The sequence below is a fragment of the Thamnophis elegans genome, chromosome 2 (genome assembly GCF_009769535.1).
Source record: "Thamnophis elegans isolate rThaEle1 chromosome 2, rThaEle1.pri, whole genome shotgun sequence".
Lineage (NCBI taxonomy): Eukaryota > Metazoa > Chordata > Lepidosauria > Squamata > Colubridae > Thamnophis > Thamnophis elegans.
Window position 1 is genome coordinate 115,479,986 of NC_045542.1, and position 72,089 is coordinate 115,552,074.

The 72,089-nt window shown below is 40.2% G+C and overlaps 1 protein-coding gene across 2 annotated transcripts; it reads left to right on the forward strand.

Annotated features, from left to right (window-relative positions):
• Positions 1-15,054: 15,054 nt before the first annotated feature.
• On the forward strand, positions 15,055-35,595 carry IP6K2 (inositol hexakisphosphate kinase 2). 2 transcript variants are annotated; one of them, XM_032209972.1, is made up of 6 exons: positions 15,055-15,141; positions 28,519-28,816; positions 30,927-31,149; positions 31,763-31,938; positions 33,229-33,404; positions 34,808-35,595. In XM_032209972.1, the coding sequence occupies exons 2-6, from the start codon at positions 28,615-28,617 to the stop codon at positions 35,300-35,302; spliced, it is 1,272 nt and encodes a 423-aa protein (XP_032065863.1). In that variant the 5' UTR covers positions 15,055-15,141; positions 28,519-28,614; the 3' UTR covers positions 35,303-35,595. The 2 variants fall into 2 exon arrangements, with proteins under 2 accessions (XP_032065863.1, XP_032065862.1); XM_032209971.1 differs by lacking the exon at positions 15,055-15,141 and having other exon boundaries at positions 28,339-28,816.
• The last annotated feature ends 36,494 nt before the right edge of the window (positions 35,596-72,089 follow it).

The window sequence follows — 72,089 nt, forward strand, 5'->3', positions numbered from 1 at the left end:
GTTGTTTCTGTGGGTGGAGTTCACGCCATACATCCTTTAATTCATATTCCTCCCTCATGTCTTCAAAGGTTTTGGGGAGAACTCTCCTCCTTTCTCTTAATTTCCCCCCCTTTTGGATGTTTCCTGGGTTGTAATCCATTGTCCTATCTGCCACCGCTTTATAGTCACCCACCACACAAATATGATCATAGCCTAACTCTGCAATTTTTAAATGCAACCTTCTAAAGAAGATACTTTGGTTGTCATTCGGTGCGTATATGGCCACCAGCAAGATTTTATATCGACCAAATTTCAATTCGACCATTAAGATTCTACCCTCCCCATCCGTATACACCAATTTAGAATCGATATGGTCTTTAACATACAACACAATGCCCCTTTTCTTTTCATCTGCTAAGCTTGTATACATTATACCCAGCCGGGGGTAATACAACACATTTTGCTGGTGGTTCGCTATATGTACTTCTTGCAAGCATGTCAAATCACAATTCTTTTTCCGTAAAGCATTTAGTATTTTATTTCTCTTTCTTAGTGAATTCAAACCATTTATATTTAAGGAGATTAAGCGAAGTTCATCCGCCATGTTTATTTGTTTAAGGCTTTAGCTTTTGTTGTCTGCCTCGTTTGCGGTCTCTCATCTCTGCTTTGTTTCTCATTTCCCCCTTTCTCATCTCCCGGGACACTATTCTTTCGCTCCTTTCCTTGGCTCTTATTGTCCAGTTCTCCCTCGTTATTCTGAGTTCCCTTCTTCAGCTGGCTTTCGATAAAGTCTTGCGCATCTTGCAATGATTCAATCCGAAACCTCTGGCCTTGCCAGAAAAAAGATAACCCTTCTGGGAAAAGCCACCTATACATCACCTGAAGTTTCCTCAGTTGTGTTGTTAGGTCCTGATATTTCTGCCTCCTTTCCCTCACTCTTTTTGGTATCTGTTTTAGTACTATGACCATCTCCCCTGCACACATGGTATTCTGATCACGTGCCTTCTGGTAAATTTCTTCCCTCAGGGATCGCTTAGTAAACCTCACGTGCACTTCACGTGGCAGTTTCTGTCTCCTAGTATAAGAAGTATAGACTCTATATACGTCATCGATGTCGCTCTGTATCAACAATTTATCTTTCTGGGCGATCCCTGCGATCATCTCCACCATGATTTCTTTCAGTTTCTCCCCTCTTTCCTCTGGGATATTTTGAAATCTGAGAAAGAAGGCTGACTTTTCTAATTCCAACATAGCAATCTCATCTTCCAACCTTCTATTAATATGTAGCTGCCTCATTTCCCACCTTGCCATATTCTCTTCACTTTCCTTCATTTTTACTCCTAACTCTTGAATTTGACCCTCCTGTTTCTCCATTTTTGCCCAAATCTCCTTTTGCTGTAAATTCAACTGTTTCAGTTCACCCCTCATGTCTCCCATTTCATTTTTGATGTCGGCCAGGGATTTTTCGGTGATCTCTTGATTCCTAGCAATATTATTTTGTATCGATAGCAAAGTTGTCTATATACTTTGCAATGTGGGTGCCTTCTCTACCCCAGCCATATTGTCTAAAGTTCTGTGTGATATTGGAGGAGTTGAAGATGGGGACGGCTGAGTAGGTAATGTCGAGGTTTTTTTTCCCACCTTTGCCCAGCTCATATCAATTAAGTTAAGAATATCCCACTGCTTCATAAGCTATCTGCTACCAGTTTGAGCAATGTTCCAACTTATTTTGCTGCTATCTATACAGAAAATTATATGTAAATAAAGTCCCATAGAAAGGTCTAAAAAAAGTACAGGGAGGGGCTCATATCAGGAAGAAAGGAAAGAGGGGGAGGCAAATACATCAACACAAAAAGAAAAAAAGAAAAAACAGACCTCAAAGAGGAGAGAATAAAAAAGAAGAAAGGTTCAACTCGAAGTGTTCCCCTTTCAAGTATCCAACATCAGTTCCAAAAGGAGAAAAGAGAAAACAATGCACACGGTGGATATAATATTGACTGTCTCACGTGGAGCCTCAGCACAAAAGTTTTCCAAAGGTCTTAGTAGCAAGAGAGCAAGTTCGCTGGTTACTCAGCAAAAGTTTTCCAAAGGTCTTAGTAGCGAGCAGAGCAAGTTCCACAGGTCTTAATAGCAAGCAGAGCAGATTCGCTGAGTATTCTCAGCTATGCCTCTGGGTAGAAAAAAGCTTCCCTCTTCTCTGTTTCCCCCAACCTAAGCCGCCTTCAAAGACTCTTTATAATGTAAATCTGTCTTCAATTGTTAGTTCATTTACTCCTGTTTGTCTTAATTGCCGCTAAAAGTCCCATCAAAGAGAAAAAAAAGATTGCCAGAGATGCAGTAACCAAATAGTAACTCCAACTTACTCTTCAAGAAAAGTTAGGGCGTCCAGATTCACTCCAAAAATCTTACGCCAGACAAAAGTGCTGTGTCATGGCTGGGACAGCTCACGCGTCCCTCTCCAGAAGTCTGGGATCGATGCAGAGCCTCTGTTTAGCCGAGGAGATTGCACTTCCCCCGCCTGCAGAGAAGCACCTCTATTCTTCGCTGAGTCCCTCCAAGACAGCGAACGACAGCTCTCTATGCCGCCAGACCCCTGATTTGTCAGCAAGGCATCGGAGCAATCTCCAAGCCTGCCGCCATAGCCAATGACGTCACCGGAAATCTCGGGTGCACAGGGTTTAGTGTCCTCTTCTCTCCCATTTAACATCTACAAGAGGCTGCTGGATGAGTTTATCAATCACCATGGGATGAAGTATCACAAGTATGCTAATGATATCCTGTTTCTCTGAAAATAAGACCTCCCCAGATACTAAGTCCAACTGGGCTTTTGAGCGTATGTGCTAAAATAAGCCCTCCTCTGAAAATAAGCCCTCCCTGAAAATATTGCAACACAGCAGCACCATTAGGTAACCATGTTCACTGCCTCCTGCACCTCAAAAATAATAAGACCTCCCAAAAAATAAGGACAAGCACTTATTTTGGTGGTCAAAAGAAAATGAGACCTGTCTTATTTTCAGGGAAACATAGTACTTAATTATGCATCCTTTCCCCCGATGAATTTCCAGTGCTGGGAACATCTTATCCTAATGCCCAGATGCTATGAGAGTCTGTATGAGGAACAACAGGCTTCAGCTGAAGCCTGAGCAAAACTGAGAAGCTTTGGGTTTGGGGGCCTGCCAAAGACTATGCCATCTTTGCTCCTGGATGGGGTTGCATTGCCTGAGACAGACCTGATGCACAATCTGATGGGATTTCTGGATTCACAACTCCTGCTGAAGAGCAGGTGGCAGTTATGGCTAGGATGGGCTTTGCACAGCTTTGTGTTGTGTGCCACTTGTACCCATTCCTAGAATCCAGGAATCTAGGAATATTTATATTACATGATTACTATTACAGGGGATATTGTATTCAAAAATGGCCAATGTTACTATGTTATTATTTGTTTTGGATGACAATGTGAGCCCTTAATACAGTGATTTGAACTGGCTGCATTTCATCTCATTCTGAGATTTCTAATAGACCATTCCCAAATACTTTGTTTAATTAGCAGCAATCTTCTATTCTTTCCCCATCCTGCATTTAGTTTTGGTAACTTCTCCCCTCTTATAGGTGCTCCTGCATGAGGATATGATGGTGGGGTTTTTTTGTGTTATTTTGGTTTTTGCTTATAAAATATCACCTAACTATAGATTTTGGATTTTCCCCCAAGGACCAAAATAGCTCTGATTGCTTCCAAAATTTTATTTGTTTTAAAAGACATAACTTCTTCAACACATACACTAATAGTTGTAACAAAAGACATGGACAAAAGGAAACTAACTAAATACCAGACAGTAAATAAGTATCAAGTGATTGTTTTTAATACAAAATAAGGAAGAAAAAGGAAATGTGCACAAAGTAAGCCAAGGTCGTAAACGCAACAAGGATTGATAATCAGCTTCATCTCCCTGTGTTCACCTTTTCTACAAAAATAGTGTAATAGAATGGGAAGATCTTAAAATAGTCTTGAAACAATAACATATTGGCTCATAACAGATGAGAGCTGGTGGCTGTGAATATCAGAGGTTCTTGCTGGAAACAATCCGATCTACAGACAGATTCATTTAAATATTTTGTAGAGTTAGGCTAATTTTTATTTTGAAATGCCAAATGGGAAGAGCAAAGAATTTGATGTCAAGAAGCCAGGAATGCATGCATGCTTCAACCGCAGAGCTGTTTTCTCAAGTGTTTCTGGACCATAGTCATCGTTGCAATCATTATTTCTGTAAATAGCACAGTCATGTGGTTGAATGCCAACAACAATTAGATGAATCCGGAGGCATGCCATATACAAAATGTTTCCAAATAAAAACAAAAACAGCAATCTCTTCTTCCAAAAGTTCTTTCTTTTTTTAAAAAAACCCTAAATTCTCTCAGTGACCTCTAAAAGGCAAGGGATGTAGAAGTTGAATAGAAAAGAAAGAGAGAGAGAGAAAAAACCCAAACAGTAGCTGTGATATGGTCTATTTCAGTGCCTTCATCATTGTTAGTATCTTGATGTGGATGACCCATGAAACAGAAGCACTTGAGAGAATAGGGCGATACTAGAAAAAAATTGTCTCGGGTTCTTTGATTTGCAGAATAGAAATTACATTAGATAAAGGCTACACCAATAATCCTTTCCATTTTGCCCCATTGCCTCCCTGATTGCACCTCATTTAAACCCTTTAATCCGGGTTGAGAAACACTGATTTAATCTGCCTCATATATAGCATAATCATTCCAAGTGCAGGACAACATGGCCATGACCAATCCATCCACCCAGGGGAGGGATTGAAAAATGTAAGCAACTGGTTCTCTGCCCGGTTGCTGGGTGGACGTGGTCATGGTAGGCATGGCCTACTCGGCCTCCTGCACTCCAGTGTGTGGGGGAATTTTCACCCTCCCCAGGCTCCAGAGGCTTTCCTCGAGCCTCCAGGAGACCTCCACCGGGCTCTGGAAGCTTTCAGGAGGCTGGAAACAGGCCCATTTTTGGACTTCTGGTATTTCTGGTAGGGTCATTTTTCATTCTCCCCAGGCTCTGGAGGCTTTCCCTGAGCCTCCAGGAGAGCGAAAATGGCCTCACCCAGGCTCCATAGGCCAGAAACAAACCCCTTTTAGGACTTCCAGTACTTCTGATAAACCCATTTTTTGCCTTCCCCAGGCTCCGGAGGCTTTTTCTGAGCATCCAGGAGGGCAAAAATGGCCTCCCCCAAGCTTCGGAAGGCCTTCAGAGGCCAGAAACTGGCCCGTTTCCAGACTTCCTAGAACTCTGCGCTTACCTGGCATGATGAACGGGCTGTGTGGAGACTCCTGGGAGGATGGGGTGGAGTGGGTGGGCCCAGCCGGTCCTTGCAACAGCCATTTTGGCGAACCGGATGCAAAATTAACATCCACTTTGCCTGAACCGGTGTGAACTGGATTAATCCCACCCCTGCATCCACCACCTTTTAGATCTTAAATTAGCCAAGCAACTTGATTTTTCATGTACCAGAATGCTCTGCTTATACCAGACAGCCTGGAAAGCCTCCATTTTTTTAAAGATGTGATCATGGAATTAACAATGTTCTATACAATAAGCTACCGCACCTTTTAGTCTCTTTATTCTATATATTTTCTGAGGATATATCAAATCATGGCATCAGCTCAACTCATCTCTACTACAAGTGATGGACTTTCATCAGCATTCATAATATATCTGCAAGTTGAAAGTTTTCAGATTGAACTCTAAGGAATACATTATTTGGACAACCACAAAACATTATGGGATGACCTGGATTGATGTCTGAGTAGTGAGATTCCAGATTCCAGATCTTAGGAAGTCAGAAGGTCTTTTATTGATTAATAAGCTACACAAATATTCTGACTCGGGGAATTGTTAAGCAGCCCATCTTCCATCTCCTACTTGACATCTGAAACAATCTTAGTCCTTTTGTTGGATTTGTAAAGAAAATGACTCAGCCTTTGTTACACTTTTTGTCTTTTATTTAAGAGGTGATGAAGTATTCTTTTGACATTTTATTTATTGTTGAAAAGTCAGCCATCCAAGTCATCTTATTTTTAATTTTCCCTGGGAAAAATATTTGCAGTTTCCCCAGATTTGCTTCTATGGGGGAAAGTCAAGATGATGGCCATGGCCATCAGAAGACCCGCCACACTTTGCAGTCTCTTATTTGTACCACATAGAAAAAAAATGGCAGAACTTGAACTTGCATCTGTGATTGCCTTCTTGATTATTATTTTTTTTAAATTGTTTCCCCCTGGCCATCTTGAGTTAAAATAGAATCAAAATCATGTGAAGTATTAATACAGCTTTATAAAACCCTAGTAAGACCACACCTAGAAGAGTGCAACCAATTTTGGTCATCACACTACAAAAAAGATGATGAGACTTTGGAAAATGTTCAGAGAAGAGCAATTAAGATGATCAAAGTCCTGGAGACTAAAACATATGAAGTACAGTTGCAGGATTTGAGTTTGACTGGGCTAGAGAAAAGAAGAATTAGGGGTGACATGATGGCAGTATTCCAATATCTTGAGGGGCTGCAACAAAGAAAAAGGTGTCAAATTATTCTTCAAAGCAACAGAGGGCAGGAGAAGAAACAATGGTTGGAAACTAATCAAAGAGAGAAGCAACCTGGAATTAAGGACACATTTCCTAACAGTGAGAACAATTAACCAGTGAAACAGCTTGCCAACAGAAGTCATGGGTGCTCCATCACTGGAGGTTTTAAAGAAAAGAATGGACAGCCATTTGTCTGAAATGGTGCTATAGCATCTCCTGCCAGAGCAAAGGTCTGGACTAGAAGACCTCCAAGGTCCCTTCCAGCTCTATTCTATTCTAAAATTTGGAAACATGCTACATAACGCCATCTCGTGCTTGACTCACACAGCAGTTCTTTGCAAATACTTCAAGATGTCTGAATATTCTTGCTGATCAGATTGAATATTTTAACCCGCCACACGGGAGAAGGGAAATTTCTCTGCTTCAGCCCATTTTACCCTGCTGACTTTGGAGATGTTTAATATTAGCCCACAAAGCTAGCAATTCCATGAAGATGATTAATTGGGTGGAATAGGGTAATTACATTAATTGTCAAAATTCCTGGCACTTGGCAAGCGGATCTGTAATATTTGCAGCTGCTGTTCATGACAGCTGCATTGACCTGGCACGTAGTCAGATGGTTTCAGGAAGAATAGCATATTTAACACCTTCGTGAACAACACCCGTTGCCAAAAGCGACAGTGGTTACAGAGAACAGCGATGGGTGAGAAAAGAAGTGCACAAGAAGATTTGAATAATAGAGCATTAAAAGAACTTTGAAAGAAACAAACCCAACACATTTTAATAAAAGGCAATATATTCACTTTTATTCCGGAGATCGTGCAAACATCGACAGTCAAAAGTTAAGAAAAAGAGAATTAATTGTATAAATAACACAATCTGGAATGAAAAAGGTGTTTGCTTTGACCACTTCTAGATTAGACCTACTTTGGCTTATTGCTGATATCCCATGTGCAATCCACCCATCCACCCCTTTGGACTTGAGCAAATGTTGGATGGGGAGAGAAAGTGGCCAGATTCTAGGCTGAGTTTCGAGGGTTTTTCAAGCCAGAAAAGCATCTGAAAACGGGTAACACAGTCAGGTTTTCATTCCCCACCCCCCCCTATCAACATTTGATAGAGTTTCAACCTTGCTATTTCTTCACAAGTGCTTTTCAAAGGAAAGACAAAAATAAATAAATAAATATAAATAGATGGAAAACAGGAGAGGGAGAAAATTGGGGGAAAAATGACATCACTTGGACATACTCTTCTGCACAATTACACCGAGGAGACATGAAGACTGTATATTAAAAGCTGCGCTTTGAAGTCCCCCTACAATACAGAGCTAACAATTCAGGGCCAATATAAACGAGAGGTAAAGTTAGCTTTCCCGATTTGTCCCTGCCCATGTCAAAACCTGCCCTTAAAAAAAAAAAGACTTAAAGTCTAGCATGAAGGAATCGAAATGTGTGGAGGCTGAATTTCTCTTCCAGTCTTTCAGGGCTAGGAGGAAGGGAAATATGCAGTTGAAGAAAAGACAGAAAAACGGCAGGGAAAATATAAATTGACAATGGTTGGGTTGGGTAGCTGACTGCCCCAGAGGTGGGATCCACTTACCTTTCCTACCGGTTTGCAAATGTGAGTGCGCTCGCACCTCATCTGCACATGCGCACCGTCTTCTGCATATGCATAGTGCTCACACATTATGTCAGGGTGGGTAGGCAGAGCCTCCCGCAGCCGCCGCTACCGGTTCGCCTGAACCAGAGAGAACTGGCTGAATGCCACCTCTGGACTGCCCCCACAAGCATCCCTGAGAAGTGAAAAAGTCAAATGGTAGCTACAGGATAAAAGACATTCCTCACAAACACACTTTTTAAAATGTTTGATGGCATGTTGAAGCCATCATTTTTCATGTATTTTTTTTGATACCTGTAACGTTCCCGTAGTTCGTCCATGAGGCCAATGTGGAGAAAAGACAGGACACAAACTTTCTCGAGATGGAGCGACCCAGATTGGGGTCTGAAAGCCCCTTTTATTGAGATAGGACAAAGGCAGGAGGAGCAATAGCATGTGCTTAAAAACAGCCTGTAAAAGTACAATTTCTAATCTACTGCACAGGAAAGTTCTGTCTATATATGGTCAAATCCTGGGCGTCATTGGTAGGGCACATCTCAGACTGTTATGTTATGCACTATCAGGATGTTATGGCATTTTAGGAGTTTGTTTTCTCCTGTGTTGCTCAACGTGACTATGCAAGCCCTGGTATGAACTGGGCCATGGGTGACACACACCTACACAAGGAACTATATTACAACAGATACCCCCCTCTCCTATAAATGTCTCTGACTATCTCCAAATAATAGCTGTTGCTAAGCCCAATGATATATATTACCACCTGGTCAGTGGTGGGATTCAGCCGGTTTGCACCTATTCGGGAGAACCGGTTGTTAACTTTCTAAGCAGTTCGGAGAACTAGTTGTTGGAAGAAATCTCCTTTTGATTTTTTTCCCACTTTGCAGGGCTAATCCTGTAAGGAAGGCAGGAAGGAAACATTCTGGGGTTTCTAGCCTAATCTTTATTGCCCTGCTTACAGAAACTGCCTCTCCAGTTAACCCTTATTACATTGTAACAACCAATGCGAAGCGCCCATTGACATGAGTGACATTGAATTGGCCACACCCACCCAGTCACATGACCACTGTGCCCCACTTACCCAGCTGGTCATTAGGACAGAGAACCGTTTGTTAAATTATTTGAATCCCACCACTGCACCTGGTATAAGACGAGAAATGTGAAACTAAAAAGAAATGATGACCTTTAGATTCATCCAGGTATGCCTGTGTCAAAATGAGCATCTTCATTAAACCAATAAGGACCTTAGAGGTAGAAAGGATGAACTTTTAATCCATACAAAAGTCTAGGGTAATGAAAAATTAATTAACGCTGCACTGAATTAAATAGCAGGGATATTTTAATTATACAAGAATTAAGGATGTTATTAGTATATAATCACCATATATTAATATAGCCACTAGTGACCTCTGTTTTTAAAATCCTTCCTTCAGCCACTGAGTCGTAGCTGAATTTGACAAGGTTTTAAAAAAAGAGTTGCAATTAATTTTTAAAAAAATCAGGGCATAGGGAACATATTGGCTGAATGTACACTGAGGTAATATTGTTGTTTCTGGCTCAGAATGCTGTATGGCTGCAACTATTGTGGCCTGCAAACTGTGGTTTATAGCAGTGTCCCTAAAAGCCAGGACAACATCAAGTGATGAAGCACATCATGGCCAAATTCAGAGAATGATGCAATCACACATTACATTTTGTGATGACATCATCACAACATCATGGTGCACATTCTCCTCCACTCCTGCTGTTGCCCTCTTCAGATGCTCATGAACTCGGCCCTGAATACAGGAATATTGTCGGTTGACAGAAAATACTGCAATTTAGCAAGGGTTCCATCTGGGAGCAATTTTTGTTGTTCCTCACATGGTTCTAGGGGGGCAAAATTGGGAGTAATCGGTAAAAAATAGCTTCCTGTTCCTTTTCTCCAATGTGAACAAAATTCTGTTCATGGGAATGCTAAATTTAAGCACACCAGAAACAAGATTCAGTAGTCCCACAGGAACTGGAAATAGGCTACAGACACCCCTCCCCCCCCATAAAACCTGGATGCCTTGTGACTGGGCAAAAGATATTCCTCATCTTTTTCTGTTCAGGAGGCTTTTATTTTGTATTCATGCAGTTTTCACTAGAATTCTACAGTATTCAGTTGGAAGCTAATCACCAATTTCTCTCTTTTTTTTCCTTACTGGCAAATTAAAAACAAAAGAAAAGATTGAAGATTTACCAAGGTTTTTAATTAGTAATGGGTAGGAACTTTCCATCTTGAGGTATGCTCAACTTACTAACGCCCCTCTCAGTAATAAGGAACAACCATATAGGCACATATCTTCATCATTTCCATCATTTCACCAATACCAGCAACTCATACATTACACCTGTTCTGTGGCCTGATAACATGTGACTTCCCCCTCATCCAGTTAATACCATTTATCTAATAATCCTGTTGAGTGCTTTATGAACATGTGTGGTATATATATGCAATGGAAGGCTTTGTACCTGAAAACTATTCATAGGGAGGTTTGAAGCTACCATGTTCCCCTGAAAATAAGACCCAGTCTTATATTTTTGGGGGCTCCAAAATAGGGCTTATTTTGGGGGAAATATGATTATCAGGGTGATCATCCTGGCTGGTGCCCTGTTCCCTAGTACACACACAAGAGGGGGCATGAATGCGGGGGCTGATGGCATCCGGCAGCACCTGCAGCCTGCCAGCTCCTTGGTCAGCGCACTCTGGGGCTATGCAACCTGTGCAGCGCAGATGAGTTGATTACCTGTCCAACCAGCAGATTGAGGCAGAGGTGGGGGGAGGCAAGCGACCTGAAGACGCCACACAGGCTGTGGGAAAGCCGAGAGTTGGTGGGCTAAAGTAGGTAGCAGGCCACAGGAGGCTCATCTTTGTGAGGTGGCACCAGTAGCAAATGGAGGTAGAGGCGCGGGGGGAGAAGGCAGGCAATCTGGCCCACAAGACAAACTGAGAGATGCGAAAACGAGCCTCCTGCAGCCAGTCGGCCACTCTATAAACCACTTAGAGAGGGCTGTAAAGCATTGTGAAGTGATATATAAGTCTAAGTGCTATTGCTATTACTCTGCTTAAAATCTGGATTCTATTTACTGGCTACTGGGTAAACAGGGTGCCAGGGAGGTGGAGCGCTTAGCCTGAAAACGTGCAAATTGTGGCATTCTCCTTAGACTGGTGATGGCAAACCTATGGCATGCATTCCACAGGGGGCACGCAGAGCCCTATCTGCGGGAATGCTCCACCACGCATGCGTACAAACCTCCCACCAGCTAGCTGATTTTTGGGTCTCCGCTGTGGAGGTGTGTGAGCATGTGCAGCAGGTGGGGGGAGTGGTGGAGCGCCCTACGGCCCATGTTTGGTTCCAGGAGGCTTCAGAGAGGCTTGTTAGGCCAGAGGTGTGGGGGGAGTGCAGAGGGGGCATGCGTGTATGCATAGGGTGGCGCATTATGAGTGTGGGGGGGGCGTGTGCTGTCGCACGCAAAGGACTTCAGCACACGAGGAGAAAAAGGTTAGCCATCACTGCCCTAATCATTCCTGTCAATGCAAGACTAGACACTCATGGAAGGGAGCAATATCATGTCTTTTCTTCCCCTCAAACAAGGGTTATCCTCCACCATAGCCTTGCTGTCGGAGTGGCAGTGTCACATGATGGCCAGGACTGAAACATTCCTCTGTGCACTGTACAGTTCTCTTACCTGCATACTCAAGCATGACAGGCAGGAGACGCTTTGCTAATTACATCTGCTTAAGGTGGGGTGATGATTGCCTCAGGAATGCAGCTTTGGGTTCCTCTGTCTCTTACAGCTCAAAGCCTGGCTTACAAGAAGGCAATCTTGCTTCTAAAATCTAATCTGAAAAATGATCAACTCTTGCAGAATTCATGTTTTAAACATTCTCTGTATTTCCAAATGCCATATGTCAGCTTCAGTCCCTAGCCTTGTATGACTCATTGCATTTTAGAAATGCAAAACTACTAACGTATGAATTAGAAGAATTTATCATAGGACATAGACATAAACAGGGAAGACTCCATGCTTTGCACTGAAATCTAAAATATCTGAATACCTAAGCACCAAGTATATAGACTAGTGCCTCAATTTGATTATTTTACAAAAAAGTTCAAGAAATCCATTATAAGTCCTTTGAGATGACCCAAACACATGGAAAACTTCGCTTTCTAAAAAGGATCTATGTAAGAATGTCTGCTTCCACCTAAAAGATCATAGTTCATGATACGTTCGTTTTTTTTAGTGTCTCTTCAGCTCTCGTCTGCTTGGGACTGAAAGCTTTATGTAGTTTATCTTCAGTGTGTTGCAGTATAATGAGTCTAGTGGGAATACTTTGTTTTTGGACTGTTGACTACTTCTGTAATTTCTGCTGCTTTCAGTTCCTCGGCAGTTTCGCATACATGAACCACAACATTTGGAATGGTTTCAGTTCCTGCATGATGTTCATATTAGTCCCCTAACATTTATTTAAAAACAGCAAAGGACAATTTGTACATTTGATAATACAACAGGCACGTTTTCCTAGTGTATCACACATGACCACTAACTAAATAAAATGGAGGTTCAATAACAGGCAGTTATGAATTATAGTTGGCTGTTTGCCTTTGCTGATGACTGTGTCCTGGCAATCTATAGCTGTTGCCTCTTATGAAGGATCATTCTGTGCTAGTAGAGAAGCCAGTTCTGCACTTTTGCACAGTGGTCCAACCCAGGCAAGAAATGGTTGTATGATATCAAACCAGACATGATTGAAGACGAATGGATAGGTGAAGGACCACCCCCCCCCCAAACTTGCTGTCTGCTGATCAGCTCGCTTTACTTTCTTGTGGCTCAACACCTTCCAGGTGCCTTGCAAAAGGAAAAGAAGTGGTGTAAACACAGTCATGAAGAGTACTGTCACCTATGTTCATCCTGCCATATAGATCTCCCTGCTCAGCCTGTCCAGCACCTGAAACTTCACAGATGTTTGCCTTGCCATCTTGGTCCTTTGGAGGAGGCAAACAAATTATCATGAGGGCTGAGGGGCAACTTGGGCACATGCCAGTGAATAATTGTGCTGTGCATCTTAACATGTACATTATCTCCTCACACAGAAACCACCTCTGGGGAATTTAAATTGGAGTAAGAAGGAAGACCCGAGCAGCCTGTGGCATGAAGTAGGAGGAAGATATCATGCTATGATGATCAGTGCTGAGCACGTGTCAATACCCATAGTTTGGTAGTCCTTCCAAACTGGCTAGTCACAATCACCCACAACTTCCTTCTGGTTGGAAATCTTGGGGGCTAATGGGCAAAAGATGGTTGCTATGATGCTTGCAAAAGTCCCGCTTGAAATACTGTGTATGGATCTTCAGTCTGATGCAATGATAGCACTGTCTACCAGGTAAGAAACCTGTGGGCTGAAGAGGAAGATAAGGGTCTGTTGGCCAGTATGGTCTTGAAACTGTGCCATGACCTCATCCTAGACTCATAAAATCATGCTTTCTCTGGGTTGGCAGCACACTACAGTGGGGAAGCCTTGTTTGGAATTCAGAGCACTGAGGGATTTCAGGAACTAATAGGGATGAAATGACCATTACAACCTGCAGATATGGTCCCATCAGGAAAACATATTGGAAACTGTGCATCTGCAGAAGAAGTTCTGTACAAAAGGGCAATGTTCGACACTATTGTCAAGAATCGGTAGATTTGCACCATTGCAACTGACAGTGTGACTTAGCTAAGGCCATGGGGCTGATTGCATGATAAGGGAAGTTGGTCTTCATTCCAGTTGGGGGTAGCTTTACCTGTGATATTTGAGGGGATGGAAGTTTAACAATCAATCAGGTACCCTGACACAGTGCTACAATCTGGGTAAGAATAATGCTCCAGCTTTCTGAGGTCCCAGTCAAGGGACAACGTGTAGGCAAACAGAGATCAAGCACCTTCTCCTCGCACATATGGGTTAATCGTTCCTGACTCAAGGGCGCGATGCTTATCTCCATTTCAAAGCCAAAGAGCCAGCGCTGTCCGAAGACATCTCCGTGGTCATGTGGCTGGCATGTCAAAGGCGCACAGAACGCTGTTACCTTCCCACCAAAGGTGGTTTCTATTTTTTTTTAACTTACATTTTTATATGCTTTCGAACTGCTAGGTTGGCGAAGCTGGGACAAGTAACAGGAGCTCACTCCGTTACGCGGCACTAGGGATTAGAACCGCCAAACTGCTGACCTTTTTGATCGACAAGCTCAGTGTTTAGCCACTGAACCACCACATCCCAGCGGTACCTGTATCGGGATGCCTCACAGTGTAGATTTGACCTAGAAATTTCTTCCTGTTAACCACTTCAGTGCATTCTGTGTTCTAACATATATAGAAAATTGCATTTTTATTGCTTCTAATACTTTTATTCCAGGAAAAGAACAGGAAACCAACGTCAATTGTTTTTGAACCCAAACAGAGATGAGAGATTGCTTAAGGCCGGGGATAACATATGTTGATGATCAAAAGGGAGAATAGCATCGGCAACAGCTGAAGGTCTCAATGCAAGCCCAGGTCCCCCCTCCTCCTGCTTCATTTAGGCAGCATCCTCCCGCTCCCCCCTCCGCTTGCGGTTGCTACCAGCAGCCCGCCACTCTTGAGCGGCCCCTCCCGTCCCGACTCTGCCGCCGGTCTCCCCAAGTCCTCATGTCTCCTCTCCTCTTCTAACCCTCCCCTTCCCCATCATCACGCGGCGCACGATGCCTGGCAGCCCGCCTCGGCTCCCCTAGTAACAGAGTCTGGTTAATTTCGCCTCCAATCAGCAGAGGCTGACTCTCCCTGAGCCAATGGCGACGGGCTGGGGCGGGGCTTGCCCCCTCTACCCGCGGGGGGGGAGGGCCGTCCCGTTTCGCACCGCCATTTTGGCCCGTGAGGAACAAAAGAGTTGAGGTGGCCGTTGGTTTGGAGCTGATTGGAAGGTAAATGAGGAGGCTTTATTTTTGTTTCTCTCTCTCTCTCTCTCTCTCTCCTTGGGTGCGCTCGGCGAGGAGACAAACCCGAAAGAGCCGCATCGTACCCGGTGCCCTTGATTCCTGCAATGGGCGCCAGAGCCGTAACAGAGCAACTGCCGTTCGTACATCTTAAAAATACTGTAAACTGGCAGCGGTTTGGGGCATCATTTTCACCCCCTCCCCTTTTTTTTACCTGAGGGGAGGCAGTGGAAACTAGCTCCTTCGTATCATACTTCAAGGTGTGTGTGTGGGGGGGCAGCCCATTTGATCCCGCCTTTGATCCCAATATTTGATTCCCAAGGTTGGTGAAATCCCAATATGCTAGGCGTACAAATGTTATCCTTCTCCTGCGAAAGTTTAAAGTGTGAGTGTGGGATGTTGCAATTAAGAAAGCAATTTACCTGTGTCTGCCCGGGTGCCTTTGGGACTTGAACGCCGGCTTCTTTCCAGTGGCCAGCCGGTTTTGGCTTTGCAACTCCGTTCAAATACGACGGCTCAGGAGCGGGACGCAAAGGGCACCCAAGGCATTTAGCAAACGGAGGAGATGATGTATGTATTGAAGCGAGGTGGTGGTGGTCAAAATAATGGCCAGCAAAAAAAAAAAAAAGGTATCCTCCTTTCCTAGTTTTTGAAAGTTTAGCCTTTTGGCATAGAAGGTCCAGCCGGGAGGATAAAAATCTCTGCTCTGGCGCAGCAGCAGGTCAGGAGATGATGGGTTAATTAAAACTTGCATGTGCATGATGAATTTCAAAGCTTCTGTTGTAATAGGAAATAGATGACTCATTGTTACTTGGGGAATTTTTAAAAGATGCACTTATGCCATTTTCTCTTCGCATATTCGCTTCCTCTATTGTGTTTGTTTTGAAACACTTTGAAAGTGTTTAGTACAAAGCTCCCCCCCCCAACCCGATGTGTATAACTTTAAATTGACTTCCGACTCCTAAAATAAAATGCTGAAAAATGTACTACTTTACATTTAAATAAAAACAGATCTGTCTTTTTTTGTATTAGATTGTTTGTTATACACTGCTGACATTAATGATGTTCTGTATTTCTACTTCGATCTTTTAAAACTGATGTTGCTTTTTATAGGTTCTTCTGAACTATATATTGGAGTGCTTAACATATTAAGTAATATAGGCATGTTATAAATAATAGAATCCCCTTCAGCCATGTATTTGGGATCAACTCAATATAGTTAGAACTCAATAAAATGTTCAAAATGTGCTGCGGAAGACACCTTGCTAAAAAAATCTATTCCATAGAATAGTAGTTTTGCCTGTTTCTACGTGCTTTCTGAATTCAGTTTTGATGCATAGACTAAATGCTGGATTCTTTACATTAATTTAATAACAGTGCATATGTACTCCTTTTTTCAGAACAAGCTCAAAGCAATACATAGCAGTGAAATAAACAATATAAAGGTATATATGCAATAATAAAGAAAACCACAGCCACTTTGTAAGATGTAAAAGCCTTCATATAAAAATACTTCTCATGAATAAAAAGAATGTTTGCTCTTGCTAAACTTTTAGGGTTCACCAAATACCAGTACATTACAGAATAATTGAAAGTTGAGTGCCATGCAAGATTAATATATTATTATTACTACAACCACTAAATTGGTTTTGTCAACTCAGTTCTTGTGTGATTCAGTGTGGTAATCAGTAGTGCAAAAGCAACTACCATGTATAGTTGAGGTGGAGTAGAACCAGTGAACCTAGATTCAGGAACACTCTTGGGCACAGTTCACTGACTTACAGGCAAGTAATTATCTCTCAATTAATATATGTCAAATATGCTGCCTTTCATTGAGGTTGCTTCAAGAAAAATTGGAATGTTTGAATCCTAGTGAGATAGGATATAAATCTAGTTAACAAATAATAAAATAATGAATTTAATTACAGGTTGAATAAGTAAAAATAATGTATGGGAACTGTAGTTCATTCAGGGAACTAAAGATGCGATCAGTGTAGAACCATGACAGCTTAATTTTTTGTCTTAGCTTAGTATTGGCTGTGTTTATATGATATAAAGGTAAAAACACTTGATTTGAGCTCAATTCCTTGGACAAAATGATGTCATTTTCTTGGCAATAATTCAGAAATGGTTTTCCATTGTCTTTTCCTGAGCTGTTTTTTTTCTTTCCTATATTGGGATTTTATAAAGGTCCCTATCCAAATATTATTAGATCTGTGTACCATAAAATAAACACAGTGATTGTTTTGTATTACTGTATGAAATGCAAAACATTCTATGTGGTTTAATAAAACAGCTAATGCCCTTTTACCAGAGGTGTCAAATAGAGACTGCACAATCGTCTGTTGGTTTAATCTAAAGTCTTGCAAAGAGCAGGTGGTTAAGATAGTGATGTAATGAGCAGGTACAGTATTGCTGCATTGGTATCAGTTGCAAAGAATTTATAGAACTAAAAAGGAATGTGACCATTCCACAATGTTGAGAGAATGTGATTTATTGATTTGATCTATCCAGTGGACAGAATAAAACATAAAAATCTTAAGCTAGCCATTTTTAGATAAGCTTGGAAGGTTTTGCAGCTAATACATACTTAGAACCAGAATCACAGAAATAACTAGTATTGATAAAGAGATGTGTCAAGATTTTGTGCAAATAAGATAAAGCTGTCAGATCAAGCTTTAATTGTAAACAATCTCAGTGGATCTAAATGTTCAATTCTGAGAAAGAAAGTGATAAGAATATATTTGGATATGCAATAAGTTATAATTTTATTTGCATCATAGATTCACAGATAATGCTAATCTTTGCACATAGACCTCTCAAAATAATTGGATGCAAGATATAACCCGTATCTAAGGAGAAATTGTATTTCCTGCATTATTCATCATGTTATTTTGTGGCAGTGAGCACAATTCACCATTATATATTTTCCCCAACAATCTGAGTCCTCATTTTATGGACCTCAAAAAAATGGAAGGCTGAGTCAACCTTGAGTTGGTGAGAATAGAACTGCTGGCAGTCGGCAGAATTAGTTTGCAATACTGCATTCTAACCACTGTGCCACTATGGCTCCATATATGTACAGCAAAGGGAAGGCCTTGGGATGATTGTGGCAAGCAGGTCTATAGGATATCTAAACATTGGCTGTTTAGAAGGGAAGGAAAATAATTGGTATGGGAATTATGTTAATTTGGGAAAGCAGGAAAAGCTTCTACTAAATTGTTGCTGACTTGTAGAATTTCCTGGTTGAGTCTGAGTTTAAAACAACAATTTTTCTTTTTTTAAAATAGAAACCTTACAAATTGGCAAATTTTATGACTTCATGCATATTGAACTACATACCTGACTATGAGATTTTAGTATAATGCATTGTGCAAATCCAGTCCAAGTGTTCTATTTATAGTATATTGTATATGAGTCAATTTGGTAACTGGGTTATATTCTTTATACCATTTCCACAAATAAAGTTTGCAAGTGAAAGTCTTTCCTATAAGTCTTGGATCAACATTAAATGCAAGCAGTTAAGTATTATGCAATAGGAAAATTCTTATTCTTATTGGCCAACACCAGCTATTTTCAGCCATTCACAAGGAGCCTGTTTTCAATTGGTTCTATTCTAGAAATTTACAGCAAAGTGGTAATTATTATTTTTTGTGGTGAATTGCTAACAGAAGTGGAACAAATGGGTATCAATCCTATTTTCTCCCAAGGAGGATTTTCACATGATCCTTTGAAGTTAGGTACACAATTAAGCAGTCTCCATGATGGGCCAGGTGTCATTTGAAGGTGAAATCATGAGGATATGATCTCTAAAATAGCAAGGCATTTTTATATTGCACTTAGAAGGATATGAAGAAGACCCCTTAGAATCTGCTAGATGCTGTAATAGATTGTATTGTAAGAAGGAGTGTAAGAAAAAAGAATGAATGGTTGATTCCACATATTTAAAAATATGTGTTGTATAGGTGTTTCACCTTCTTAACTAAATTCAGATTCTTTGGTAAATGAAAACCATTGGAAGAAAGTAACTAAAATGTATGATGGGATAGCTTTAGTTAATGATATCAGTATCTTCACTTTACTAATTCAACTTACCTGATAAACTTAATATTGATTGACAAGCACGGTTTATATGCTCAAATCTAAATTGCTGAAAATGGCCCTTATACAGGGTGCAGGCAAATAGAGATTCTTCACACTGTGTTTCTCTTACATCAGGATGCTGTACACCTGCTTAGTATCAGTTAAATACTGTCATTGTTGACATTTATAACTTATTTGAAATATTGAAGTCTGATTTACTTTATTAAAAATTAGCTAGTATAATGTTGACTATCCTTGCATGTAGCAGCAACTGAATGGACTACTGATTAGATGCATAGATTTGCAAATATAAAAAAGCTCCTGGTTAATGAGGTATTATTTTGAGAAGGACAGAAGCCTACACACAATCACATCATTGTTGCCTAAACTTAATATATATCTACAATAACATTGTGCATGTAGTATTGTATGTATATCTACTAATATTAACTATATGTAATTAAATCTATATGCTGCCCATCTCAATTTCCAAATGGCTTACAGTGTAATAAAAATAGAAATATAGAAATTAGAAATATAAAAAGTTAAATTGAAAAGGATAAAATTCAACCTAAAAAAATTCATGGCCTCAGAGCGGAACAGGTTGGTGCCATTTTTGTCACTGCACCAACTACCTCCATCTTACAGCTTTTCTGTTGGGTCCCCACATTAACTGGCAGAATCAGGTTTTAAGGCCCTTTCTTGAGGCCAGAAAGGATAGGAGTAGATCTCACCTCCAGGGCAAGATGTTCCAAAGACTGGCAGAAAATATTTTTCTTCTAGACTCCTCCAGGCAAACTTCCTTGTGTGATGGGGGTCTACTGTAGCCCCTTTTGCCAGAATGAGTGGGACAGGCCAGTTTCATAGGTCAAAATGATTCCTTGGATTATGCCATAAAGGGCTTTAAAGGTGATAAGCAACACCTTGAATTGGACCCGTTGGCATAACAGCTCATATAACAGGTGTTACATGTGCCATTCTAGGGACCTACAGAACTATTCATGCCACTGCATTCTGGGCCAATTGTAGCTTCCAAATATTCTTCAAGGGTAGCTCACATGTAGATCTCATGTAGATCGCGCCAATCCAGATAAGAGATGACCAGGGCATGAGTGATTAAGCGCATGGCCTTAAAATCCAGAAAATGGTGCGCAAGTTTTTTATTTTTTGTTCTCTATATATACATTTACATATTTATTCTTCTTTCTTTTTACATTCATAATTTTAATACATTTGTCATTCCATTTATAGAATTGTAATATTTTCCTGTAGATATGGCGGGAGGGGCTACTACTGGGTTTAGTCACAGCCTGATTGGTTCAAAGACTGAGGGAAATTTCTTAAAGTATCCTTCCTTCCCTATTGGCTCCCAGTTTCCTCTCAGTCTTTGGTCCAAGCGCTAGCTTTGGTCCATCACGGTATTTGATATTTGTGCTATCTATTATTAATTTGATTGATTGGATATTGTAAATCATAAATTTAGAGCTGCTGGCCGTAGAGACTTCTCTGTCTGTCTCAGAAGGAGGTAGGATTGCCCTGGTCTCCTACCTCTCGGCCTGGGGGAGCTCTGCCCAGTCCCTGAGTGCACGGGGATGACAGGCTCCTAATTGCAGCTGAAGGCAATTGAGGGCATCTGCGGGGCTAGACTCTGCTACAGCCTTGCTGTTTCGCCCTCCCGAATCTAGCCTTAGGGTGTACCACTCCTCAAGGGCTCGCCTCGCCTTCAAAACTCGCTGCAACTCGGCAAAAGCGTGCCGTGGCTTCAATAACAGCCGTGGCCAATCCTGGGAGCAATGATTGCCACTTCTACAATATGGAGCAGGCTTTCTCCCACGCCCTTCAATTGCTGATGGTAGGTGCTCCCATTGCTTCTCTCGCCAATGCTTCTACTGTAGTCTCAGGTGATATGGTGGACAAATCTAAGCCCGAGGACAAGCGTGCAGAGCTTACTTTACGTACAAATTTCACCGCTTCCACCTGGGCCATCAAATCGGCTGCTGCTGCTTCCTATTTTAATCACACCACTGTTATGTGGCTTCACCAGTTACAGGGCCGCATTCCAATTCAAGATGAGTGTCTTCATCAAGACCTCACGAAAATCATCTCGGCCACGCAGTTTTTGGCGGATGCTACATTAGACTCTATTAAGTTTGCATCCCGGGTGTTGTCCACCTTGGTAATGTCTGGACATCTGGATATTTGGGCAGTAGAACCGGTCCCGGCAGAGGAGTATGGGTTGGGTCTATACTCCAACCGGTTCGTTGTCCCGAGGAGCTCGGGGGAGATGAAGGGGAATTTTGGACCTGAAGCGTCTCAACTCTTATCTGGTTTACCAGTGCTTCAAAATGTCATCTCTCAGGTCCATACTCATGGGGATCCGGCGGGGCAACTTCATGGCATCTGTAGATTTGACGGAAGTGTATCTACACATTCCGATTCTACCGGCCCATCGCAGATTCTTCCTGTTTTCCCACAATGGGCTCCATTACCAGTATAGGGCTCTCCCAATTGGTGTGGCCTCTGCCCTGCGCATGTTCATGAAGGTCCTGGCAGCATTGGCGGCTCACCTGCGATCCCACCCAGTAAGGCTCCAATGTTACCTAGATGACGTGTTCGTCCAGGCTCAATCACGCACGCAGGCGATTCATGACCTAAAGCTGACCATTTGGATGCTACAGTCCCTGGGGTTCTCTGCCACCTTCCCCAAGAGTCACCTTTCACCCATGACGAGAATTCTCCATCTGGGTACAGTAATAGACTCTCTAGCAGGATTTGTTCGACTCTTGTCAGAGCGCCTCACAAGTCTACAAACCTTAGGACATCACGTCCACGCAAGTTGGTCAGTTTCCATCCTGACCTTGGCCTGCTTGCTGGGCAAGATGGTGTCGTGCATAGGGATAGTGCCCAGGGTCTGTCTTCATTCTCGGCTTCTCCAATGGACATTGATTCCCTATCAACACCAGCATTTGAGCAACTCCCTGTGGAGAGTCGCCTTATCACCAAGCCTCCGGCTTTCTCTACGGTGGTGGTTGTCCCTGGCTCTGCAACGTGGTTCCAACATTTGGGAGCCAAATTGTATTGCCATCCAGCAATACATCCTATTCCATCCGGAGCCCCAGTGGCTCCATCTGACTGCCTGGCACTTGAGTGGTGTCTCCTGAGGGACGCTAATCTGTCAGCCAAGGTGATTTCCACCATTGAGGCCTCTAGGTGCCTGTCGACCACACGGCTTTACAATGCAACGTGGTTGACGTTTGTTCTCTGGTGCAGGAGATTCAGTCTTTCCCCGGCCGAGGCTTCGGTTGCACAAGTCCTTGAATTCTTACAACATGGCTTAGACCAAGCTCTTTCTCATAGCACCTTACGGAGACAGGTAGCTGCACTGTCCTCCGTACTGGAGGGAGATGGCCGTTTCTCCCTATCACAAGTTCCTTTGGTCAAACGGTTCTTTAAAGGGGCAACAAACCTGTGCCCTCCTCCGGTGCATCGGTTTCCCACGTGGGACCTTTCCTTGGTACTTAGGGCTCTTACAAGACCACTGTTCGATCTGTTAAGGACAGTGCACCTCAGGTTCTTATCCCTAAAGGTGGCTTTTCTCATTGCCGTATTTCAACACGATGAATCTCAGAGTTAGGAGTGCCGCTACCACAGCCTCGTGGGCCACAAGGGCCCCACTGGAGGATATCTCTCGGGCAGCCACTTGGGCATCTCCAATGCCCTTTATCCGACACTTATCGGCTACACCGTTTCGCTTCTGCGGATGCGTCCTTTGGACGTTGGATTCTCCAACAAGTGGCGACTCCCCCTGGGAGGTCAGCATCCTGCCCTGGGACATAGCTTGGGTATATCCCAGCTGTAGCCCCTCTCGCCTATTCTACGGGGAAAAGAACATTGGTCCTTACCTGAACGTTTCTTTTATGTAGATTGGTGGGAGGGGCTACATGTAGATTGGTGAGAGGGGCCCTAGATAGTTGTTAGAGCGGGTGAGTGGTGGTCGGATGGTCTGTTGTTTTTCCTGTATTGTATTTGCAGCTCTTTCTATTCAACCTCGAGGAAACTGGGAGCCAATAGGGAAGGAAGGATACTTTAAGAAATTTCCCTCAGTCTTTGGACCAATCAGGCTGTGACTAAACCCAGCTGTAGCCCCTCCCACCAATCTACATAAAAGAAACGTTCAGGTAAGGACCAGCGTTCTTTCCATTTGGGTTGTTTTGTTTACCATCCCTCGCCTATTTTGACACCGCCTTCTTTTCTTTTCTCCCTCCCTCCCTTCTCTACTTTCTTCCTCTTTTCCCTTCCTTCTTCCCTTACCTCTCCCCTCCACCTCTCTTCCTCTTCCTTCTCTCCTTCTCCCTTCCATCTTCCTCTCCTCACTGTCTTCCTTCCCTCCTCTTCTTCTCATATCTTCTCCTCTCTTCCTTTCTCTCCCTCTCCCCCTTCTCTACTTTCTTCTTTCCTCCTCTCCTTTCCTTCCTTCTTCCCTTACCTCTCCCCTACTTCTCTCTACCTCTTCCACTTCTTACCTTCTCTGCTTCCCCCTTCCATCTTCTTTTCCTCACCTTCTCCCTTCCCTCCTTTTCCTCTCTTCCTTTCTTTTTCTATTGCTGCAGGTGTCTCTTCCAGCTCTTAATTTCTATTTTCTTGGGGTGGTATTTCCGCAAACCCAAAAATCTTTGTATATAATTTCTTTTTTTTAAAAAAAGATTTTTTAAAAAAGAATATAATAATATATTACAGCCTTCCCAAGCGAAGATGAAATAATAAGAAAGATTATGGACTGTGCCGAAATGGATAAACTAACTAAAGAAATCCGGGGATAGGAAGAATCAAAATTCTACCAGATATGGGATAAATGGTATAGGTTAATGGAGGAAAGAAACAAAAATCAATGAAAGAATATAACAAAACTCAAAAACAATAGTTATGAGTAAAATAAGAGGGTTAAGAATGGTGAAATCCAAATGAAATACAGTAGAAGGGGAAATAATATAAGGTGATGATTGCTATTATAAAAAACAGGAAGTTCCTGTTCATACTGTATTGTCTAAATGTGTACGTCTAACTTTTGTGTGTGTGCATTTTACATGTTCGTTAATAAAAATATCTCTCTCTCTCTCTCTCTCTCTCTCTCTCTCTCTATATATATATATATATATATATATATATATATATATATATATATATATATATAGATAGATATATATATAGATATATATATAGATAGATAGATATATATATAGATATATATATAGATATATATAGATATATATATATAGATATATATAGATATATATAGATAGATATAGATAGATAGATAGATAGATAGATAGATAGATAGATAGATAGATAGATAAATACAATATATATATTGTATTTGTGCTGATAAATAAATAAAGGGAGACTAGTATAGATCTATTTCAAGCTATTTAGCTCTCATCAGCTAGCCATACCCTTACTGGGAATATATATATTATTGTTATGTAGAATAGGGGTCTCCAGTCCCTGGTCCGTAGCATGCCAGAAACGGGGCCGTGCAAACAAGTGAAGCTCTTATCTGTGGGATGCAACAGCATGTGAAACCACACCCTCTCCAGTCCGCGGAATAATGCCTCCATGGAATTGGTCCCTGGTGCCACTGATCTAAAACTTGAGATCTATTTCCTTTTTCAATAATTCAATTGTTCTGAATTTATTAAAATCCTACAAAATACATGTTTTACTACTCTTAACTCTGGTTTCCCTTAAAATCTGGAGAAGATTACACAATCACTTATTTGTTCTTTCCCTCATAGACTAAGGTTAATATCAGGTCAAGCTGATCCTCTTGTACCTCCTTCATTCTCTACAAAAGAAAGAACAATACAAAAGTTACTTATTTAGTTACAGAATTTACATGACTGCCAAACTCTGGGTGGTTTATGGCAATAAGAATAGACATAATAAAACCTGTAAGAACAACCAAAAAAAGTCACAACAATGAAACTATTGCAATGCCCCATCATCAAACCTCACAGGAGAGTTTATCAATATCCTGGCCCTATCACCCAAAGTTAGAGCCAGGTTTTCAAAGCCTTCTTAAAGTAACAGCATTGAGACTAGTCAGAATAGTTAGGAAAACAAGTCAGAGATTTCCTGGAGAATCATAGCTGGCAGAGTGTCTTCCAATTCTAGTAAAAAAAGTATGTTTCATGCCTCTTTAAAAGAAGTGCATTTTGATTTTTCAAAACATACTCCATATATTTTCTTCCATTAGGCAAATGAGAGTAGATCTCAGCAACAGTATTTTATTTACTCTCCACTTTTTTTATCTCAGGCATTCTTTGCAATATTGCTATTGATTCACTTAAATTCTTGAGCAGTGCTAGACAATTTAACATTAGTGCAACAGCTCTCTTCCTATTGTTTCTGTATTTTTTAAACAAATTATATTCTTCAGCTCCTATATTCCAGTTCAGAAGAGTCATTCCAGCAAGTCTGTTTTATGCTCTTTAAGTCATATTGTCCTTATAAACATTTTTCAGTCACGAATGAGATGTAACATTTTCAAGGGCAACCTTAACATTAACTAGAATATTACAAAATATTTTGTTACAAATGTTCTGAGAAAAATGGATAATATTTTGCTTACACAGGCATAAGACAGAACTTTAATTATTTATGTGTGTTTAGATGCAGATCTGTTGAATCATGCCCTGGCTAATACATAAGAGACTTCAGGTTTGTAAATTCACAGATATCCAAATTCCCTATGGTCCTTGTTTGGTATGCTGAAAGAAAACAACTTATAATGAGCTCACAAGGGATGATTGTGAGATGAGAATAGTATGCTTTTTTATACGTGTATTCTTTTTTCTGAAGAACATGAGTTCTGGATATGATTTTGGTATTTTTACTGGGTAACATGTGCTCTCCCTCGCTGTCAATGTGTGTTTTATGGTGTTAGGGCAGAATTGTTTGAGCAATAATTTGATAACTTTTCAATGTAAATCAGTTTTTTAAAAACCAGATCTTTGCTTATTTGAAAATAGCACCCACCAGGAGCTTATGCTCCAGCTGATTAGGCATAAATAATGTCAAGTCTTCATTTTAAACTTACGTCCTAGAGACCTAATGGATAAGTCTGTTTTTTTCTTGGCATTAATATGGAAATGGTTTCCCATTACCTTCTACCAGGCTGTGTTTGATTTACCACATAGCTCTTGCATTTTAAGAATAAATTATTTGCTTTGACAGAAAAATAATAACAGTGCCACCTTCTGGACACCTTTTTGCTACAGAAATGAACTTGATGCAGTAATTGAAAACTTTTGGCTCTAGTAACCAGCTAGAAGAATAAATATTAAATATGCTTTCTGCTTAACTTTTAGATGAATGTTTTGCTACAGTAAGCATTCTTCCATTTAATTTATTTCAATAAATTTAAATAATATATTTGACATAGTAGAATTTCTAGTGTTTGGTATCATGATGATCTGCTAAGTTGACATACACAGATTTGGTTATGCAATATTGAAAGCTCCCTTCCTCACCCTCCCTATGCTTCTATGTACCCATTGATAAACAAAATAATGAATAGCTTTTGTAATCTCTTGGCATTAGTTATAGGATAGTTGCAATCCTGTGTGGACTTTTTGGGAAATGAACATAATTCTGTGAGATTTGTTTTTTACTTAATACGCTCTGTACTGTTTTACATTGTGATCTTATATTTGAGTATGTCTAAAAATAGGTTTCTGACCTAGAACACTTTGTGGTCTCTTAGAATTAAGTGAATTATTATTCATGTAATGGTCTTTAGTACCAAGTTGTTTTTAGATAGATAAATTAAAAGATAAAATTAGTAGCTTATTTTGTATAAAGCCCCTTATATTTACTGCTAAGAGACATTATCTTCTATTTTTTAAAAAGATAATATATTGAATAATACAGTGGGTGTTTCAATTTTTAGCTATACTATTTAAAATTTAAAACATTTGCTTGCATGTACATAAATTCTTGCTAGGTTAAACTTAAAATTGTCTTTTATGCTTTTTTGGACATCTTTGTTAGTGGTAAAAATATTTGTGAAACTGGATGAAGGTTTTCAGAAGTCATAAAAATGAGGAAATCTCTATTTCTTTTTCAAAATGTGACCTCGATGCATGACTTTCCCCTAAGGCTGCTTCCATAGAGTATCTTTGGAAAGGTTGAGATTGTTTTTCAACTTACTTTTGAATTTAAAGTTGATAGCTTGACTCAAGAGGTTTTAGCAAGAAAAACAAGATAATGGAGTTGGAAGGGACTTTGAGGTCCTCCAGTCCCACCCCCAGTCCAAGCAGAAGTCCTTATACTATTCCGGACAAATGACTGCCCACTATTTTCTTTAAAATCTCCAGTGATAGAGCACCCATGACTTCCATTCCACTGATTAATTGCTCTCACGCTCAGGAAATTTCTTTTTAGTTCTAGGTTGGATCTCTTTTTCCATCTGTTACTTCTTGTCCTGTGCTGTATTTTTGTCTGATGTCCACTTTGAAAAATCAAGGAATTAAAGGAAAGCTATTACAAAAAGTACTTGACTAGGTGGCCCAGTGGCTAAGATACTGAGTTTGTCGATCAGAAAGGTCGGCAGTTCAGCAGTTTGAATCCCTAGTATAGGTCTGCATGAGCAGTAGGTTGGACTAGATGACCTCCAAGGTCTCTTCCACCTCTGTTACTGTTACCTGTTATTTAAACAATATTTTTTGTTCTTTGTAAGAGTTGCTTTAGATAGACTCTAGTCAATAATTTTAAGTAGTATGTGAATGTCTTATGTGCATGTATTAGATGATAAAGGGAAAAAATAAATGGAAACTGTGGGCTACAATGCTTTTTAGCTCCTTATCTACATTGTGATATAGAGAAAAACGTAGAAAAGGGTAATACATCTCCTTTTGCCCTGTGCCTTTGTGCGATAAGAAACTTGGCTGAAAGCAAATATGAACACTGAGAGAAGTGTGAGTAACGCTCTTCCTCCTCCCCTCCTTCTGCTGACGTTCTCCCTGCTTTGCAAGAGACACACCTAGTAGCTCTCTCCTAATGTTCATTGGCTAATACTATGTAGGGCGTGGTGTACAGACTTTTGCATGACCTCACTCCTGTTTGTCTCAGTGCTCAGATCCGGTTGTCTGTTTTCAGTTTCAGCTTTTGTGCCGAGAGTTTCATTTCTGCTTTTCTGGATGCAACGAAAGAATCTTTAGCTTTGGTGTTCCAGACAAAATAGAATAAAGACACGGGGATTTCTTTTTTCTTTTTTCTTTCTAGAGACTTACTAACCTGGAATAAATACTTTCTGGAGGAACAGTTCTGTGTGAGTTGCTTTCACCACCGTCCCATTGGTCTATCTAATGTCCTACAAGGATGAGTCCGGCATTTGGAGCTATGGAAGTGGAGCATTATTCCAAAGGCGTCCTCCTGGAGCCTTTTGTTCATCAGGTTGGGGGTCACTCCTGTGTCCTCCGGTTTAATGACAAGACCATCTGTAAGCCCCTTATTCAGAGAGAACATCAGTTCTATGAGACTCTTCCTGCTGAAATGCATAAATTCACTCCTCAGTATGAAGGTATGTTGCCACCTTTAGAAGGGGGCTGGGTTTAATCCATTTACTAAAGTCCAATGTTCTTTTTGTCCTTAAAATCTCTTTTGCATAAGAGATTTTAGGAGATTTCTTTTCATATATTTTGATGTTGTCTGAGCCAGGCTGTGGAGATGCAGGGTGGAGATGCTTGCCAGTGGGTCTTTGGGCTGACTAACAGCATTAGAGTAGAACAACACTGCTGCTGATAGCCTATAAATCGCCCTTAGGCACAGGTAGGTAAGTATATTGATAACAGCTTGTAAGTGTTTTCAGTAATAATATTTTTCTTTCTTTCTGATTTTTAAGCCATATGTTTTGTTTTTTTTAAAAGCTGGTATTAAATAAACTGCAGAAGGCATGCTGCCTAGTGGAAGCTTAACAAGGATTTTCAGATGATCTCTACTGCTTACATTATGATCATGCTATATAAACAAGTTGTCATAGTAATGAAAACTAAGAATCACTGTTAAACATAGTCAGCTTGTTTTTAACCTTAAAGAAATGGAAAAAAAGTACTGTGGTCAATAGGTAGGCAAAAGGTGAAGAATTGTTGATGAGGCTGTAAAAGCTGATGGTATGTGGAAGTGGATATTCCAGTTCTTTTTACCATTGTATTAGTTGACCAAGACATTTAGTTATTCATCCTGCATGAATTTAATTAACAATAACTTGAATTTGAAATTCTGAAGTTTTGATACTGTATTCTATTTCTTCATTTAATAAACCATCTCTTTCCCAATTGTTTTATATTATTTGGACCAAAGACTAAGATAAAAATGCCTTTTAGCTGTATTTCTGTAATGGCATTCATACTTACTGAACATTTGAATGTTTTTTATTATGAACTTTCAGAATTAATAGATGAATGTGTGATTTATGATATTGACTAAATGTAATAAATTGTACTAGCAGATGTGGTTTTTCTCTTGTGGAGATGTATGGGAGGGATTAAGGGGGGAGGAGCCTTATTTGGTCGTTTCTGTTGTTTTTTCCAGGATAAAGCCAAAGGCCATTTTCTAGCTGGCTTCCCCCCTTTCCTGTAGCTCTTTCTCTCGTATGGGCAGCAGGACTGTCATTCAGAGCTTCTGCACTCCCTACCCTTGCTCCTGTAGGCCCCACAGCTGCCTGCCCTGCTCAGAAGTGCCAGCCTCTCGCCACGAACTCTAGTGATGAGCGGCAAGAATGTGCAGATTGATTGATTTCAGGATAAAGAGAGAGAACTGAGGAAAAAAAAATACCCCATTCAGCCAGTTGTTACAACTTCGGCCGTAACTTTCCTATATGGCATGGGGCTACATTCCTGTCAGAACTGTCCTCTCAAAACATAATGCAGTGCTCTAGAGACTTTGAGATGAGAGGCAAAAATGCTTTCAAGGTTCACCATGTTTTGATGTATCTTCAGTTAAATTTGTTTTGTACTTCATTTTGTTATTTCATTTATGAGATGCTACATAACTGAAACCAATAAAATATATTCCCCAGAGGAAAAATAAATCGTCGTAAATTAAACGTGGTGATTCTGAGTGGAAGCCTTTGAATTAGTTGTCTGTTGTAATGTGTGATGTTGTTCTTGTTTTGCTCTACTCTTGCAAGCTTTTCCTTTTCTCTGGAATTCCCAAAAGCCTGTGTTTTGGATGAATGCTTTTAGATTTGCTATGGAGCAAAACTTAAAGCTTTTGGTGTTTCTCTGCAGGGAATATCCCCCTGCAAGATGTAAATATGCAATGTTTTACATCTCTCCTAGAGTCAGATAAGTCAGATTTTTAAAACATAATAAAATTTTTCAATAATTGAAAATGTCTCCTGTTATTATTTGAGTCTTACTGTGCTCACAAGAAAGAGAAGAACCTTCTGTATCATTAATGTGTTGTCTTCATGATAAATTGTCTTCTCTGTGAGGTGTCACTTTGTCTAGATGTTTTGATATTTGTTACGTTGACAGATGAGTTTTGGCCTGTGGCAAGATAAAAAAACTAAGGATTTGGGGTAAGAGAAAAACCAAAGTTGCTATATTCTTAGTGTAAAATTATGTTGTGTTGTGGTGCTTTTATTTTTACTTCTATGCTTAATTGAGTATCTCATGTTTCTTCTTAAGGTGTGGTATCTGTAAGCTTTGAAGAGGATGAAGATGGAAACTTGTGTCTAATAGCCTATCCATTAAATGGAGAGCACGATAACTTGGAAAGTATAGATAATTCTGACTGTGAACCCAAAAATAAATTGCTGCGGTGGAGTAATAAAAAGACTGTTTTGCTAGAAAATGAAAAGCTAACTAAAGAATGGGTCAGGCAGCATAGAAAAGAAGAAAAAATGAAAAGGTGATTGACAAAATGTTCTGCTTCTTCATTTTTTAAAATACTCATTAAATAGTCATTTTGAAAATATTAATACTCATAATTATAAAAGATCTTCAGCAGATTCACTGCATTTAATTTGGAGCATAAATCTATGTTTTATATTTAGGAATTTTGTGCAGGATGAGAGCGTGCTAAGTACTTACTTAGAATAAGCCCAATGAAATTAGTGGAATTTTATGACAATTGATTTATGTCATAAAATATGCTTTATAATTTCTGAAGTAACAAAATGTTCTTCAACAATTTTTGCAGTATCAGATTTATACGGAGTTAAATTTGTGGGTTCTGTCACATCAATCTGATGCTCAGAAAAGAGTATATTCTCACTTAAAAGCTATAAAATATATTTTACTGTATGAACATCTGTAACATATCCATGCTTGATAAAATGCAAGCGCTCTTTGAAATAATATTAGTGAATTATTTAGATAATACCAATAGTTGTCATCATTTAAGTTATAAATATATTATGAAAAAAATGAAGCTTGGCACATTATTCAATTCACAATGCAGTTTATATTTGAAAGTATTTGATACTTGCATTTGACCACAAACATTTATTTTTATGTTTCAGTCACAAGTTGGAGGAAGAATTTGAATTGCTTAAGAAATCGGAACTATTGTATTATAGTGTTGAAAAAAAGGGGAATGTCAGTTCACAGTTTAAGCACCATAATCCTTGGAGTATGAAGTGCCATCAGCAGCAACTCCAGCAAATGAAGGAAAATGCAAAACATCGAAATCAATATAGTATCCTTTATGTGTTTTATACTATTTTGTACAAAGCCTGCAGAAAACTAGGAAATATTAAATTACTTAAAGCTGACATACAATGCTATTGAGTATTCCAGCTGTTGTAATATTTCTTAGGAGGTATCCTCTAGCAGACCCCCTTGCAAGTCAGCTGCCTTCGCCGCTATTTGTGATTAGTTTGTGTCCTCTTTTGTTTGAGGACAGGACTGATTATCATGTGGGTTTTTGCAATAAAGAAGAAGCTTTGTCAGGACATAAGGCATTCCAAGACAAGTTGTCTGTGTTTATATCAGTTCATTTTAAAATTAAGAATATGCTATAGTTCAAATCTAGATTACGAACTGCCATTTTATGATAAAAGCACACATTTCTTAAATGATGAAGTTATTTGCTATATAAAATGGACTTTACTCCATTTTATATTTTTAGGAAACAGCTTTTTCATTTCATTCTTAAACCCAGCTTATGTAAATTTATCACATCTTGATGGGAGGGTTTAGTTGAAATGACTGTACACAATATTTTAGTTGATTGTGAGTTTTTTTTTAAGATTTGAGAACAATTGTTGAACAAGATTCTGTGTTTCCTTATAACATTTTTCATTTCACTGGACATTTTTGTTCAATTTAGCAATCAAGACACTAGGCTATAAATGGTTTATGTGCAGCCAGATGAGTTTAAAATGGTAGTTCTGTAATGTAATGTAATAAACATGCTTAACGTCAGTTGAAGGCAGATATTTGAAATGTTTGTTCATTTATTAATCAAATTTAATGAGATGAGCTAGCCGCCCATCTCACCGAAGAGCTCTACTCTATGTGGTGCACAACAGTAAATCATTTCTGTCAAACCCTGTGGATTAGTTCTAAAGACAAATTACACAGAGACATGATCCCATCTTTCCCCTGGCAGAGATGGCTATCCAAACCTTCAAAACCGATTTGGAGGGAGCCAGAGGAGGAGAAAGTCCCATCAAACATGTTAGATTTCACTCATTGATAATTCCTGTCGTCCTTTAAAGCAGAGGTTCTCAGTCTTTTCTTCACAACAGACCCTCTTTAAATATCTTTTATGACCACAGACTATGGCCACGGACTCCCAAGACGTAACTCAAGATTTGAATCATAACATTTCTTTAAGCCTTCCCAGACCTCTTGTGATGACATCGCTCCCCCCCGTCCCCAGTGGTCTACGGACCAGAGGTTGAGAACTACTGGTTTACAGGATTTATTTTTATTTCAAGTGTAAACAAGTTACTAGTTATATCATTTTTCCTTAACTAAATAGAATTTATTTTACTGGAAAACCTAACCTCACGATATGAGGTGCCTTGTGTGTTGGATCTCAAGATGGGAACCCGGCAGCACGGAGATGATGCATCTGAAGAAAAGAAAGCTAATCAGATCCGGAAATGCCAGCAAAGTACTTCAGCAGTTATAGGAGTTCGTGTGTGTGGTATGCAGGTAAGTTTTAAATGGAGGAATAATGCAATTAAAAGGGACACATGAAACCAATATCTACTTATTTGTATTGTATACCGCCCGGGGTCCCTCTGTGAGACAGATGGGCAGTTTTGAAATGTGAAAAAACAAATAAAAATAAATGAACTTCAATTTTACAGTACTATTAGTTCAATAAAGGAGAATATTTGTAGCTCAGGGTAGGTGGTGCTTTCTGAGCTTGACTGTTTCCTTGCAGAAATGTCATTACCCAAATTAGATAACAGTATCAGACTAGCACTCAGCACCAAGGGCCCTCACACTTCGTTCACTACATTGTTTGTTTGAGGAACATGAACTTTTGTTACAGCTGGCATGAAATAGTTGAATGAAAGAGAGTATGAATTAATATTTCTGGACAATCTGAAAATTATTCTGCCTTGAATCCTAACTGCATAAGTAATTCAGTTATATATTTTTTTCTACACAATTTTATAATCCATCCTCTTCATAATTTTCTAGTTGATACTTTCTTCATCTTACTCAAAAAAAGCTCCAGAAGATGGCCATATGACTAATTGTGTGGATAGGCACTTAGCCCAATTTGCATGTGTACTTGAACTAGAGTTTCAAACAGCATTTTTGTTAAATAGTATAATACTTTTCAATTCATTCTCATGATTGTAGAAAGATTGTTCTTCTATATATTTTCCTGCATAGAGAGATGATGGAACTATTTCATCATCTTTCCTGAGCAGATGCAGGATTCTTCAGCTAGCTGTGTTGCAAAATACACCTTGTCCCTATTGTATGAAATTACAGTGGATAGATAGTATGATGCACGAGGTCAAGACATGAGTTATGTTTTCATCTACATGGGCTGGCTAGTCGAGCTTCACTGTAATAAAATAATAGAAATCATTGCATTCTGGTCAATTCTTTCAAACTATAGATTTCTCCTGTGTATTATTTTAGGTGTGACATAGATCACCTAATTAAAAGTATCATTTTAAATACTATTTTTCTCTTTCATAGATAGGCCACTGAGTATGCTAAGCAGTAGTATTTAAGTACCAGTAACTTTGCCAACAGAGTTAACAAGCACAGGCGTGATACTTCTATTTATGAGCTGACTTATGGAGTGACATTATGCATGCAAGGACTTGATTTTCAAAACAGCGGGCAAACATATTTATAATCCTACTTAAGTTATTTAGTTATATCTTATTTTTAAACAGTATAGATCTGAAAAAAATACTTCGCAGGGGAAGAAATGCACTGGAGAATTGATAGCAAGTGGGATAATCTCCACTTTACTTAAGCTGTGGCAGAGTACCTTGCAAATAAACCAGTTAATATTGTACCATTTTATTTCAGTGCTACCACTGTGTTTAGTGCTAACAAATCTTTTTTCTTTCTTTCTACAGGTTTATCAGCCAGATTCTGGCCACTTAATGTTTATGAATAAATATCATGGGAGAAAACTTTCAGTCCAAGGATTTAAAGAAGCACTTTACCAGTTTTTTCATAATGGCAAATATCTGCGACGAGAACTCTTTGATTCTGTTCTAAAGAAACTAACTGAATTAAAATCAGTCTTAGAGAAGCAGGAATCCTACCGCTTTTACTCCAGCTCTTTGCTGATTATTTATGATGGGAAGGAATTACAAGATGTGGTGGACTCGGACCCAGAAGACATTGAAGGTCTTTCAGAAGAATCTTCAGATGAATCGGCACGTGCATATGCCTACAAGCCTACGATTAGTTCCGTTGATGTTCGAATGATAGACTTTGCCCACACTACATGCCGGTATTACGGAGAAGATAGCGTGGTGCACGAGGGCCAAGATACGGGTTATGTTTTTGGACTTCAAAACTTAATACTTATTATTAAAGAAATAAGGGACGAAAGTAGCGAATAAACATTTAGAATGCGAAACTGTAGAAAGCACTATAATGACTCTTTGTATTCCAGAAATACTGACCACTTTCTTGTGGTAGCAGCCTATACAGTCTGTATTGGGATGACCCCATCAGAGTCAGAGCTGTTCAAAAGAGGGCATTTCCATTTAGTGGTGCTAGATTTAGCACTGATACATCTGGGTATCTTTATTATTTATTTTAACTCTCGTAAACATTCCATATTTGATTATCCAGATACCTCCGTTATTCCTCTGTGTATATGTATCAATAAAATATTTTTGTTCATTGTAAATGATGATGTCCTCTTTCTAATCTGTCAGTCATTTATTAAAATATCCTGGATGTTACTACTACGTTACACACACTAACTTTAAATTGAGGGTCCTTATAAAATAAACAGTTATTTTCAAAACACAACACTAATGTATTCTTAGTACATGGGCTGCATGGTCACAAAAAATATAGTAAAACAAATTGACTTTCCCCCCACCTCCTCAGGAAGTGGGATGTGTAATTGGGTAATACGTGGGACGTCTCACATTCTTGTTAAAATACCAAGCATGGGAATTTTGACGCAGGTAGATGTTAGAACTTGGTGTCACTTTTATCTGTGTTTCTGGAGTCTTGATCTTTCTACCTATGCCCATAGTCTTGATCTTGCTAATCATTCTAATAATTGCAAATAATTCTGCTTTTACTTCTTGGTTAATAATTTTGAAGTTTGCTTTGCCCAGCTAAGTGACACGTGACACTCTTAGCCCTCACTTGGGAACTTTTGAGTAGGTGTATTGGAAATTTAACACTACCTCTTTGCAGTGGACTTCTGCATGAAATTTACTATCCTCACCAGGTAATTCTCCAAAACTAGTCATCCTGTATCGTCTGAATTCAGGCTATGAAATTGCCCATAATGGCATACACAAGCTCAAGGTACCTTGTTGTTAGTTGGATGATAGAATGGTAGAGGACAGGAAGGCCTGGAGGAATATTGTCCATGGGGTTGCGAAGTCAAGTCGCGATCCCATGGACAATATTCCTCCAGGCCTTCCTGTCCTCTACCATCCTCGAGTCCATTTAAGCTCATGTTACTGCTTTGGTGACTCCATCCAGCCACCTCATTCTCTGTTATCCCCTTCTTTTGCCCTCAATCTTCCCCAGCATTAGGCTCTTCTCCAGTGAGTCCTCAAGATACCATTGCTTTATTATTCGGTGAAAAATTAAGGGTATGCTGAATTTTCTGAACCAAAGCATCCACATTGATTTTTAAAAGTTAAAGTTTCCCACCGTTCCATAGAATTTCTTTCACTGGGTACAACAGGGATCGCATCACCACTTTTAAAAGTGTCTTGACAGGTCAAAATTGAATCATTGTAAAGCAGCATCCTCAGCTTGCCAGTCTTAAAAGATGGGCAGCCATGTACAGGCAGTCAAACCACTTACTGACAAAAAAATATATTTGCACCATATAAGTATGGTTTATATAGTTTAAAAAAAAGACGAACCATTTATATTTTAAATATACCATATAAAAATAAACTTGAGCTCAGTTTTCATTTTTGATATATGGATTGTAACTCCCATTGCTCTGGAAGGTATAAGAGAATGGCTGTATGGTATTCGGCATTTCCCAGTTTTAACTCCTGCTTGCCTATTGTGAGAAACAAAGGTCAATAGCTGTGAATCTGCTGAAAATAGTGAAAACCTATCAGGTGTAATTATGACTCTCTTTTCCTGTTCAGTGCAATGGAATGGTAGAAAGCAATTGTATAAAGTGTCTTCGGACTCTGGAACCAAATCTGATGTGCAGCGAGAACTGGCAAAAAAAAAAGAAAAAAGGAGTGAGTTGGAAAATCTGCCATATCAAACTCAGGGTTGCAGAGAAAAAACATCTCAGAAAAAATCCCTCCAATACAACCAGATCTGTACTAAATTCTTTTACATTTTTCTCATAGTTTATTGATATATAACTAATATTTTAGTAGAAATAATTTTGTGGAAAGATTTGTTGACATTTATGACCTTTAATATAGTTTCAGTTATTGAGGAGCTTAGTTACTTTAGGAAATCTTATTAAAAAGAGGTCCTGATGGGAGAGAAATATCTTTTTTCAATAAGTGCCAGATAATGAAAAAAATACAGAATAGAATGTAGCCATACATTTGTGGTGGGCCCATACATTCCACTGGCATTATCTTCAATGGCTTAATTAATTATGCAATATTAGCTTCTGATGTGGATGGACGGAGAATTATCTGTTCTCTGGCAGCATCTATAAAATCCAAGAAGTAAGAGTAGGCTGAGGGGATGACAAATGTAAAACAGCCTGATGACACCTCAGAACAAGATATTTTGCCTCTCGTTATTTCCCTGTTTATTACAATAAAAATTTCCCACTTGAGCCTGCAACAGTCATGAAAATCATGCAAATAAATACAGGTTAGGCAAACCATTTCATACATCCACTCCTTGGATTGCAATCCCAGCACTACGTTGCTTAAAATGTTATGACTCCATATGGGTGGGACTGCTGTCAATGAAAAGGAAAGGATTTTAGGTGAGAAAAGTCTTAGCCAATCTCATACAGACAAAAAATACCTTACAATGTTGAGACCAAATCAGGGGTCCCCCAATCCCTGGGCTGTGGCCCACTAGTGGGCCATGAGCTGTTTACAACTGGGCTGCAGAAGCAGCAGATGAGCATGTACATGTATCCCCATTTCTGCAAGCCGTGGGTGAGCGTGTGCACGTATGCTTGTGTGACCACTTACCTGAAACCATCCCACCCACCCACCCCGGGCTGGTCCCCAAAGCGGAAACGTTGGGGAATTGCTGCAAATAATAGGATCTAATTGAAAACCAGCTTGCTGCAAAGGATATTGTGTGACTAGTTTTCTGTTGATATATTGAAGGTTTTCCAATACTGTTCCATTCACTACTATCAAATTGGCTTTAAAAAAAAATCAGTAGAAGAAAATACTCTAGAAATATCTCATTCTGAACATCTTGTATGCATTTGCCTCTCTAGCTGACTTTATTAACACCTCCGCTCTTTCTCATTCTGTTTTTCAAAATCTGAGAACGTTAGAGGTCTATGTCTAGGAGATGCTAAGTGCCATGGACAACATAATTTCTCATTCTTTGAAGCAGAAATCATTACATTATATTATCTTAACGTAACTTTCCATCTTTTAAAAAAAAACAAGCATAACAAGTCTATAACAAATGGGCATGGCAGCATCTTGCAATGGAGAATTTCATCAGTTAGTTCTTTATGATTACATGAATAGTTCTAACACAGCCCTAGATATAATGATTGGAACTAGAGCAAATGTACAAACTTAAAGTGCACAAGTGAAAGCATATCCATGAATAAGGTTTTCTTCCTTCATATTTTTGCTGGTGGGTGGGAGAGCCACAATGCAAGCAATTAATCTACTCCCAATTCCAATGATGGGAAATGGAAAACCTTCGTTCAAGCCTCCGGAGGGAGAAAAACAGCCCAACGAGCAATGCACCTCCCAGAAGTCCAAAGGCTTCAGTGACGCATGTGTGCATGTGTGGGGGATGGATGGGTGTTGTGTGTGCATGCACAGGGGGAGGGCATTGCACTATGGGGTGGGCATACACACGCATGATCCCCCGCGCTGCTCCTCCCGCTTTTAGCATGCCTTGAAAAAAGGTTAGCCATCACTGTATTTGTATTTTATTAATATTTATAGGCCGCCCTTTTCCCCGCGGGGACTCAGGGCGGCTTACATAAAATAGGGAGGGGGGGTGTAAACAATAAACATAAAACAATACATAAGAGTAAAATAGAACACAACATTCATTCTTCATTCGGGTGGGGACAGATTGTGATCTTATCCCCAGGCCTGACGGGATAGCCAGGTCTTGAGGGCTGTGCGGAAGGTCTGGACGGTGGTGAGGCCCTGGTCTAGGCCCTGATTTCTTCCTCATGAATAACTCAGTTCTTCATGTCAGATTTCACAGAGTACAGTGTCTGCAACTTGCCAACTGTTTTTGGATGCTTGTCATGAAAATTGGACGTTGCATGTCAGTCCAGGACAATGGCTCCCAGATGAAACTGTATAAAATACAGAAGTGTATATGTTAAAACAGAAGGGATAAGTGGAGAATCAAATTCATTTCCGTCCAAGTAGGACCTGGAGAGTGGCAAATGACATCATGTAGGATTCTTGCAAATACAAGATTGCTGTTCTTTCTTGTTCCTTCTACTGAGATTTGGGGGGGGGGTGTTTGCCTCTGAGCTCCCATGTATTCAGAATGCCTGTTATATAACAACTGCATCTTAGTTTTCAGAGAAGCACCATGAGTCTGTGGGTGGGAGTACAGAATGTGATTGCTTAAATAATGTCTACTTTTATCACACAAGAATCCGGGTGGCACAAATTGTCTCTAGAACTGACACAAGCTGTTAGAAAGGAGGGACGGAGAATGGCATGAATCATGGAATCCGCATCCCACCAGGACCAGGGATGGTTGTTCTGGGTTCTGACTGGGAGCAGAGCCTGTGGGACAATTGCTTTGAATGTTGGGGAACAATTCTGGAGCTGAAAAGGACTGAGTCTCCAAAACTGGGGAGTGAGAAGGAGAAGAGAAAGCTTTTGAATTTCATTTGCTTTATGATTTCATGAAGCACTTCATCATTAATGTTTGGCTAGTAATGACTAAGTAGGTGTCAGCCTCTGCTTTGCTGCTGCTTCGGCTGCCATTGAAACGGGGAGGGGGGGACATGGTATTTGGGAAGGGAATCATTATGTGCTGGAGGAAGATTCTAGACGCTGACCTGACCATCTTACTGTGCATGTGGAGGAAGGGAGTTTCCTGCCAAGGTTAACTGTCCTGCATTCCATCCTGGTGATGTTTTTTGAAGATATCTCCCACCTGACTGTTGGGTGAATTATAATTGGACTATGGACTGGGGTGCCAAGGGAGGGGATTGAATTATACATGATATTCTTTGCTTTCGCGCCTAATTAACCAGATTCAGCTTAGCTTCGCAACTGTTCATTTGTAATTAGTAAAAGTACACTTAATTTCAAACAAATGGAGTTGAGTGGTTTCTTTCCTGATTATTAAATGAAGTCGCACCTGACAGTAGGATAGTAGTGACTAAAGGACATGATGGCTCAGTGGCTAAGACGCTGAGCTTGTCGATCAGAAAGGTTGGCAGTTTGGCAGTTCAAATCCCTAGTGCCGCGTAATGGAATTAACTCCCGTTACTTGTCCCAGCTTCTGCCAACCTAGCAGTTCAAAAGCATGTAAAAATGCAAGTAGAAAAATAGGAACCACCTTTGGTGGGAAGGTAACAGTGTTCCATGCGCCTTCGGCATTTAGTCATGCCAGCCACATGACCACAGAGACGTCTTCGGACATTGCTGGCTCTTCGGCTTTGAAACGGAGATGAGCACTGCCTCCTAGAGTTAGGAAAAACTAGCACATATGTGCAAGGGGAACTTTTACCTTTACCTTAAGGATGGTAGGAATGGATGAAACAGCACCAGGATTTATTACTATTTAGTTCCATCATTCAGTATCTTAGCAGAAAGGATGAAGGGCCACCACCTCTTCTGTGGACACTTCAGGCATGTTGGCACCAATGATTCCTACTACATATTTGAGAGGGAGCTCATTTCAGCTCATGCAGCTGCAATCACACGACTGCCCATGCCTTGTGCCAAGGGGCTACGTGGAGCTGGAGGGAGAATGTCAGAGGAATATATAATCAAAACCAACATCCTTATTCTAGGCCTTGCGTCTTTCTGGATGACATCGCTCTAATCCTATTTCCGGCCCCAGCCTCTGTGCTGCATGTCACTATAAATTGTAGGTTAGATCAACTAGCCGCTAGTTGATAATTCATGAGATACTGAGTTCGGAGCAAATGAGTATCAGTTGTCAGCAGCCTGAAGGCAACTTTGGAGACAAAATGGGAAAATTCCACTTCAAGGATTTGTTTGCAACAAAGCAGATCTGTACACGGTACCAAAATAGGAGAAAAGCTTTGAATATTACAAAACTCTGCAGGGAATTCAGTCTTCTCCAACTTGTCATATTCACGATGTCTTAAGACTACAACTTGATCATTCCGTTGAAGGCTATGCATTTCTGACATTCATTCAGCACCACTCCCCCTTATAAGCTCATATTTAGGAGCATTTTTCCTTAGGTTTGGTGGCATAACTGGAAAGACCTAGCCACCCCAATTTTATCCCCCAAATCCTGCATGTAAGCCTCTACCTTGCATGCTTACTATCGGCTGCCATAGTAAGGAGGGTGGGGACTCATAGTATTTGGGAGGGGAAAAGTACAAGTGAAGCTATCTCAAGAAGGAAGCTTTGTTCTCGCCATCTTCTGCGCATGCTGATAGCTCATGTTTGGGTTTGGTCAAGGTCAACTGTCTCTGCATACCAACTGAATGAAGCCACATGAAGATGCGCCCCACATGACACCTTTGGGAGCTGGGGATTGGACATTGGGTTGGGGTAACGGGGGGGAGGGATTTGGGTAAACATTTGATCTGTACAAGTTTGTGCTTTTTTGCTTCAGATCTTGCTTCACTTTCACGGTTTTCATTTCATGTCCAGTAAAAGTACCTTTTTTCTAATTAAATGAAATTGTGGGTTTTCTTTCTTGGATATTGAGTGAGGCACACCTGACACTGCACGGTGCAGGGTTGTCTCAGCTCCACAGCCTTATACCACTGTTTTCCATACTGTACTGCAAAACACAAAAAAGAGAGCAAAGAAAGCCAAGGCCATTCTTTGTAAGGTTCATTTGAATGCTGTGCCAAGGGCCTTCTTGCTAGTGAAAACAACCTCATAGCCTGGGAAGAGGAAGAAGATATAAAAACTGCTGTGTCAGGTGCCTGTCAGTTGCAAAGGAAAAGGGAAGGCTTATCTTTTGGCCCACAGAGTTGAAGTCAGGCCACAGCCACAGATACTTGCATTACAGCCCATCGATTACGCTGTCTGGGAGACTAAAGTCCAACGTGGGACTTTGACATGCTGAGAGGCAGGAACGCTGGACTGTGGACCTTTGGGGTTTACAAGTGCTGCGTTTAGGGTTCGGTTACCTTTGATTTCTATCTTCCATACTTTGACCTAACCAGAAACTATGGTAGTTTGATAGTCCGCAAGTCTGTATCCTTCAAAAATGGGGTGTCACAGTTTTGGTGGATGCCCCCCCTTTTTTTGGCACATTGGAGGTTTATTAAATGTGTTCAGATTTGATGGGATATGTCCCAGAGCCAAATCTGCTTTTCCAAATTGTACTCTATCAAATAACTAACTCATTTGTTATCAGATGGATCATGAGTCATGATTGTCCATTTTTAAAAGAGAAACAGAGAAAGGTTCACTGGCAAGGATGAAGAGTAGTCATATTTGATGCCAATGGGTAACAGTTTGGGAGTTAAGTTATATATGAACTAAAAAGTTAGAAACAGGATTTAAACAGGAACTGGGGCAGTAATGCTCAGATAACTCAGGTGAACAGTGAGATCTTTGGAGAGAAAAAGTGGATGAATTCAAACTTTCTTTGCAATGAATGGACATCATCGTTTGCAATCACAAGTCTCATAGTTTTCGGGAAGCTTCTGCTTTAGTTCATATAACTTCCACATCCATAATTTGCATTTCTTCAAACTATGATGTAAACTGACTGAACTCATGACGTGCCTGCTTTATGAGTTGAGTCAGTTTACTGGAAGCCACAATAAAACTGGCATTTTTTTTGAATTATTATTTTTATTGGTTTGCAAACTTTGTGAGTAGTCTATTTTTGCATTACTGAGAACTCTTCCCACACTCCATCCTAACTCTTAAATTAAAGGGGGACATAATTCTGTCTCTTCTGGTCCCTTTCCCCATAGAGGTCTTTTCCTGTACTGAATGCGCTGTTAAAACATAGGTCTGCCTCCTCCTGTCCTAGCTAGCTGCTGTAGCAAAAGGTAGCCCTGGGTGACAATTATTGGAAAAAGAATGTGTTTGTCAATTTACTAACACACAAACATTTAATTTTTACAATCAACTTCCCTCCACCACATGACTGGTTCTTTAATCTCGAGAAACAGAAAGCTTGCTCCATGATTTAGCTCTGTGACTATGGAAACCCTTTAACAAAAGTTGTTCCAGACCATAAACCAGAACTCCATTGCTATGCCATGGTAAAGGTAAAGGTTCCCCTCGCATATTTGAGCTAGTCGTTCCTGACTCTAGGGGGCGGTGCTCATCTCTGTTTCAAAGCCAAAGAGCTAGCGCTGTCCGAAGACATCTCCAAGGTCATGTGGCTGGCATGACTAAAGACTATTTTTGCATGCTTTCGAACTGCTAGGTTGGCAGAAGTTGGGAAAAGTAACAGGAGCTCACTCCCTTACAAGGTGCTAGGGATTCGAACTACCGACCAGAAAGGTCGACCAGATCGACAAGCTTAGTGTCTTAGCTACTGAGCCACTGTGTTCCTGCTGTGCCATGAGGAATAGTCAGTTAGGCTCCATGCCAGGAATCAATTTATAGATAGCCACCAGAACAAATTATATGTAGAAGTGTGTATGTGTGTGTTTCATAGACATATAATAAGGAAAAATAAAATTGAAGTATTGTAGATTCACTTTCAGAAGTATTCTATGACTAGTGCAGACAAATTCTGTGTACTAGACCAGTATTTCTCAAACCCAGAAACTTTAAGATGTATGGACTTCAAGTCTCAGAATTCTCCAGCCAGCATGACTTAATCTATTGACAACCTTGAAAGCATTATAGGTAGAAGTTTGGATACCATCCACTGACTTTGTAACTATAAGCATCGGCATTTATGTAAATTCTTCCTGCTGGTCTACCAGTTTTTCTATTGGTGACAAGCTCATTTGGGTCTCCCTTGGATTGAATATGATACAGCCATAGCTAAAACAAGACAAAGCTCTTTTTTTTTTTCATTTTGTCTGGAAAAGTACTGGCTTATCAACCAGCTGGTGGAACGGAAGAGAAATAGGAAAAATATTAATATCTGCAAACAGCTATGAGTGGTAATCTGAGCTCCTGGTTGGCAAATGTTGTTAGTGCTACGCTCCTGAGGACGTTTTGCTCTAGCTAAAAGCCCCAATCTCTCATGCCTTCATGGTATTTAACCTTCTGAAGGGACAGCAGAGTGGAAAGTTCCACTTAGCTCCCCACCCATCTTCACCAATCTTTTAAAAATTGGCAGCCTTTCCTTCTCCCCTGTTGAAGCTATTTTAGCATGCCTGACATTGCTAAAACCCGATTCTAAGATTGGCCTTTTGAGAAAATGGGTTAATTTTCAAGAACAATGAGAAGAAAATAGGCAATTCTCCTCAGGATACTTCATCATAAGAAAATAAAAATTAGCTACCTGGATCCAGTCTAAAGCCTATCTCATAGGGAACCTACATTTATGGGGTAGCACAAGGAAAATTAGTTCTATTATTTCCATGGAAATTTAACAGTCTAGTCTAGTCATAGCACAGTATAGTACAGTATAGTACAGATGGTCCTCAACTTACAATAATTGGGACCGTTCAAAGTTATGACACTGAAAAAAGTGACTTATGATCATTTTTCACACTTATGACATTTGCAACATCGCTATGGTCATGTGATCAAAATTCAGATGCTTGACACGGTTGCAGTGTCCTGGAGTCATATGATCTTTTTTTTGGGGGGGGGAAGGGAACCTTCTGACGAGCAAAGTCAATGGGGAAGCCAGATTCACTTAACAACCATATCACTAACTTAATAACTGCAGTGATTCACTTAACAACTGTGGCAAGAAAGGTTGTAAAATGGGACAAAATGCACTTAACATCTGTTTTGCTTAGCAACAGAAATGCTTGGCTCAGTTGGGGATGTAAATGGAGGACTACCAGAATAGCATGGCATAGATCAAATGTATAATATCGCCTAGCTCCACATCTACTATGGGCAGCAATATTACACTAAAACAGTGTGTGGGATGAAATATCCTAGGAAATATTGAAAAGGCAGAATATTTCTCTAGATGTGAAAAGAAAGAAACATGTTTTAAAAAACAGAATAGCTGCCTGTAGTTTCCTGTCCCCACCCACTTTGTCAATGGGCCATTAAGAAGGCCAAGCTAGTCCCTTTACATAATAAAGACTTCTCCACTGCAGCTCCAGGGATTAAAGCATGATAAGATTGGTCCTTTACTCAACTGACCACATGGAATCTGAGAACTCAACCAAACCTGGATTCAAAACACAGCCCAGAGAGTTGCCCCTGCATGGCCCTATGGGAGTCTGACAACCAATCAGAATACATTTCTTACACAGGAACAGGAAACAGAGAGGTGGGACTGAACAGGTTATAAAAAGCCTAGCAAGCCCCTTCCTCAGCCCTTCTCTTCTTCTCCACCAACATTGAAGCATGTGATCACCTTTTCTGCTCAGAAGCTCAAGTCACGTGGTCCTGTCCAACAATAAACCATCTTTCCAAGCAGCCTCCATGTTTCCAGTGTCTTTTTCCCCACTTGGAGCCGAACCCAGAAGGACATTTCTTTCATCAGTATGAAAGGTAAAAAAACATTCAGGTTCGGAGAGAACAATCAAGCATACAACTAATATACGCATTTCAGTCAGAGGCCTGCCATCCATCTAGCTCAAGGCAAAAGTCCTTAACAGTTGTGTGTGTGCTCAGTTAGAGTCCCTTCTCAGAAGCAGAAGAGCTGTACTTATTTAGTACCAAATCAGCAGCACACAGGTAACAGAATGCATCTCTTTACTACTTTAACCAAATCTCCTATGGAACACAAGACTAGAGATCTCCCGAGGGAGTGCTAGTTCTATTTTGTAGACACATTTCTTCAAAAAAAAAAGGGGGCTACAAATGTGTATATAGAGAGAACCTGCATATTGCCTGACCATTAATTTCTGAAGCATGACTCAGGTAGAGCCCTTCCTGAGTGCCTGGTATTCAATCTCTCCTGCTTTCAGATAGTTGCACTTTGCATATAATCCTTGTTTTGGAACTCAGCTCCCCTATAAGAAATAAGTCTCAGCAGAGAGGTAATTTAGATGAGATATTTATTGCAGAATCAAGCAATTGCAAAAAATTGAATAGAAGCTTTTAAGAAGGATGATTCTGATTGCATTTACATGTGTTGCCCAATATTCGTATATTGTCTCTTATTCTGTTTTTTTTTTTTTGGAGGGGAGTGGAGGAGGAATGGATTGCTTGCAGACCTTCCACCTGTGGTTTGACCGTGAGGCATAGCGTGCAGCGATTGGAGGGAAGGAGACACTCTTGCAGCGGCTGAAAGTAGCCTATAGGAACTGAAAAGGATCTCTAGAAGTGTCTAATATCATCAATGAAATGCAATAAATTGGGTCCATCTGAGATTTGTATCAGGATAAGATGGAAAATACTTCTTTAACAAATATAAATGTTATCTTTCTGTTTGTGGGAATGGCCTACGGACACATGGTGGAGAGAACATGTGACTTGCATCAGGAGAGTGTGGCTGTGGACCAGGTTTTTCTGGTTTTGGGGTTATTGGACTTCATTTTGTACATGTAGTTTTATTTTTGTTTATGGGTCATCCAGATTTTGGCTTATGATTGGTAGCTTTACAAATATTTTAAATAAAATTACTTTAAGAATAGTTATTATGCCATGGTTATCAGCATATTCAGTGGTGGGATTCAGCCAGTTTGCACCACTTTGGGAGAACCGGTTGTTAACTTGCTGAGCAGTTTGGTGAACTGGTTGTTGGAGGAAATCATTAGGGTAGAGAACCAGTTGTTAAATTGTTTGAATCTCATCACTTTGGATGAATTCTACTTCTTTGGCCGTTTCCTTCCTTCCCTCTGTGGGAGATCCTGTCCCCTTATCTAATGGCTGCTTAATTTTAAAAATATGAAATCACTTTTGAAACTTTTTTTGACCTTATCAAAATCCTTGTGAAGGGCCTTCTACCTGTATGTACGCTTTGCACAGAAAAAAAATAAAGGAAATATTTTGCTTTTGATCTATCCAATTGCTCACTGGAAGCACTGCAGAGGACATGAAATTACTGCAGGGCAAGTGTGATTCATATAATGGAATAGATCCAAAAATAAAACGCATGCAGGAAAGTACCGTTTGATTGTGCTGGGAGTGTGTGGGTGAGGTGGGGAGATTGTGTGAGTCTCTGTCCTATGGATGCTGATATACACCGAGGTTTGTATCATCTGGATAAGTTTGCAAAGAGCTTCCACAGGTCAGAATATGACTGGAATACCTGTTCCTCCCCCCCACAATCCCACCTCCCCATGGTTTTCTTCTGATCAAAATAAACCACATGGTGGTACAAGATGTGGATGGTTTGTATATTGTCTTCAAAGACTATCCCATTTATTTGCATATTTGTTTCATAGCCATAACAAGGGCTGGCCTGCTAAAGAAGCATTTCCCCCCTCTGTTTGCTGGTCTTTGACGTTGCAGATGAGATACATGAATTTGATGTAGTTTAATTTTCCCAGCTGTTGGAAGGGCATTTAACTAAGGAACATCTATTCCCCTTGGGAAAGAGTTCAGGCAGAGCTAACATAAACTGAAAGCAGAGACAAAAAGACTCACGAAGGTCAGGGCTAGCTGCAAACACAGATGCTCATTTCAGTTTGCCAATCCTTTGGGTAGCTTTGAAACAGCAGAAGAATACTGCTGCACCCAGTATTTCAAATGCTGGCAATCGAAAAGTTAAAGTCTAAATTTGGCTTTTGCCTGGAGATCATCAGCTGCCATAATGAGTCACCCATCTCCAAAGTGGACTTACAGGAAGTGTCACATCCAAAGCTTGAAAAACGGATGGGTTGTATTTTCATCATGAGGTAATAACTGAGAGCTGATATATATATATATATATATATATATATATATGTATGTATGTATGTATGTATGTATGTATGTATGTATGTATGTATGTATGTATGTATGTATATGTTTTTTTTTATTTGGAAATTTTGAGTAGTTCAGAGCAGAGGTGGGTTGCTGTTGGTTTTACTACCAATTCGCAACCCCACCCCGTGTGCCATGCATCTGCTGCGTGTATGTGCATTGTTCAATGTAATTGCTCTTCATTCATGCGCAGAACAATTTACAGTGAACTGAGAATGCGCAGTCACTAAAAATCAAAATGGCGGTGGCCCAGTGGTGGCAAGGGAACTGATTCAGGGGTGTGGCAGGCCTGGGTTGCTGCCTGTTCTGCGACCCAGATCTGAATTCCACTACCGGTTTGGCTGAACTGGCCGAACCGGGAGCAATCCACCTCTGGTTCAGAGAACCGGTAAATACCACCTCTGACTGGCCCCGCCCCCATCTATTTTCTGCCTCCTGAGTCCAAGCTGATCGGGAGAAAATGGGGATTTTGCACTAACCTTCCCCTGGAGTGGGGAAGGAATGGAGATTTTACAGTATCCTTCCCCTGCCACACCCACCAAGCCGCACCCACCAAGCCACACCTGTTGAGGACTCATAAAGTCCTCGAATTACGACCAGGAGGCCAGCAACAGACCAGGCTGCGCCCTGATTGGCTGGGGCGCAGCATAGCCTGTTGCTAACCGCTAGAGCCACCTGGATTGGCTAGGGCGCAGTGTCATCAGTTGCCAGATGCCGGGAGAGCGCCCATTGGTTCCCCCGCTTTGACAGCTTGTTTAAATAGATGTCAAGCGGGGAATACATTTGAATCACTGTACATAGTTGCTAGGGAATAAACCTGATTTTCTGGACGTCCTGGCTCTCGTCTCTTCCTTTCCTTTGATGCACAAAAGCCATGCCCACAGAACTGGTAGTAAAAAAAATGAATTTCACCACTGGATCTTCCCATCTCTTTTCTCTGCAGAGTGTGTGTGTGTGTGTGTGTGTGTGTGTACAGCTGCTCTTTTTCTAAGTCTTAAAAAGCCCTTGCCATAAATCTACTATATTGAGAGTTTTATTCCCGTAAATCCTAAACCAGAAAGAATGGAGAAACTCAGTTGCTCAAGATGTTCGGTATGGGCCTTCCTATTTTGGACTGCTGGGAACTGTAGTTCAACCATGTCTAAACATTCTTCCTCTTATATTTGACATAATACTTGTATAATTAGAGGAGATGTATAGTCATGTTGACTAACTTCTACATTCCTAACAATGAGACTCAACCAGAGGATAGAAGGTGAACTTAAGGTACAGCGTTATCCATTCTGTCCATTACCATGCATCTGGAAATGAACTAGATGCTAATAAATTTGGCACAAAATTGGGCTTGGAAAATGTATCCAGTTAAACTATGTTTGTTATTACACTCCAACTTAATTGAACAGCAGCAGGTTTGAGCATAGAAGCTGAAAAGCTGGAGGTTCAAAACCTCTTTCCCAGAGACTCATTGGGTCTAGACTCTCTGACGCCAACTTCTGTCCTGCTGTAGCTGTTTAGCAATATAATTACTATCTTCTATCCTTTCCCAACCTTGTCTGAAAGATATAAGGCTCCAACAACTTCCAGTAGCCTTCTAGAGCATGTAAGGGTAACACCAAAAAAGGAAATAAATAGTCTCAAACAGTACAACCTCTTGGCACTAAAGCCATGATGGTGAATCTATGGCACGCGTGCCTAAAATGGCACATGGAGCCATTTCATTTGGCACACGCTGCATCAGTTGTTCCTCTTCCGAGTTTCGGGCGTGCATGTGCATGCGACAATCAGCTAGCCTTTGTGTGTGCGGCAGTGCTGGAAACCGGAAGAGCTGGTCTTCCATTTTCTGGCATGAGAATGCGCCCTGGCCAGCTGATCGGTGTGTGCACATGCACATCAGTAACCGGAAGACTTGCCGGTTGGTGTGCATGCGCGTGCTGGAAACCAGAAGTTAATTTTTCATGTCACGCATGCCCCCTGGACAACTCCTCTTCTTGATCATGGCCTAGACAAGTGCATGTTCCCTTTTTGGCACTCGGTGCCAAAAAGGTTCACCATCGCTGCCCGATAGTATAAATAAAAGTGATTAGAAGAATCAGAACTTCTTCCTGACATTGAGAAGGTAGACCAATCTCACAAGGGATAAACAAAACGAAACATTATTTAAATAAAAATAAACTAAATATATATGAAACTTGATTTACAAAACACATACAATGTTCTCAACAGACCACAAAATGGTGACAGTTTTGTTACAATGCCAGGCTCTCTGCATTCATAATAGATTTTAGCTCAGTAAGTGATAAACAATTAAAATAAATCTTGTCCACAGCCAAATATTACACAGAATGCTCTACTTGTACAGGAAAAATACAAACTAGAAGCAATAATACCGATGGGGACTTTGTGTACGTGACAGAAAGAAAATCTCTCTTCGCAGCAATTGAAACTTCAGAATGTGAAGTATAGATTTGCAGCCTGCATATTCACTCCACACCATCTTTAAGAACTTGATTAATATGTGACAGCCAAGAATGATTTCCCAGGAAATGGCCTATTTGTGGATAAACCCACATTCCCAAGTTTCATGCCCACATCTTCTAATATTTCATGAGTGAGAAAGGAGGATGTTTGTGAACCTTATTTTCCTTTCAAGTTACTTCTTCACATCATTGTCACTTCTCATCACTGAACTCGATGTTGTCAAGCACTGAAAGCAGATTGATGAATGTAGATCATCACCTTAGTGGCTGGAGAATTCTAGGAATTAAGATCCACATCTCTGGATGTTGCCAAGTTTAGGAAACATGAATGTAAACTAACATAATTTAATTTTGGCAATGGAATTTACAATTTTCAATATTGGCAATGGAATTTACAATTTTCAACTTCTCTAATAAGAACTAGATGTCAAAATTTGGAAAATATGAGTGGCTGCAAGTGCTCAGGGAGGGAGACATAGAATATGAATCTGTGAAGCCTTTTTTTTTAAAAAAAAAATAGTAGAATAGATGGTAGGAAATTATGGTTGATATTTATTTCACAGGATGTTCTATTACAAGAGAGACACCTGAGATTGTACTATTTAAGTCTGGAAGCAACAATATCCAAAAAAACAATACATAAGTGCTTTGACTAAGGATGTTTCCCCATTTACCTTGCCCATGTTGCCTTCTCTCATGGAAGAGATAAGAGGAAGATATTTGTTTAAAATCTTAGATATTATATTTTAATATATTTCATTTTAGTTGAAATGAACTGTCTCTGTAATTAATATTCTCCTCATTCCACATCACCATTTGCCTGTCAACAGTTTTGGAGTGGTTCTGGGCACCACAGGCAGATCTCTCACCACAATTTGTGAGTCTCTTTTTTGTATTGCATGCAGACATACATACATTTTCACCCAGGCATAGCTTGGGTTCTGTTAATTTCAGCAAAAAGAACCACTGAAATTCAATGAAATCAGCAAGAATCCTCTATTGGATGGTGTCAAACTTGCCGCATCATGTCGCAGTCATGTGATGTTTCGGGACTTTCCCCCCCCTTCACATAGCTGAGCTGGGTGTGGCCTGTGCATGATGCATCTGGCCCATAGGCTGCCAGTTATTGGATGGGCATGTTCATACTGGAGTACCAGTGTTTTGGACCAAGCTGTCGCACTATGAAAATTCTAAGGAAACTCTATAAAGCAAACATACCATCTGAGAAGCTAAGTTTATTATAAAATATCAGCGTGTCAGAGTTCGTAATATACTGTGTGATTGACTGATTATGTGCCCTCAAGTTGTTTTTGACTGAGTGACCACATAAATAGATCTTTTTCATGATAATGTAATCCCTAAGCTGTACTTTCAAATCTTCCTACAGGCCATCTTATCTTCATTGTGAGTCTATCCACCTTGCTTGATCCTCTCCTTCAAATTCCTTTCATCTTTCCCAGCATTAGAGCCTTTTCCAGAAAGCTGGATCTTTGCTTAATGTTTCTGAAGTTACTGCATGTAATTTATCATAACTTCATTAGTTATTTCAAAAGATTTCCAATATTTCCCTTATAATATAAACATGCTTGCATATTTATGCTATTGATCAATGATGCTTTTAAAGCCGTTATCTTTTAAAAGCATATGTGTTAGTATTTCAAGGATGCAAACTTTTTAGGTGCCAGTAAATTAGACTTGCCCTGACCAATCCTAATTTCCTAGTGCTGTAATTCAGGACTAAATAATGGGAGACATGCTTGTGGGGTGAGGTTCTAGTACTTTCTGTACATACACACTTGAGTTTATGTACATACAGATGCTATCTTTTTTGCTTGCTTACTGCCAAAGTTTCTGTGATGTTATAGAATGTCCACCAACATTCTTTTTCTGGAGGGAAAGGGTTAATCACAAAATGTTGGCATACAAGTGTAGCTTGGATACAGGACAGGGGTGGGTTGCTTCTGGCATTGCTGCCAGTTCAGTGCCTCAAACATTTTGCATCTGTGTGCATTTGCAAATAAAAAGGTCCATGCATGCACACAGCCTTTAAAAATGAAAAAAAAAAACACAATAATTTTCCACTGAAAATTGTTCTGCACATGCTCAGAACTGAAAAATAAGATGTCAGCCCCGTAGGAGAGCCGGTTTGGGGGCATGGGTTTCTGCTGAAAAACATTGTTATAAACCCACATCAAATAGGACCATAATCATGGCCATAATCATCATCTGCAAAAAAATAATGCAAGCAAGAACTGCTGGCATTACAAAATAGACAATCAATAATAAATAAAGTTGCCAAAGTGCTCTGGGACTTTAGAATTCAAACAGATAAGCACCTGCCATACAACTCATTTGATTTAACAATAGTCAATAAGAAAGACAAAACATCTGGATAGTGGAGGTTGCAGTACACGGAGACAGCAGAACAGAAGAAAAACAACTTGAGAAAAATGATAAAATACAAAGACATGCAAATAAAAGTAGAAAAACTGTGGCAAAGGAAAGATAAAGATATCACCAATAGTAATAAATGCCTTGGGTTCAATTCCAAATATCTACAGCACCACTGGGACATTAGTGGCATTAACAAAATCACCATCAATCAATTTGATTTTACTTGGAACATCTTCCAGCCTGTAGTGATATTTTTAATTTTATTAAGTAACAACATCTGCTTATCCCTGATCCTTGGGAAGGACATGGATTTGGAAATGCCAAATCCTCTCTAAATATTTATTTATTTATTTATTTATTTATTTATTTATTTATTTATTTATTTTAGTTTGTCAAACGTGTACAAAATAACAGGTATAAGTATAAACATGGACATGAACAAAGGAAATGAGTACAAATAAATGGGGACAGTAGGACAGGGACGGTAGGCAAATTGCTGCGCTTATGCATGCCCCCTTTGCAGACCTCTTAGGAATGGAGTGAGGTCCATGGTAGACAGTTTAAGGTTGAAGCTGTGGGGGTTTGAGGATGTGACAACTGAGTCAGGTTGAGCATTCCAGGCATTGACCACTCTGTTGCTGAAATCGTATTTTCTGCAATCGAGTTTGGAGCGGTTTACCTTGAGTTTGTATCTATTGTTCGCTGGAATATTATTGAGGTTGAAGCTGAAATAGTCATTGACAGGTAGGACGTTGTAGCAGACAATTTTCTGTACTCTGCTTAGGTCAGACTGTAGGTGGCATAGTTCCAGGTTGCCCAAGCCCAAAATTTCAAGCCTGTTAGCATAAGGGATTCTATTGCAAGCAGAGGAGTAGAGTACTCTTCTTGTGAAATACTTCTGGAGCTGCTCAATTGTATTAATGTCCGATATACATCTGGCTAATTGTGGGACCAACCATAATAATAATAAATTTCCTCCCAAATTCTCTGCAACTGGAGTTCCACCACCTTCTCATTGATCTTCCCTAAAAAGGAAAGGTTGGAAACAGGCTGATAATTGCTCAAGATCCAAGGATAGTATATTGAGAAACGAGGACACCACTGCATTCATCCCCTCCCTTTCTCAGAGAAGCCAGAATGGTTCCAATATGCTTTCTCTAGAATGGACAGTGAAACCAATCCAGCCATTTCCTTTTGCCTTGGGAATAATTTGATATCTACTTTCTAAAGTGTGGGAGCAAAGGGGATCAACAAAACCCCAAGACTGTGCCATAACCATAATGGTTTGTACTCTTGCTCTTCTGGGGAGGGGTGATGTTGACCCAGGGGTGAAATCCAGCAGGTTCTGACTAGTTCTGGAGAACTGGTAGCAGAAATTTTGAATAGTTCAGAGAACCAGCAAATGCCACCTCTGGTTGGCCCCAGAGTAGAATGGGAATAGAGATTTTGCAGTATACTTCACCTGCCATGCCCACCAAGCCACGCCCACCAAGCCACACCATGCCCACCAAGCCACGCTCACAGAACTGGTAGTAAAAAAAAATGAATTTCACCACTGTGTTGACCCCATTTCTAATACCTGTGCCATCCTTGTGCTAATCCAATTCTGCAGGAGTGAATTCCTTCAAAGATTCATTCCCCTGAAACTGCAGAAAAGACAACATCTCTCCATATAGATATTGAGAGCATTTGTGAGATTCTAGAAAAAGTGCAGAGAAGTGCAACCAGGATGATTGGGAGACTGTAGACTAAAACGTATGAAGAACAGTTACAGGAACTGGGCATGGCTAATCTAGTGAAGAGACGGACCAGGGGAGACATGATAGTATCCCAATATTTGAGGGGCTGCTACAGAAAGGAAGAGGGCAAGCTATTTTCCAAGGCACCCGGAGGCCAGACAAGGAATAGATAACTGATCAAGGAGAGATTCAACCTCGAAATAAGGAGAAATTTTCTGACAGTGAGAACAATCAACCAATGGATCAGCTTGCCTTCAGAAGTTGTGGGAGTTCCATCACTGAAAGCTTTCAAGAAGAGACAGGACTACCACCTGTCAGAAATGGTGTAGGGTCTACTTGGGCAGGGGGGAGGGGTTTGGACTAGATGACCTACAAGATCCCTCCCAACTCTATTAATCTGTTGAGTGACAAGCAGCTGAATGAGGCTGAAAAGTACTTTCATATTTTGGGGGGAGAGAAACAATGGGACTATTTAAGGAAGGGGGTGGGCTGAGAATAATTGCAATCCAAGTAGAAGTAGTGGTGTCTTTGAATAAAAGCCACATTACAGATTCACAGTCTCCACAGCATGTTTACTTTGTTTTCTCGTTTTAAAGGACATTTGTGGCTGTTAGTAATCTTCTTCCCTGGCCCTGCCTGAAGCTCTTCCTGGTAAGAGTAAGTAACAGCAATACAGGATCTGATCTTATCACGTTCTAAATATTCCCACTCTTGAAAGCTGCAGTCAATAACTCGGAAGAAGGGGAGGGAGGGGGAAGAGGGTAGGAGTGAAGGTGAAATGTATCTGCAGCTGCATAGACCTGAACTTCACTTGTAATTAGATTTGCTTGAACATTACACCAAGTTTTCCCTTTAAAGAAATGTTGTCCTCAAACCACAGCAATCCTCTACTGATGATGCACGCATGATTTTTAAATTGTGTTCTGCGCAATTATTTTAGCTATTGCCTGCTGTAAACACAAGCCATTACTATTCTGTTCCCCATAACTTACGTCCATGTGGTTTCTTGCCAAGCTACAAAAGCAAAACAAACCCGATTGTTTTTATTTTTTATTTTGTGCTATTAGCTTACAAGAAAATGTTGCTTCATCACCAGCGCTCGCGGAAACAAAAATAAAAAGGGAGAAGATCGTCGGCGACATTTGGATGTTTGAATTTTTTAATGGAAGCCTCCCCCCCCTCCCCATCACCCCGGACAGATGTGTAGATATTAAACCATAAACTCTTGATGCATAACAAAAAATTGCTAAAATTTACTTAACAGTGATTCAGAATTAGAACCAGAACATTTGTAGTTTATTTTTTTATATTAATTTCCTTTAGTCTCTTGATATAAGACCAATGCTAATGCATTTAATCTTTTCCAGGAACAGGGTAAGGGGAATCTACAGATCTCTATAGGTGCCTGTTTGGTATCTGCCCTGTGATATTTGGCCTGTGGAAACTGCTGGATTCAGCAGGAACCTGTAGACTGTATTGTCTTAGAATTAGAGGCTTTCTCTCATTAGCCCAAGTACAAGTCAAACATTAACCTGTTTGTCTGGTACAAAACACCAGGAGCAAAAAACATGTTTGTCTAGGCAGCTGCTTTAAGGGAAGTTAAGGTAACTGATGGCTTGTTCATTGCTGCTGTATTATAAAGCAAATTCGGGCAGGGTCAGCAGCCGGAGGGGGGAAGAGTCCGTCTTGAACCAGGGAGTGATAGGCAAGATTTCTTGCAACAAGATTGCAAAGGGATGAGAGTGGCGCCCTGCCCTTGACCACTCTCCTAGGGCTAGAAACTGCAAAGGTCAACCTCCCCACTCTCCCACTCCTCCAAGCAGAGAGGAGGACCCATCATGGCCAGAGATGATTGACCCTACTTGGCAGGACAATGAAACATTTATGCTCTCTTTTTCTCTTTGGCTAGATAATTAAGAGAAATCCTAGTTATCTTAACTCAAAATAATGCCTGCATTCATTTAACATCTTAGGCCAGTTACTGAACAAATTAATGAATCTATGTTCTGGATTGACCAGTACTGAATGATATGGTAACCAAAAAGTCTGTTGCCAGAAACCAAACAGTGGTTAACAGTAGCCAAATTTAAGTTAACATGTTGCATGAATGCAGAAATAAGTGTTTACCTCTAGAGCAGTGTTTCTCAACCTTGGCCACTTGAAGATGTCCGGACTTCAACTCCCAGAATTCCCCAGCCAGCATTCGTCTAGAGCATGGGTGTCAAACTCAAGGTGTCACATTGCTGTCATGTGACGTATTGGGTGGGTGTGGCCTGCCTGTGACGCAACCGGCCCGCCAGGGTCAGTGTGTTATGAGGGCAAGTTTGACACCCATGCGAGGGTCAGTGTGCTGTGTGAATATGACTAGTATGTGCTTAGGATTGCAACTTGAATGTTAAAAACAGGGAAACAACAAATGCCTACATGGAGTGAACAGCTATAAAAATGGCCGACATTTTTAACAAGTCACAACCATCAAGGTATTTTAAACTCAGCTTTGCTCAGGCCTGTTGGGCATTCTGGACTACCATTTCCAGTATTCCCAACAAGTCTGGGATGCAGATTATGGGAGTTATAGTCACATGGAAGGGACCAAATTGGAGCAGAATATTGAAGTGGAATGTATTCAGTGAAATGTATTCAGTTTATTTGTGTTTATTTGTGTTACGGACTGACCAAGGTATTGCAAGTGAAATTGGGAGCACCCTGGTAGGATTCTTATTCATAAGGATCATTGTTCATTGTTCTCTGTCCTTGCCCAACCCATATAATTACACCTAGGTGAAAGAATGTATTCATGTAATAAGTAACAGGTTATCTTTGCAGATTTGTAAGACAAGAGAATGTTTGTTCTTTGGATTAAAGATGTACAAAGAAAACACCACTAGTGTCTCCTCTTTCAGGAGGTGCTTCAAAGTTTGGATGATAGGAAACGGTAGTCTGTGTACCAGAGGTGGGTTGCTAATTTTATCACTACCGGTTCTGGCGCGCTCCCAGCGTGTATGCACATGCAACCCTTCTGTGCAGAAGTGTCCAGGTGGGTGGGCGGAGCCTCCCGCTACTGCTACTACTGGTTTGGCTGATCCGGGCCGAACCGGCAGCAAACCACCTCTGTTGTGTACTGTGTAGTGTCTCAAAATGTACATATCCAGTACAGGTCAACTGGCTGGGGAACTGGCAACAAACATTCTAGCATGGACTGTCTAAATCAGACTGCCAAACAGCATTTCTTGTACTGCAGAAACAGCATTTCTTGTACTGTAAATCCACCTGAAAACCAAACTTAAGTGAAAACATTTTCAAAAGTCAATAGAAGAGCAGAACACGAAAACACCAATAATAAACACCTCAGAAGTTGTAGACATCATAAAATAATTCTGTACCCCAGATTATTTTAAAATTAAACTGTGAAGGCAAAACTATAGCAATGCTTAGGAATAGGGAGCCTCATCCTGAAAGATCATCCCTGTGAGTGCCATGTCTATTTCATTGGGGGAGAATTTTCCACAAGTGAGGTCCTTACAGGTGTCCGTTCTATTTTACCTGTTGAAGACACCTGAAACTCCTTGTATGGCTATATATGGTTTTTATCCCTTTCATCATGCTTCTCCTAAATACGCCAAGAAACATATTAAATTCACAATAGGCTTTGTTTTGATTTTTCCTCATGCTCTTATATGGTTATCACCACCATCCCAAAAATGCACTGTTATTATTTATACAGATGTTGGCAGAAACTCAAACTTGCTGATTCCATCCCTTTTGCTTAGATAGTTCCATTTTGGCTGCAAAATTCATAGTACGTAGGCATATGGAACCCTGCTTTAAATTTCCTGATTTATTATTATAAGGGTTAGCACCCTCGCTGACTTATAGCAGCTATCCAGGGTAATTTAAACAACAGTTTTATAACTGTACCTGGACACTTGAACTTGGAATTTATTTTCTCATGTGGTTCAGCTGTACTATTTATGATCAAGCACTTTCGTGATGCTTCCATACATTATAAAAACGTTCGTACAAATGTTTTGCATTCAAAAGGTCCTCCTCTAAATCTATCCTCTTCTTCTTTGAAAGCATCTCTAAAAATACCATGTAACCACCAGAGTGGGCAGGGACCATTGGCCTGATTGAACAGGAGCTGAATTCAAAATATTTGGAAGGGAGCAATTTGGAGATGGCAGATGGGCCCCGTTATCTGGAAATACGTCCCACCACAATGAGTGGTGCTGAGTACGCATAGAATTCAATTATAGCTTACTTATCTATTCTAAGAGAAACAAGTAGTAAAAATAGACATATAGCAAACTGGCAGGTGGCCAACACGTTCCATTAATAGAATATGGATGCCAGTAGGTTGTTCCAAGCTGTTGGAATTTATGTCACATACCATGTATCCTGATCTGGGTCAAAAGGAATGGTTTTAACTGGGTAGGTGGGCAGGAAGAGTAGGAGAGCACAATGCAAAGTAGATTCTCACTGGTGGAATGAAGTTTGAGAAACCTGTTTGAAAAAAATTGAGATTTTGAGGTCCAGCACTTCTCCTATCTATTCTGTGTCATGAGTATTTCATAACCCAGGTAAATTTCACATTCTCTTTCTCCCTCTCCCTCTCCCTCCCTCTCATAAACACACACTTTCTCCGCTGCTCAAGGAAGTGAGAAAAATGAAACGAAGTAATGCTTTGGATGTACCTATAATTGTTAAAAATAAACTTCAAACTGGTTTGTTTTGGTTCTGTATTTACCTATGAAGGAACAAGAAGAAATTTAAGTTCCCGTAAAGCTTGATCTCCAAATAGATAGTTGTGGCTGAATACCGAGGAAGGAAACATTTTCCTTTTGGTGTGCTTTTACACCTTTTTCAAAAATCACTTTTTAATCCAAAGAAGAATATCAATATTTGAATCTTGGTGTTGTTGGGCACAAGTAATCAGACTACACATGTAAGGTTCAAGCTCATTACTTTATTATATTCAGTCTATTACACAAGAATTTCCCAGACTGCCAGTCATAGCCTGGGAATAGGTAAGTTCTCTGGAACTCAGGTGTGTGTGCGGGGGTGGGCTGCTGGGAGAACCTCTAGTTAAGATGCTGTGCAGTTTGGAGTACCCCCAAATCCCACTCCTGGCTGACCCTGCCCACCCCTCCCTGCCCCTCCCAGGAGTCCCCACGCAGCCTGTTTTGGATGCAGGTAAGTTCAGGGCATGCACGGAGGCTTGGGAAGAGCGAAAAATGGGCCTATCGGAAGTTTGGGAAACAGGCCCGTTTCCAGACTCCAGGGGGCCTCCAGAGCCTGGGAGGCCATTTTTGCCCTCCCGGAGGCTCTAAGAAAGCCTCCAGAGCCCAGGGAGGGCAAAAATCCCGCCCCCCAGTGCAGGAGGCTGACTAGGCCATGTCCACCATGGCCACACCCACTCAGCAGCCGGGCAGAGAATCCCTTGCTAAAATTTTTGAAACCCACCCCTGAATGTATGTTTGTGTTTTGGACCACTTGCAGCTGCACAAGAATCCGAGGCTAATTTCATGCTGGAGCCTAACAAGTGCTAACTGAATGCCCAGGCTGAAGTCCATCAGGCTAAAGCATAATGGCCATGGATCCCCAAGACTTTTCACTCTCCTTCTGGAGTCAGAAGGAACCACAAATAGCTGCCATTGAAAGATAATAATGTCCATCTTCTCTGCAAGGGTAGACTATCTTCCAAGATACTGAAGGAGGGGGTGAACATGGGATGCACTTACTTACATTGATATTCTGAAACATTCAAGGATTAATCAGGATATAGCAATTATATAAATTGAGAGGAACATGTTGGGTATTGGGGTTTTGTTTTATTTTTTAAATTTTGTTTTGTTTTGTTTTTTAGTATTTCTTGGGATCAAGAATATTTTACTCAAATAGGAGCAGAGAAGACACTTGTGTAACCCAGGCAGTAGAATCACAAAGGGCAGTTAATATGCTTTCCTTAGGGTTCCTGGGGGCGGAGCCTGTTGCCGAGGAGGGCTCAACTGAGCTCCTCTCAGAGATCTGGTCTGTATATCTAAATAAGATCATAGATATCACCCCTTTTTGGCTAAGAAAGGGGCAGGGAGTAGCTCTGTGTGCTAGGGTCTATTCGTAATCCACAGCCTTTCTCTTTTTTTGGCTGTGGACAGAGATTAGATCCAGCGGGAGCGGAGCTTTTATCTCCAGCCAGTTCTTCTCAGCTGCCTTTTTTTTGCAGCCCTAGACAGGCGAGCCCCCCCCCAGGACAAAGCAAAGTTGTTCCAAGCCAGGATTAATACGGGCGGGTCCCACTCCTGTGAGATTTATGCTTTTATTACTATCTTAAATACCAGCACCATTTGTCTTAGAGACTTCTTTGTTTAAACGGACTTCAAAATGGCGATTTCTCTCCGTTGGTGACTGATAGGGGATATACTTAGCCGGTTTTACCTTCCTGCAGACCGCTCCTTAACAAAATAAACTCTTTTTTTTGGGAAACAGAGGGGAGCGAAAGCGCTGTTTATTTGTTTATTTATTATGGCACCCATGTCAAAATCGAAGCGTCTCTCTACAAATGTGCCTAAAGAATCTAAAGAATTTATACTGGAATCACAGCCCTTGTCTCCTATGCCCTCTACTGGAGAATTTTTAACACAGGAATTTTTCTTTCAAATGCTTAATGATTTTAAACAAGAAATCAAGGAATTCGTATTGGAGCTATATGATGATTTAAAGTTTAAAATTGACCAAATGAAGGTGAATACGTTTGCAGCCGTGTCTGCCCTGTCAGATTACTCTGCTGAAATAGAGAATAAATTGGAAAGCTTGGAGGAGGCTAATTCTAATTTGACTACTAATATTCAAATATTACAACAAAAAATTAGAGACACTGAAGAACAGCTCGTGATGATAAATTTTAATAGGAAGGCATTTGCAATAAGAGTCAGAGGACTCCGCGAAAAGGAGCGAGAGAATTTGAAACAGACCTTTGTTGAAGCCTTCAGCCATGCGGTGTGAAGCCCGGGACTTAACTTTGATTGGCAGATTCGGAAAATCTATCGCCAGAACTCGTTGGTAGCGGAACAGCGACAGCTCCCGAGGGACATAATTATATATTTTTCCACAAAAGAATCCAGAAACGCGATTATGCAAAAGTTTCATAATAACAGTCTGCGAGTTGATGACCAGGACCTGATTGTCTTCAAAGAAATACCTTTCCAGATGTTGAGAGCAAGAAGAGACTATGCCTTTTTAACTAAAGAGCTTAGAAATCAACAGATCCAATACAGATGGGAGGCCCCAGCCGGCATTACGGTCACATTTGAGAATCAAAGATTCCGTCTTAACTCTGTTTCGGAGGCTCGAGATTTCTATTACAAGACTTTGAAGGCGGGACTTCCTGATTCACTCGGAAAAGAGGAGAGACAAGCTGAAGGAGAAGGCAAGCGGCAGGCCGCGTGGTTGCAAGATGGAGGGGGTAGCCTTTCCTCCCTTGGAGAAGCAGAAAAGCGGAGATCGAGGATTTAGACATTTTAAAATATTTGCCAAAGTTGTGGACTGAATGGGGGTTTGCGACCTTTCTCCGGTAGAAAAAGCGGAACTTATTGGTGGGGTGATATTGATTGTATATATGTAAAATGAATGCGGAATGATTTATGTTGTTTAAATTCTGTTAGAAGGGATTACTTTAAAACAGAAGGTTAACTGATTTTTGTTGAAAGTATTACTTGAATATGTGGATTGATCCATGCTATTTAATTCTTATTAGAAGGGAAAGTTGGATGAAATTACTTTGAACTAGATCCTAAACTAATGTTTGCATAAATTTGATAGTGGTAAATATCAGACAAGCAAGGGATGAGGGTAAAATGCATGCGGAATGATTTACGTTGTTTAAATCCTATTAGAAGAGAAAGCCGGTTGGGATTATCTTAAGATAGAATGTAAACTGATTTTTGTGTAAAGTAATACTTGATCCACACTGCTTAAACTCTACTAAGAAGGGAAAGTTTGGTTAGATTATTCTGAATTACTGTTTGAAAATGAGGTTAAGAAAGATTATTTACGCTGTTTAAATTTTATTAGAAGGGAAAGTTTGATTATATATGTAAAATGAATGCGGATGATTTATGTTGTTTAAATTCTATTAGAAGGGATTACTTTAAAACAGAAGGTTAACTGACTTTTGTTGAAAGTTTTATTTGAATATGTGGAATGATCCATGCTATTTAATTCTTATTAGAAGGGAAAGTTGGCTGAAATTACTTTGAGCTAGATCTTAAACTAATGTCTGTATAAATTTGATAGTGGTAATATCAGACAAGCAAGGGATGAGGGTAAAATGCATGCGGAATGATTTACGTTGTTTAAATCCTATTAGAAGAGAAAGCCGGTTGGGATTATTTTAAAATAGATTGTAAACTGATTTTTGTGTAAAGTAATACTTGATCCACGCTGCTTAAACTTTACTAAGAAGGGAAAGTTTGGTTAGATTATTTTGAATTACTGTTTGAAAATGAGGTTAAGAAAGATTATCTACGCTGTTTAAATTCTATTAGAAGGGAAAGTTTGATTATTCCTCTGTAAAGTAATATTTGAATATGTGGCATGATCCACGTTGCTTAAACTTTACCGGAAGGGACTATTTTTGGCTAGACTGTATATTGATGCCTACACAAATCTGTATAAATGTTTATCTGAATACAAGGCTAAGGAAGAGGAACGGGAGAGTCTACAGGAGGTTGGGGTAAATAACAAAGAAGTAAGAGACGAGAATAAAATATAGATAGAATGACTTATACTATTTAGGCATAGATAAAGATGGGGGGCTGAGTTCAACACAAAGAGTTCTTTTTCCTTTTTTTTTCTTTTTTCTTTTTTCTCTTTTCTCTTTTTTTTCCTTTCTTTTTTCTTGTTTCTCTTTCCTTTAATATATTATTTTTATTTTTAATCCATACGTATACAAGATACTTTAGACAGAAGGCAGTGCCAGGTGTGGGCCCTGGGAAGTCGGGGGGATTAGGGATGGGGATTCATGGGGGGTGGGTGGGTGTGTGTTAACATAGTCTCAATAAGAACAAGAATGTACTTATATACGGTTGTTTTTTTTTTCCTTTTTTGTTTTTTTTTTCTTTCTCTTTTCTTTCTTTATATTTTTTTTTCCTTGGTTTATTTTACTTTTTATCAGATTAAACAATACTTGAATAAAGGCATACACCAAGGAGGGAGGTAGAGGGAAAGAAGAGGGAGGAGTAAGGAAGGAGTAAGGGAAATGTAAGGAGGGCGTGTTGGGAGTAAGGGGAGAAGGAAGGTTTGAGGGGAAAGGGAAGTAGGAGGGGAGTGTTAGAGGGAGAAAGGAAAGTTGGAGGGGGTAGATGGGGTGTATGGAGGATGGAAGTGTCAGGTGGGGTTGTGAATGATGAGTTGTGTTTTCCTTTTTTATCTTTTTCTTTTCTTATAGCAAATACCCTGTATATAAGTGATTGCAAAATGGAATGTGAAAATGAATAAAATATATTTTTTTAAAAAAATATGCTTTCCTTAGGAACAGGTGATAAGAGAAGGTGGTGAGAACTTGACCCAGAGCTAGTCAAGGGTTTAAAACAACAATAACAATTCAGGTATCTCAGGAGGGTAACCAGCCAAGCAAAGCAGATTATTTTATGTCATAGGCCTACCAGTGCCCCAGGGAAGTGCAGAAGGGCAGCTTGGGATATGACAACATCTTTTGGTATGAGTTCGGGTTTAGAAATGCTGACCTGGAATGCAGTTTTGCTTCATATTGTTTACAAGGTGCATTTCAATGAAGCCATTTGCTTTCAAACCCAGTACATTTTTTTTTGCCCATGTAAAACTAGCTACACTTCGACTTATATCGAAGTAGACAGAACACCTACATTCCAGCCCGTCAACACTTCCAAACTATTTAGAAAAAAAATCTCCGAAGGACACACAAAAGGGTCTGCTCTGTTGTTTTGAAATAAATGTTTTGTGATCAGTGCCCAATATGCTTTTTTTAAAAAGCAGTTCACCACATGGAAAACAACTTGATTGGTATTCTAAGACTGCTTATTATTGCATAATTTTGAGAGAATGTGCCACATCTCTTATCCTTTGGGAATCAAATATTTACACTGGCTTCATTTTGTTCTCTTCGTCTTTTCCTCTTTGGTGACTTTCCAGCCCTTCTTGAGGCAAGGTCATAGCACCCTTTAGGCTTGTTTGGGCTTGGCAACCATGGTGAGGGAAGGGAAATGCCACTTCCCAACCTCCTTCTCCCTCCTTTCTTTTTCTAATAGTAATTTTACTGAAAAATGATAAAAAAACAAACTAAACAACAAAAGAAAAAAAAATAGAAGGGGAGAAAAAGAAAGAAAGGGAAAATAAGAGTACAATAAAGGAAAAGAAAACAAATATATAACGAAATTACTTCCCCTTCATTACAGGTATAAATAATTTTACTAAATTATCAACCTTCTCTTAAAATAAAACAAATTACCTCTTCTTTTCATATCCCAACTCTTATTTATGAGCAAATTCTTGAAAACCTCATAATTTCAGTCCTGATCAGCTAAGGCCCATTAAGGGTTACCAAAGATAACATACTTACTTTAACCATCATCAAATAAACCAACTTTACATTCCTTTTTTTTAAGATTTAACAATCTTGAACTTTAGTCCCTTCATATGATATCCTAGAACTTAACTTCTTTTCATTTTTCTTTGTTCATTCTCACAAAAGTGTTGAAGCTTTAACAAATCTTAAAATTAACTCCTGAGTCCATTGTTCAAAAATATTCTTCAGTATGTTAAATGTTAAAATATTTTGTTCTAGTCTGTAGTACTACGTCAAATTTAAGTGTTCTTCTCCTTAATTGAAGTCTTTAGTTCCTTCTAGTTCCTCCTAATAGCCAACATACAAAGTTCCTATCATTTTGGGTTTTTTTTTAAGGAATTCAAAACAAAAATATTTTTTTCCACATGAACGATTTTTATAATTAATTTCAAAATCTTATTTCAAATTTAAGGGGCGGTGTGATGATTCAATGGTTAAGATGCTGGGCCTTGTCAGCTGGAAAGCTGATACTTGGGTTTTAGACCCAAGTGCCATGTGTTAGGATGAGCTCCCATTACTCACACCAGTTCCTGCCAGTAGCTGTTCAAAAGCATGCAAATGTAAGTAGAGAAATAGGTACCAGGTGGGAAAAGATTATATCATTCCATATTTTCATGCTGGCCACATAATGGTGGAAGCATCTCTCAGACATCATATCTCTCAGACAACGCAGGCTCTCTTGACTGAGAATCAGAAGAAAGCACCACCCCTTTGGGTCAGTCAGACAGGGGGAACTGTTAAACATATTTCAACTTTATCTAATTATAATTTTCTAAAATCAAGATTTTAATCACCCTGTTTATTCCAGAATTTTTTTAAATAGCTAACTTGCATTTGAAACTTCTTTTGCTAAAGATTGAAGAAATTCCCCCTATCCTATAAAAACCTGTCCATCTAAAGGTTCCTAATACAATTAACGAAAAGCACTTAACAAACAATTTCCAGAAGTGATTAGCATGGGAAATATGCAGGCTCGGTGTCCTTTTAAAAGTGCTGACAGTGAGTTGAACAAGACAGGTATTCCCTCTCATCTCCCAGAGCTTTAAAACTGACATAGAAACTGCTGTCTTGTGGTCACTGTGTGAGGAGCAACTGTATGGAGCACTTGTGGGCAATTTTAAGTCTTCTCTTTGTCCAGAGTGGATTTACAAAGAACCAGTCTATTAACTGGAACTGGAGCCATCTTTAGTTCACCATTTCCCCCTCAGAAGTCCATTGGAAATGATTGAAGTGCTAACAAATAAAGAGATGTGGCCTACCCCAGTGAAGTTTTGCCTTTCTCTTTGTTATAGTCCATAATTAAGGTTACAACAAACATTTGTTCAGTTTACCAAGCTGCAAATCGTCTGATTTTGATGAGCATTTTATTTACTAAAAAGGATCGGGGAAAAGAAGTGAATTAATCTTCCAGTGAATAAAATGTATGATACAAAAGAAATATCTTCTTTTAACTGGATTGACTTCTGTTGCTCAAAAAATGCACAGATTTGGGTCAGTGTTCTTAAGTACAGGTAGTCCTCTACTTACAACAGTTCATTCAGTGACCGTTCAAAGTTACAACGGCACTGAAAAAAGGGACTTATGACCATTTTTCCACAGTTATGATCTTTACAGAATCCCCATAGTCAAGTGATCAAAATTCACATGCTTGGCAACAGACTCATATTCATGACGGTTGCAGTGTCCTGGAGTCATATATTGTCATCTTCTTACAAGGAAAGTCAATGGGGAGGCTTGATTCATTTAACAACCACGTTGCTAACTTAACACCTGCAGTGATTCATTTAACAACTGTGGCGAGAAAAGTTGTAAAATGGGGCAAAATTCACTTAACAAATTTCTCACTTAACAATCTAAATTTTGTTCTCAATTGTGGTCGTACGTCGAGGACTACCTGTCCACACAGACAATGAGCTAGACAATCCTTCTTGTTTACTCATTGATTTAACAGAAAATAGGCCCTCAGAAGTCCTCAGAAGTAAAATATCCCTGCAAGAGATTATCAAATGGCACGATTGAGTCCATATTTTCTCTGCATCCATTTAAAGCCAAAGTTCATATTAATGTAACTTAATCAGAACAAGCAGGTGTTGTCAGGCCACTTCAATATAGCAAGAAATTTCAGGTGCAAGTCCAGTTGCTGGTGATGACCTTTAAAATCTTATTTGGTGTGGCGACCTAGGGGCTGGCTGGCTCCAGGACCACCTGTCCAAATAGAATTTGTCCACCAAGTCATGTTGGCTGAAACAGCTTGTTGATACTGTCCACCCCACATGAAGTGATTATAAGAGCCGAGGTGGCACAGTGGTTAGGGTGCAGTACTGCAGGCCACTTCAGCTGACTGCTATCTGCAGTTCAGCGGTTCAAATCTCACCGGCTCAAGGTTGACTCAGCCTTCCATCCTTCCGAGGTGGGTGAAATGAGGACCCAGACTGTGGGGGCAATATGCTGACTCTGTAAACCGCTTAGAGAGGGCTGAAAGCCCTATGAAGCGGTATATAAGTCTAACTGCTATTGCTATTGCTAAGTGTGGGTGACCCTTCTCTGCAGGAGGTCCCCTCTTGTAAGAATACCCTCCCACCAGATGTAAAGAAGTTTTACAAACCCTCACTTGCAATATTCAGGAAATGCCTAAAACCATGGTTTTTCCCAGAGTACAGTATGTCTGGTGAGCAAAATATGAGAGGTTAAAAATCCTTGACTGCTGTTCAGAAGGCCAGATCCTGAAGATTAAACTCAAAGGACACCTAATGAGAAGGAAGGACTCACTGGAGAAGAGTTTAATGCTGGGAAAGATTGAGGGCAAAAGAAGAAAGGGACGACAGAGAATTAGGTGGCTCCCTGGAGTCACCAAAGCAGTAGGTGTGAGCTTAAATGGACTCCAGAAGATGGTAGAGGACAGGAAGGCCTGGAGGAACGATGTCCATGGGGTGGCGATGGGTCAGAAATGACTTCGCAACTAACAACAACAATAAAGATCCTTGGGTATAAGATAATTTTTTTTCCTGATGATACACAGTGTTATGTTTTAGGATTACTGTGTTATGACAGTTTGATTGTGTTAGGATGATGACTGTATATATTTAGATTAAAATGACAATAAATTATTATCATTGTATTTGTATTTTGCTGCTTGTGTGATCCTTAGAATAACATGATTCAAGTGGCGTAAAAGCACTTATAATAAGGAAACAAAGAAAGAGGTGTAGAGCTTTCTTTCACAGTTTGCTTCTCATCAGTAGTATAAAAAGAGGACTTTCCCAGGTTACCCACAAGGAATTGGAAAAAGGAAACAAAGATCTTGAATAAAGAAGCCTACATTTGTGAAAACTTCTGATTCAATCATAGAATCATACACCTAGTGCTAAAGGATGAAGTTGCTCTGCTGTTTAAGGGGATGAAAATGCTGTCTAAACTGACACAAGAATATAACTGAGACAATGTAGAGAATCTGGTGATTATGAAGAATCTGGTGTCTAATGCTTATGAAGAGGAAAGTTGAAGCCAGCACTGATTCCACTTCTCAGTTAGCATAAGAATGATGATTCAAAAAGGCAAGACAGAATTCAGTTTTGGAAGCCCTTAGAGCAGTCATGGCTAACCTTTTTCTCCTCGCGCGCCGAAATCAAGCGCACATACCAGGGGTGGGTTGCAGGAGGTATGCTCCAGTACGGGCATACCGGAGCCTGCCTGGAGCACCTAATACCGTTCCGGTATGGTGCTCCGGAGGGCACACCCACCTGCCCAAACTCCTTACTGGTATTTCAAATCTTCAGCGCTTCCATGCTGAGCAGCTGGAGTGTCATGTAGGTGGTAAAACACAGGCGCACACTGCGCGCGTCCATGTGGACGATGCTGGGCCTGTTCCAACTGTACTGGTTGGAATGGGATCCAGAACCCTCCATTGGCACACATGTGACAGCGTGTGTGCCCACACCCATAATGCAATACATCCCACACAGGGGGTGGGTTGTTGCTGGCATTACTGCCAGTTTGTGCACCCCCCCCAGACACACACTGCGAGCACGTGTACTGTTGCCTATAAAGTGTTCTGTGCATGCGCAGAACATTAAAAAAGGAATAAAAAACATGTCAGCAATGGAATGGGCAACCGGGAAACCCATTTGGGTGTGTGATCAGGCTGCAGTCCCTACCAGTTCATCTACCCAGACGCAATTTCCACTACCAGTTCGCCTGAACCGGTGTGAACCAGTAGCAACCAATCTCTGACAATTATGTCTGGGAGATATGTTTTTAAAAGATGATTGTAATTTTCACATTTTTAAATCTTCATAGAATGCATTTTGAGTTTATTAACATTTACATAATTTCCCTCCTCTGAAATATTTATACAGTATGTGTAAATAGATACATATATTCAATATTAGCCACCTGGGCTTTCGTCAAAGTTTAGAGCATACAGCAGATCAACAGGAGTGGCATTCCAGTCAAGCAGGCCCACAATTAAGCTTCAGAAAACCTTTGTTTTTACCTTTAAATTCATCTAAAGTCAAATAAATGCATAGGTATCTATAGAGACCCACTTCCTCTTCAGCAGTGTTTCTCAACCTTGGCCATTTTAAGACAACCCCTCTCCCTCAAATTCTTTAGTCACTCATAGAGGTGGTATTCAGCAGGTTCTCACCAGTTCTGGAGAACCGATAGCACAAATTTTGAGTACTGGTAAATACCACCTCTGACTGGCCGTGCCTCCATCTATTCTCTGCCTCCTGAGTCCCAGCTGATCAGGAGGAAATGGGGATTTTGTAATATGCTTCCCCTGGAGTGTGGAAGAAATGGAGATTTTACAGTATCCTTCCCCTACCATGTCCACCAAGCCATACCATGCCCATCAAGCCACACCCACAGAACAGGTAGTAAAAAGTTTTGAATCCCATCACTGGTCATTTGGCTAGCATTAATTTTAAATTAATCTAAAAATGAAGATTAGAATCAATCTTAAAAGGTTAAGGAGCACTGTTTTACAGTATTTTCCTTTGTTGCATCAGAGAAATTTGGATTACATGCCTTCTGAAACTAGAGGTGATTCTAGAAAGAGGACTATTCTAGGACGCAAGATTATGGCCCCAAATCAAGTAAGCTGTAGCTGCTGAAGAATAGATAAGTATGGACGGTTGGCACAGTTGTAAGGATGTTTATGAGTAGAGTAAATAGCCTGATATTGTGGAATGCAGGGTTGGTCAACAACATTATTGGAGTAGGAGGGGAAAGTTACCTAACATTTGTTTGGCTTTCAAACACTTTCTTCACTAGGTTGCTTATGTCAGGAGCTATCAGTTGGGATTGTGGCCAAAACTCATTGTTTCTTTCTTTGCTCTTCTTTCCTTGCGTCCTAGATAGGTTGTCTTTTCCCTCATTCGTCCTTTAGTGTGTAAGTTGGTGATTTCCCCAATAAATCTGGAACAGGAATGAAGACCTCTGGTAAACCAATAGAAAGTGACCTTCAGAAGCTGGTAAAACATAAAACACATTTCTGTGAGGTTCATGCATTCTTTCTCATGAACAGAGTTCACTTTGGGGTTAACCTGCAGGCCAGTGTCCATAGACCAGGGGTGTCAAACTCAATTCCTGGGAGTCGGATCTGGCCTGCAGGGTTCTTAAATCTGGACTGCAGGGCTGCCTTGGAAACAGCAAAGGACCAACCAGTGGTGCGTCTGCCAGCAAGGGTTGCAGGAGGCCATTGCAGCTAAAAACAGAGCTCGGAAGTCTGTTTACTGTGGCAGAGCACACGGGCCACCACAGGCACTCCTGACACGAGTGACGTTGAGCTGGTCACGCCCACCCTGGCCATGGCCACTCCAGCCCCCCAAGGTGAAATACAACCCTTATGTGGCCCTCAATGAAATTGAGTTTGACACCCCTGCCATAGACTCTCAACGATACTCCCTTGTGGTAGCCACAAGGAAATACAATGGACAGCTCCAACTTTTAGGGCACCTCAGAACAAAATACTTTGCATGGCACTGTATTGTTCTACACTTCTAATATTTTTGTCTATGCTGCAATTTATTTGTATAAATCAATAAAGGTAAACCAGTGGCAAAATAATCTGGACAAATATTTCACAAGTCACTTCTTCTCAGACTTTGCCCAGGTCATGCTTACTTTTGAACAGGAATTAAGTAAGAAGGGAATCAGAGCAAGATGCCAGCTGTTATTTATAGTGTTTCTGTGTATTTATTGTCTATTTATAGCACAACCATCAAAAGTGTTTTTTGCTCTCTTTTAAAAAGCATTTGGAAAACTGGTAGCAATATCTCTGTACCCAGGAACAATCCAAGGTGTGTCTTGTTCTTGCTACTTGGTTATTAATGTAATAAAACATCTGAATAACGTGCCACTTCTCTAGATGGGAAATTTACAGCTTAATGGGCCAAAACTGATCCACCAAATCATCCAATTAAACCAGGGAGGAACCTGGACTGGATTTTCCCTATTTCTGATTTTGAATTGGTTTCGGAGATTAAACAATTGAGTGCTAGGAATTTAAAAAGAAAAAAAATCAGAGTGATAACGATCACCATGGAATGACATTTGTAAAATCTAAAGTTGAATACTACTATCTAGCTTTCATTTTATGTATCTATACAAACACACCCACATTTACACATGTTATTTTGTCCTTA

What these genes read in the sequence shown, in the direction of transcription:
- IP6K2 (XM_032209972.1), top strand. Translation starts at nt 28,615, where the DNA reads ATGAGTCCGGCATTTGGAGCTATGGAAGTGGAGCATTATTCCAAAGGC. An exon ending in AAAGAAGAAAAAATGAAAAG is followed by an intron (nt 31,150 to 31,762) that starts GTGATTGACAAA and finishes TTTATGTTTCAG; the next exon opens with TCACAAGTTGGAGGAAGAAT. An exon ending in AAAACATCGAAATCAATATA is followed by an intron (nt 31,939 to 33,228) that starts GTATCCTTTATG and finishes TTAACTAAATAG; the next exon opens with AATTTATTTTACTGGAAAAC.